This window comes from Oryzias latipes, chromosome 5 (assembly GCF_002234675.1).
Source record: "Oryzias latipes chromosome 5, ASM223467v1".
Lineage (NCBI taxonomy): Eukaryota > Metazoa > Chordata > Actinopteri > Beloniformes > Adrianichthyidae > Oryzias > Oryzias latipes.
The window spans coordinates 4327952-4388899 of NC_019863.2; the positions used below are offsets into that span (position 1 = coordinate 4327952).

Here is a 60948-nt window from a genome sequence, read left to right on the forward strand (position 1 = left end):
CTTTTTAAAAAATATAAAAAAACTTTTCTTTCTTCATTTTTTAATTGAAGCCTTCTTGTGAAAATGTTTTAATTCACTGTAGGTGCATATATTCAGTCATGTAAATATATAAAAATTAATAAGCAACAATGAAGATATAGATGTTTGAGTGAACATTTTAATTGGAATACATATAAAACTGTACAGGTGAGTTTTTATTTCATTAATGAAATTCATGCACACAAAAAAATCACCACATCTTTATGTACATTTCAGATCTATTGTGAGTTGATTTTTTTTGTTTATATTTTGTTTATTTTTGGTGATAAAAAGTCGTTCAGATTATTTTTTTCTATTATACTATTATAATTGATTATTTTTAAGGGGCAAATCAAACCACACAGCATACATAACAAATACAAACACAGGTCAGCTTGCAAAGCACAGTAAAAGCAAGCAGTCCGGATTCCTTCCAAACAAAAGAAACAACCAAAACACACAAAACAGGGTGCAGCATGATACAGAAGTTATGTGAAGCCACTCGAGGGAATTTCAGCGTACAGTATCAGGATACTTTTCCAACTACAGCACAATACATACAGAATTAATGAGAATATTCACATTTAAATATCATCAGGGTTAGATCATGCTGCTCAACAATAGAGACTCTCCTGCCACATGCTTCAGATTTCAGGTCATGGGGCCTTTTAACAGCAGGGCGATGCCACCATCTAATTACATAAAAAGGCTTAAAGTCCCTCTGCTGCTCTCATAAAGTGACTATGCATTAACATTCACAAGGACTGCCTGAGTTGGATACGGGAAAACCCTGTCAGGGTGCCATTATATCACATGGATGACTGTTTTCACAGAGCTAGTATTCAACAAGGGAGACTTAAATAAATCGATTATATAAGGCACAGAGAGACTATGAGCGTGGCACATGGCAGTGGAACATCAACAACAGTCACTTGCATTTTAAAATCATTTTACAGTGTCACAGTCAAAGGAAAGAAGTACTTTCACATTTCCGGCAACAATCTCTGACAAGCCTGTGGTAACTCCTTTCTCCACTGCAGCTGAGCTGCTTTACAGAGCTGAGGAACAAGGTTTTAAATCTGTTAGAACAGATTGTGAAGGTACACTGTACTGACATAGTGCTGAGATGGGAGCACCATCCATTGAAGAATGAGATCAGTTCCTGTTGCTCTTGTTGAAGCTGGGTAAGCTATGTCAGGGCTGCCCAGCCCTGTGAATCAGGATCTACCCGGGCCTGTGTTCAGGGTCCCTACACCTCTAGATGCTTATTACCTGGATCCGTTTTGTTCAAACGGTTTGAAGAAACACCTGACTCAGCTAATCAGCAGAAAGCAGTGCAGAGAGAGCTGTTAAATGGGCAGGGTGGTAGATGTCCAGAACCCGGGTTGGGCAGCCCTAAGGTTGGAGTTTTAAGATGTGAAACTCTGTTTTCAGCCCTTTCACAAAGGATGCTGTACAGTCCAGTGTTTTTCAACCGGTGTGTCGCAGTGCGCTCGTTTACCATGAAAGATAATCAGGTGTGCCGTAAGAAATTATTGAATTGCACCTAATTGGTCTAAAAAATATTTACCTTTATGGTTAAATGTATGGTGATACAGTGGTTAGCACCTTTGCCTTACAGAAAGTAAGCCCTGGTTCAAATCCCAGATGGGTCCTTTGTGTGTGGAGTTTGCATGTTGTCCTCATGCATGTGTGGGTTTTCTCCGGGCACTCCGGCTTCCTCCCACAGTCTAAAAACAACGCTTCATAGATTTATTTGTTACTCTAAATTGTCCCTAGGTGTGATTGTGTGGTCCTGTGACAGACTGGCAACCTATCAGGGTGCACCCCACCCTCACCCAACAGTAGCTGGGATAGGCTCTGGCACCCTTGGGACCCCAAAAGTGATAGAGCGGGTCAGGAAGATGGATGGCATTGTCAGGATATCAGCTCCGTGTTCAACCTAACCAGACCAGGTTTCACACAGAGTTACAAATATGAAACATAAAAAGACTATTTTTTTGTGTTTGGTATATTCTTATTAATCCCAGCGTGATATGAATGACTATACTGTATATTATTGATTGCAGAGTTTAAAAAAAAATTATTTTTAAAAACATTTTTACTTGGTGGTGTGCTTAAGGGTTTTTATCAAAGAAAAAGTGGAGGTCGGCTAAAAAAGGGTTGAAAAACACTTGAACAGGACATATAGAACATGTGTAGGGACTGCATTCAATGCTACTCTGATCATTCTTTTTTGTTAGTCCTAGAACATATCAAATGTGTCTTTTGATATAACTTGCGGTGGACAGATTTGACTAGTAAACAGTTACAAGAAATACTCATAAAAACAGAGTGAACATGACTCAACCATAAACACGATTCTAAAGTTAGAATACAGGTTCCTTTTATACTAAGGAGGCCAAACAGCAGACAGTCATACGATGACACATCTCAATAAGCCCCTGGATGACGTCAGCTTCCCATTTTTTGCAGATCCTTTTATTAATTCAAGAACAAATCTGCTTCAAAACAGAGAGCAGCCACAAATCGATGTGTTTAAAGAGGATATGTCCATGTTTTTCTGGGACCCTGTAAGAGCAGCTTTGCATGACTCCATTTAAAAATAATCTCCTGTCTTCTTTCTATTATTGTTTCCAAGTTCACTTTTTTGTTTGAAATTGAGATATCATTGGTGGAAGATGTTTTTTCCCTCCTCTGCCCTGTCAGTTGTCTTACATAGGACTAACAAAACTGAGACAAAGAAAGTTTTTAAGGTAAATCTACAGCAAAGGTTATTGTTTTATTGCAATAGCAAGTTAGCAAAAACCATTTAGATAACAGAGAGCTCAAATAAAGAATCATATTAGCTGCTGGGATTTTTTAGGCTCTATGTCTCTTTTGTTTGATTGGATTGGATTTGACTTGATTTGATTGGAGTTTAGTTTAGTTTAGTTTAGTTTAGTTTAGTTTAGTTTAGTTTAGTTTAGTTTAGTTTAGTTTGTTTAGTTTAGTTTAGTTTAGTTTAGTTTAGTTTAGTTTAGTTTAGTTTAGTTTAGAGGGGCTCCAACTGTACTCCTAGAAAGTGAATTGGTGTACGTCTTCTTCCTGGTTTGAAATTCTCAAGTACCTAAAACCGCTTTTGACTCAAATTCTTTTAGCAAAAACTTGTACATGTTGCCTTTAGTCTGATAAACATTCCTTGCATGAGTGCCCAAAAAACTGTTTCAGTGAGGAAACATTTTTTATTTTTTATTTTAATGTTATTCCCATAGGTTTGCAAATACATTTTTTACAAGTCTAACTATAGCAAACTATAACTGCATCAGGATTGTTGGATATTTTTTATTCTGGACTAATTTAAGTGCTACTACAACACTAATATGATCAATTTTTTGGGGAAAACACATTCTTTACACATTTATAAAGCAGTGACACAGTACTTTGAACAGCTATGGGAGGAAAATCTGAATGCAAAAGTGGATGGTGCTTACTTAGACGACCTGAGCAGTTGAAGCAGAAACGTTTTGGTGGAACACAGGCAACACAGGCAATTGGGAATGTTTTTTTTTCTCTGGAAAAATGTAAATAAATATAACTATTTAGCCCTCTGATAAGGTTTTACAATGAACTTGAAAATTAAATTTGCAAATTAACATCAATAGCAGAAATACATGGTAATAAATATTGTGTTTTTTATGTTGACTTTATAGCCAGAAAATATTAATTCCTATTTAGAGACATCTTTTTTAGGCTTCAAATTTCCATGCACAAGAGAGGCAAATGAACAAAAACAAACAATTATTTCAGGAATTTGGTAAATACACTCATCATGCTGAAGCTATAACAGATTATAGCCAATTAATTTATTTGTTAGATGAACATCAGACACACTTTGAAGGGTAAACTATAAGATTAACCACTGATTATGGTTTATTAATTTGTTTTGCAACAGAATTTAGGATCACCTTTCTTTAAAAGAAAGAAAAAATTGAAATTAAAGTACAAAACTCCTCACAACCCATCTACACAGCCTTGGAATAGAACCACTCCTCAAATTTATTTCATGTCATCTAAATATAGTTTTACACTTTTTTCTGCTTATACATCAGCATGACTTTTTTTAACAGGTAAGTTTCAGAAAATACATGAAACCAAACAAAAACACAGATTTCAATCTTCTATTGATAGTTTCAAATTCAGGATTCCAACCTGCAAGTTGCAATTAATGCGAGCAGTTGACTCAATAACAATATGAAAGCAAAACCAGTTAAAAAAGAGCAATATATCCCAAAATAATATTGCCTTTAAACACCATTCACCTTATTACTCAAAGGAAAAAAAAACAATTTAAATAAATTGGCATTATATTGACACCAGACCGTTTTTTTTTTTTTAACGCTACATTTGTTGGCTATTGAGTGGTTTTTCATGAACAAAAAACTGATCGATAGAAGCATGTTTCCTTGTTGAACTGAACTGTAGAAGATGAATTGTCTCTACAAGATACCACACGAGGAAAGCCAGGTTTTGGTGTGACTGAGCAGGAAAGACTGCAGAGGAAGCCTCAGCTCATTAGTAGGATATGATGTGAATCTGAGGCTCTGGATCAATCTCAGGCTAAACCTCAGTATTGATAATTTGTGTCTGCTCAGTGGTCGTTACCAGCAGCTTAACACCTCTATGTTGCAGGAGTTACAGCCTAAACAGAGGACACTGACAATAACATGATGTCTTTACACCTCATTGTAACTGAAGAGCAAACATTCTCAGATGTCTCCATACATGGAAACAGGGATACAAATCACCAAGTTATGATGATGAGGTTTAGCTGAGTTGTCAGGTGTGATCAATAAGTTCGTGCCTTTCCTTGTTTGGGGTCTACTAAGACATAGAAAATCTATTTCACAGTGAAGGTGAGAGGCTTCAGCCAAATGCCCCCGCTCTGACTCACAGTGAACATTCAGATCAGTCAATTGGAGAGGAGGGACTGAAACGGGCGCTTCATCAACTGATCTGAAGTTCAGCTCAGATCATCTTCAAATCCACAAAAATAAAAAAGTAAAATACTGCAAGTTTGTGCTTGAATATGTTTTGATGTGAACTCATCTATTAAAAACTTATGCCATGCTCACTTATATTGTACCACAGAATATTTTTTACATATGTGAATGTTTAAGAAGTCCATTTTATTCTAAAATATTTACAAGATTTTTTTTTACTTTTTAACAAAATCCCCTCAAGCTGCATTGATTTCACTGTGATGTGCTGGGCAGTAGGACTGTGTTTGAAAATGTAGTGATTGAAAATATAAACTTAAAAAACTGTATCTCCAATCTATCATTTAAAAGCTTAATTTTAAGGAACTTTCAATGTATTCTTTCCAGGGAAAAACAAAAGGCTTTAATTTCAGTTTTTAACCCTAACTAACCATTCCTGTCAAATTTGATCCATGCATTTCTAAGACCCTCATCTCATTAGCATGATCCAAACGTTCCTTTAAAACCCATTGTATACACCTTGGTCAATTTTTTCTGCCCTGTAGTTCATCATCATTCCACCAGGGGCAGTAGTGGCACGATGATCATTCCAAAATGGCTGCTTCCATGAAATTTCTAAGGTTATGTCCAAATCCCCTCCCTGCTCCGTAATTACTAAAACACTACATAGTGTGACATGGATTTTAAAAGCAGTTTGGACACCGTGCTCACTACTGTTTTTTGGCCTTTTTTAAACGGCAAATATGACATCACCGATTTCACGGAGTAGAAACCTAATCAATAGGAGCAATATTAAGAAAACATTAATGGTTTATTAAAAAAATAAATTTATCCCTTGTGCTATCTTAGATGATCCCACCCTTACATTGACGTGTTCTCCCTACCATGACAAAGGTGGATAAAGGTGGAAAGATTTCATGTAATCCATGGACACCAGTGAAGATCACAAATCATTGAAGAAAAAAGGTTCAGACCACTGTCTAGTGGGTCTAGATGACCCAACTCCCAATGATAAAGTGCCCAGGATAGCACAAGGGTTAAGCACATTTTGTTTGCAAAAATTACTCAAACACAATGCATTGTGGTCTATATTCCCCACGCCGGCGAGGATCGATACACACTGATTTTTCACAGAGAATTATGGGAGATTATTAGGTCACTCGATTTAGGATTTGTAGATTTAGAAAGCACAACAAAATGGTGCACACAGTATAGTGCATTACTGAAAAGTAAAAGTATTTGGACATACCCTAAAACACTTTTGGCATCATTTCTCTAAATGACTATTTGGTGTATTGAAAAAATACCAAATTTCTTGTTAAATAATTCTTTATAATACATGATAAATGTGTGGATCAAATTTGAGATAAATAAGGTTTTCTTTTTCCCCTGAACACTATAGGTAGTATTTTTTTCATCTTAAATCAACATTGTTGTGTGTCAAAACTAAAAAAAACCACCCAACATATCAAAATTGATACTATCTAAAGCTCATAAAAAATAATACAAACATTTTTTTGCAAATCAAAGGGTTTAAAATTCCAAATAATTTGACATTTCTGTCATTTCTTTGATACAGTGGGTTTTACAGGGACAGTGGAAGAATGTATAACTACAGTAATCTAAGTTTATAGCTTTTTTAAACAGTTATGTAAAGACAGTTTTTCCTATCAATCAAAAATGTTTTTGAAAAAAAATTACACATCAATATTTTATCCAAATGTGTTAAACTGAATTAAACTTAAACATGATGTTAAACTAGTTTGGCAGTGAAACACAGTCCTACTGCACAGACATGACAGGACAAATTAATAGTTATGGATAAAAATGATCACTTTTTTTCTTCTTGTTTTTGCATGTTTTCAGAGATGGAGGAGACAAACGAGAGGATACAGTCAGTCGGCATAGATGAGGAAACCCGAGAAGGTGCTATATTTATTGGTGTTCCCCCCATGAACTTTGCCACCGTCCAGCTGAACGCACACTTCATCTCCTACGTCCAGGTGTAGGATGACGCTGTTGGAGGCATAGTCATAGTTCTGATCTGCATCTTGAGCGATAGCACTGGCCCTCACCTGGTACAGAAACAAGAAATAATAGAATAGTGAGTGCAAAAACAGGAGGATACAAATGTGAAGAAGCACCACTTTTGCATCAATTGGTTTGTGTTTCGCCAAATATTTTTGCTGGTTTGACAGACAGAAAGGAAGAGACACATCAGATCCAAACCTTACATTAAAAAAACCCCACTTTTAGTTTATTATTCAGAATGATTGATCCTACCAATGCCTTTTTCAAGGTAAGAAAAAAGACATTTTCTTACTTTTACACTGTCAGGTGATAATTAATAGCCTATAAGGTCACTTATTTACGGTGGCCCTGAAGTGCGAACCACAGCAACAAATCACTTGATGCAAAAACATTTTAAAGATCACAACGACGTTTAAAAAAGTAAAACAAAGATTAAAAAAACAGCTTTAAATTTTAAAAGACAAAAAACTAATTTTCAGAAAACAAAATGAAATGTTAGAAAAACAAAACACAATAAAAAAACGGAAAAGATTGGCCGAATCCGAATTGCTTCCCCGCCCCAAGGGCTCCTCCCCGCTGCTCAATTGTAGGGGCATTTGGAGCTGTAGAGGAGCCCCAACTTGTTTTTTAAGGCGTAGCGACTTAGGGCTGACTATTGCCATGCCGGAGGGGTGATCCATGTTACTCTGTGGCGTGGAGGAGAAATGTGTTTCTTCACGTGGGTGTGCTCTGAAACGCAAAGGTTTACATTTAAAAGTCATGACTTTTTGTTTTTGCATGACTTTTTAAATTCATTAAACAGATGTTGTGCATTCTCCGGGTGCTGGCAGCTACGCACTAACTTAGATGACCGGCAAGTATTCATGATGTCATCGAGTGAGTAGTAACGACTGGACTTGGAACACAATTTTCTATATCTCTTGTCTTGGAGGGATAAATGTAGGGGTAGGGAGAATCCGAATGGGTAGGAAATGGATTCAGATTTGGCATTAGGTACAATGGGGCATCTCTGATTGGATGATAATATCCAGTATCACTTAATGCCAAATAACTTTCGGTTGCAATGATGGACAAACGTAATCATTAAATCATCAACATCCCATAGCAACCTTTTATGGTTTCTCATTTTGTTTTCTGGAAAATATCTTGTTTTCTAAAATGTTTTTGTTTTTTACTTTTTGGTTTGTGAATTTTTTGTTTAGTTTTGTCTAAAATGTAACTGTGTTTATTTTTTATATCTTTTTTTTTTGCTGTTTTGATTGTCATTGTGATCTCTAAAATGTTTTTGCGTCGAGTTATTTGTTGATGTGATTTGCAGGGCCACCGTACTTATTCTATAGTTTTATACAACACATGCAATAAAGGTATAATCATGTTTTTATTATTTTACACCAAAGTTTGAATAAATGTATTAACCTTAACTCATCAGTAAACTCATAATTAAAACAGATTTTTATTGCTTTTTAACTGAATAATTTTCTGTCACCTTCCATCATTCGTTGACTTTATTTGAAGGTGACCAGTGCTGTTTTATTTCCTGTTTTTTACTGAGAATCTGGTGTAATGTCTTCAGCGCTGATGCTTTCCTGTCCAGTGGATAGATAGATTAGATGTGCAGTGATCTTTGGCCTCAAGCCTCCATCTGAAAGCGTCACCTTTCTAAGTCGCTATCACTTTTTCCAGAGGATTCTTGCTCCCACACCTGATCCACACAAGGATTTTAAAGTCAGGGGGGGATTGCAAGGCAAGATGATATCAAGGAACTCCTTGGTTCATTTGTCAAGCAGTTACAAAAAGCTCAGTAAAGTAATACTTATTCCAGTTTCTCATACAGATTTTGTTCTTAATCACTGATCTAAAGTTGACTGCTCATTGCAAGTTTCAAGTGTGCTAATAATTTGCGTAATGTTCATGCCTAACCAATACGGTAGGTGTTTTCAAAAGCACAGTTTTAATCAGATACATGGTTCAGTTCCAGCTTTTAATCATTTGTACAGCTATCCAGTCATACAGCTTTGATCCAGATTCCATCTGAGACAAGGAAAACAAACGTATACCGGCACATGGATCTATTTGTCTGCAGGTGGATGTATCAGAATGGAGCGGAGCAGGGAGCTCGTTGTCCACCCAGCATTATTTTTAACTTAACTACTACAGGCTTTTTTAAACAGCATTTCTTCATCTGCCCCTGATTAACAACAGTTTGAGCACAGAAATTCTCAGAAATACAATTTGAATCCTATTTTTCTTTAAGTATGTCCTCAAGCATCAGAAAAATGCTACAAGAACATGTTAAAAACACGATATTCACCTGAGTGGGTCCTTAAGTAAAAATGGGAGGACAAAGGTTTTTTAAGTTTCCTTTTGCCAATTGACTTAAAAATAAAATATTAAAGGTAACACTTTTATGTATAAAAAAACAACTTTTCTGCAAGTTAGAAAAAAAATCATCTAAATACTTAGAAATGCTTCAGGTAAACAAATGCAGAAAAAGGAACTGCACACCTGCAGACCTGATACATATATATACATACATATATATATATATATATATATATATATATATATATATATATATATATATATATATATATATATATATATATATATATATATACATATATATATATATATATATATATACATAATCTGCATACATAATACATGGAACCACAAAGCACCAACTCTGTTCTCGTCCCTCCCCCCGTCTTCAGTTATCAAAGTATCATAGTTTTTCCAACTACAAAAAATAATCATAGGTTAAAAATTTATAAGTTCCCATCAGTTGCCATCCACTACCTAATAATTTCAAGAAAAACATGTCTTTGTTTAAGCATTTGCTTCATGTTGGGAAGGTGACCATTTTTATTCCCCTGCCTAAGACAGAAATTAATCAATACATTTCCGTTCCTTTAATTCTGCTCACATCTCTCCATTAATTGCTGTCGCTTCCTTCACACCTAACACCCCTTCCATCATCCTCCTACCATTCACCACCACATTCTATCTCTTCATTCTCAGCCCATCTATCCATCTTTTTGTGACCGCACGAAGCAATAAGATGCAGGTCACGCACACAATTTCTCTCCCCCTCCACGGCAGTGTTGTCAGGAGCAGCGACTAAGTGTGTCCCTGTCCAGTCTAAATCGGATTGATTAACGACGTGCTGCAGTGGCGGGTCTCCTGAGAAACCCTACCCGACCCCCGAACCACCCCCTTACTTCCTTCCCCCTCTTCGTACAGCATCCCTCACCCCTCCGGTACCTTCCAGAGGCATTAGGGAAGGCTATACATGGCTGCAGGCTACAGTAATTGGTAGTCTGACAGCCATGGCAGATCCCCACCTAATAGGTCCAACTCCTCAGTAACTCCATACAGTCACAATAACTGGGGGCACGGGATAGGCAACAGTGGTCAAATGGCCTAAAGAAATACCAGCAGGAGGTCAGGATGAGAAACCAAACACATACACACCATCCTTCTCTGTGTCGAGAGATACAAGCATCTCTCTTTTCTTTTCGTTTATGGGGCTAAAGCGAACACCTGACATGTTAGACATAATGTTACCAAAAATGTGAGTGTTTCACTCTGAAGGGACTTAACTGCCCCCCTGAGGAGACCTAATAGGTTTTAGAAAAAAAATCAGTGAGAACAATCTGACAACTTGTACATCCAACATCTGTCTACATGGTTGAATAGGATTCCCCTGATAGTACTGTCAGCCGAGTTAAGGGCTGTCAGGCTGCTGTTGCTAACTTAGAATTCAATGTTAAACTGAACTGAGAACGTTATGTCTGCAAAAGAAGGAATGCTAATTCTCTAGCAAGAAGAAGTAAATAAATTGCAATCATTAATATGCTTTAAGATGAGAAATGTTGGTATTATTTTAGCAAACTGCCATGTTTCATATCAGCAACTGGTGGCTTAATGCCTTAGTCACAATCGTCCTTACGGCTGGACATGGGCTGTCACCAGGACGATATTTAGTTAATTATTTGTCAGTGTCTGACCCTTGTTTTCCACTTAAACTCCCGACCACTAGGAAGCAGCACAGCACACTGAGCCTCTTTGAGCAACTCTACTCAACACAAAACAACAACAATATCTCAGCGAGAAGCAGCTTGATTTGTTGTTATCAGACCTGCACTACTTAGTTTTTACTTGGGATGAGCAACGGAAAGAAACTCTGTGCCATGTTGATGCCAGTAACATATAAAAACCTTTGCTTTGCTGGGCTTTGTAGCGACTCTGATAAGAACAAGTGAAGCTGCACAGCAGCTAATGCATGGAGCATCAGCCAAAATGCTATCGGCAAAGGGGGCCAAAGTTCTGCAGAACCTCCCAGCAAAAGATTCTAGTTAAGCTACCTGAGGGATCAGAGTGATGTGTACAAGGCTCTGAAAAAGGCCAACGCCGTGGCGATGAGCAGTGAAATATGTGTTTACTTCCATGTGAGACAAAAACGGAGCTGCAGCGGTGTAGTGCAGACTGTGATGTATATAAAGCACCTTAGCCACATTAAAGCAACTTTAATGTTGCCTCATCACACTTATTTGTTCCTGAAAGAGTTTGAGTTTTTTCCCCTTTTATTTTTGGAGCACTGTTCAAGCTCCTTGACCATACTGGAGAAGCTACATTTAGAAATGTTGAAAATAAAAAGCACTTTATTTCCTTAATCATACTTTTAGAACCTTGTTGGTTAAGGCACATTCATTCTACTTATACTGAAAAATATTTTGTTGCGGAAATCAGACGATGTTGACCAGTAGCAGTTTTAGGCACGAGCTGTAAGGGCAATTGCCCGGGGCGCAAATTTAAAAGGGGGCGGCAGCTCTGTGCATTGAAAAAAAATCTGCGCTACTATTGGTTTTCCATTATCTGTTATATTACAGAAATTTAAAACGGCCTGAAACATGCGAACTGGTGCCCCCTGCAGCTGCAAGCGCTCCTGTCTTTGAGAAGGTGCCGCAAATGTGTGTGAAGAAAAAGGGGACAAGTCTGGAGGGTGAGGCTGCAAGCTAAGCACGGAGCGCAGCCTCGATTGTGCAACACCTGGATCATGGCGTGCCTTTAGGTTACTCTGCTCATGCTAATAATGTCATTCTTTATTAACTAATGTAGACATTTTTATTACGTGTCTTTATTTTTCACATATGGGCAGTGGCTAGACTCTGCTTGAAGCCAGTCCAGAATGGAGATATAAGGCACCTCCTTCCCTCCACTAGCCTAGGTGTACACCTTGGGCAAGTGTTAGCACACCCTGAGCCTCCCTAGTCAGGGTACGGCATTGGCGGTTCTGGCTATCAACTCGGTACCAGTTCCGGCAGTCAGCAGTAATGTCCACGTCAACTCGGCAACATATCTGGCAACAAGCAACAGAAGAGTTATGCAGTCGTCTCAACTATGTTGTGCCACTGGGCAACATAATCTTCTGCCAAGGGACACTATTGTGCACCGTTTAGTGTCGTCATCGTAGGTGCAGCCTCACTTTAATCATGGAAGTAAATTCGAATTTGACGAATAATATTACCGAGAGGCTTAAGAAGTGAAGGAGTAATTTTACGAACAGCTTGGAGATTGTGTAGAGAATGCAAGAAATGACATCATTATTATCATAGGATTATCTAAATGCCCGTGTTGGAAAAGATTGGTCGTCCTGGCACTCAGTAATTGGAAACCATGAGGTTGTAAACATGAAATCCAATGGACTCGTGCTACTTGAATTTTGTTCCAGGTATCAGTTATGTGTCATGGGAACCGTGTTTCAAATGAAAAACAGTCTTAAAATACGGTAGTCCAGAAGGGTCACAACACATTAACTTTACACACAACACACTAACTTTACACACAACACACTAACTTTACACACAACACACTAACTTTACACACAACAGATTAACTTTACACACAACACATTAACTTTACACACAACACATTAACTTAAAACAAACACATTAACTCACAACACAACACAATAACTCACAACACAACACATTAACTCACAACACAACACAATAACTCACAACACAACACATTAACTCACAACACAACACATTAACTCATGGCCCAGAAGGGTCACAACACAACACATTAACTTACCTCACAACACATTAACTCACAACGGAAGTAATTGAAGTGCTTTTATTCTGAAATTTCTACTGGGCTGAGCAGCTAACTACCTAACAGAAAGTAATGTCACAGTGAGCTGTGGAGGGAGCTGCACGCGCGCTCCTCTCCTCTCCTTTTTTCCGCTCTGTCCTCTCACACAGGCACGTGCAGTCCCCAACACACGCACACACAGGACAGAGCGGAAAAAAGGAGAGGAGAGGAGCGCGCGTGCAGCGACAGAGGGGGGTGTCAGAGCGGAGGGAGGAGTGTGTGTTCATATTGTGTGTGTTAGAGGAAGGAGAACCGTAGTAAAGACAAAGTTTCTGGCAACACTGCTGCTAGCTTCTCTTGTAGCAATAACATGCTCCCTCCACAGCTCACTGTGACATTACTTTCTGTTAGGTAGTTAGCTGCTCAGCCCAGTAGAAATTTCAGAATAAAAGCACTTCAATTGCTGCTTTATTTCCGTTGTGAGTTAATGTGTTGTGAGGTAAGTTAATGTGTTGTGTTGGGACCCTTCTGGGCCATGAGTTAATGTGTTGTGTTGTGAGTTAATGTGTTGTGTTGTGAGTTAATGTGTTGTGTTGTGAGTTAATGTGTTGTGTTGTGAGCTATTGTGTTGTGTTGTGAGTTAATGTGTTGTGTGTTAAGTTAATGTGTTGTGTGTTAAGTTAATGTGTTGTGTGTAAAGTTAGTGTGTTGTGTGTAAAGTTAGTGTGTTGTGTATAAAGTTAATGTGTTGTGTGTAAAGTTAATGTGTTGTGTGTAAAGTTAGTGTGTTGTGTATAAAGTTAATGTGTTGTGTTGTGACCCTTCTGGGCCACCGTATTAAAATCACTTGGCAGCATCCATGCTCTAAACATCTTCACCAAATTGATCATGTACTTGCCAATACAAGTGCAAAACATTATATCACCATTGCAAAAGTTGACACCACAGCTGATTGCTTTACATACCATTAACTACTAACCTCAAAATACAAGTTCAGAATTCATCGTAAAAAGAAAGGTTTGAAACCCCTAAAAAGTTCGATATCACGTTAACTTCAGAAAAGAAACAATGTTTGAAACTGTTTCTTGATGAGAAGCTTCCAGATTGTAGAAAGTATCAAATGACTGGTTTGACAATAAAGACGAGAAGATACAACAACTCTTGAAAGATAAACAAATGAATCGAAATGAATTACGCGAACGCATCATGCTTTTGAAAAATCAATGGTTTCATGAAAGAGCTGCAGAAGCTGAACGTCACGCTCAGTCCAAAAACCAACGAGAATTCTATGCAGCTATCAATAAGATCTACGGTCCCGGGAGCAAAACCACACACCCAGTATGGTCGAAAAGCGGCGTCCGTCTTACATCAACCCCGGACATCAAAGGTAGATGGGTAGACCACTTTAGCGAGCTACTTAACCAACCAACAAATGTCGACGCAAGCCTTATTGATGATATCGAACAGCTCCCAACCGATGTTTCACTTGATCTTCCAATAGCTGAAGAAGAACTTGATAATGCACTCAAAAATACAAAACTTGGTAAAAGCCCCGGTCCTGATGGTGTTTTGCCTGAAGTACTTATACATGGTGGAAATACCCTAAAAGCATTCCTTTTCAAGATTATTTCAATGTTCTGGATCACTGAAAACATACCATCAGAAGTTACTGACCCAAACATCACCATCCTCTTCAAAAAGGGAGATCGAAGTCAATGCGGGAACTATCGAGGGATTTCTCTGTTAAGTGTGGTGTGGAAAGTGTTTGCTGATATCCTCTTACAGAGACTCAAACGCATACCTGATAAGGTCAAACAACGTCAAAATATGTACATTGTTTTTGTCGATTTTACTAAGGCGTTCGACACCGTAAACAGGGACTTTCTCTTTAAAATTTTGGGTAAGCTCAGCTGTCCACCAAAGTTCATCAGGCTGATTCAAAGTCTTTATTCTCAAGTTAATGCCCCTCTTATTGTCGATAGAGTCTTGACCGAATCGTTTGAATACAATAGTGGTGTGAACAGGGATGCAAGTTAGCAACAACACTTTATGGTATCTATGCTTCTGTTCCTCTCTTACTTGCATACAAAAATATTAGCCAACAATTCAGTATCGAAATCAGATTCCCCTACGATGGTGATCTCTTTGACTTACAGAGATTGAAAGCCAAAACTAAAACCTTTACAAACTTTATCAGAGAAGCACAGTACGCTGATGACATCACCATCTTTAGCGACTCCTCACTTGGTCTGCAGACTTTGCTAACGGCATACAGCGACATGGCAAAACGAATGGGTCTCTCTATCAATATCCAAAAGACTGAAACTATGTGCATTGGTCTGGAAGAGCAGTTTTTCATCGATGGCAAGCCAATCAAAAATGTAAACCCTTGTAACCCTTGTTCTATCCTAGGCACTTTAACATTGGGAGTGGGGTCATCTAGACCCACTAGACAGTGCTCTGAACCTTTTTTCTTCAATGATTTGTGATCTTCACTGGTGTCCATGGATTACATGAAATCTTTCCACCTTTATCCACCTTTCTCATGGTAGGAAGAACACATCAATGCAAGGGTGGGGTCATCTAAGATAGCACAAGGGTTAAATACCTCGGGAGCATTGTTACCAGCGACTGTTCAGTAAAAGAGGAACTAGTCACACATAAAGACAGCAGGTAATGCAGTAAAACAGCTTCGCTAAATGAGATAAAAAAAAAAATAGATTGTTTGTTTACTGAGGTTTTTTGGAGATTTTTACAGTCGGTGTTGCACAACATTAGGAAAAAGCCAAATATCTTTGGAGTAATTCCAGTGATGGGTTCTATGATTTAGTTTTTAATGTTTTATAAGACCTAAAAACATATTCACAATAATAGGTTTTTAAAAATCAAATCCAACTGAAAACACACACAGGTCGTCACACACCAAGCAGAAATGAACTTATTTCTAAAAATGATGCAGTTGTCCAGCTCTTACAAAATGGACAAAAGAGCAAAGAAAACAAAATCATTTGTTATTTCTTATTATTAATATTTCCAGGCTTTGTTTGTTTTGCTCTGCAGCATCTTCATATTTGTATAATTTTGACAGAATATATTTTTAGGTAGAGCAACGTTATTGAAGTTATAATACGTTATTTAAGGTTTACCTTGACTTATTCTGGATTATAGGCCTGTTTTTATTCGTATTTTTTTTCAAAAAGTTTTAAAGGTTTAAAAGTTTAGGTTTAGTTTGTTTGACACCCTTAAAATACGAGTTTAGAAAATTCATGCATTTTTTGTGTGTGTAAAATCAGCAAATAGGAATACGGAACACAAGAGGATGTCGTCAAATTGTGTGTTGACTGTTCCCTTTAAAAACAAATATATTTTTAGTTACCAAAATAAAAGCACTCTTTGTCGGTCACGTGACTCATTTAATTTGAAAAAAGTGTTTCCATTGCAGTTTTGTGAAATATATCAATTTTGCCTCAAAAGCCACCTCCTCCAAGTGCAAATCCTTTGTTCAATAAATACGAGTTTTCTTAAAATTGTCGTGTTTTATTCATTAGGCAAATTCATTATCAAAAATCTATTCTGCACAATGACATACTCAATGGAAGTGCAGCTAATGGTACGGACCATTTCTATGACATCCCTTAAGGTAGTCGTACAAGCCACAAGAAAACTGCAAAACAAACCTGCTCACGTAGGCGCTCCACTCTATGACCCTCTACGGGCCCAGACAACACAAAAAGCCGCAACACCCATATGGGTGCACGTGACTAAGTCTTTACTTGTCCAGACAAACTGATGAAGCCTCTTAAATGAGGGAGAAACTTTGCTGCACAATTTTGCATTGACTCAGCAAAATGTGGGATAAATTTAGGCTTTTGAAACACACATGACACTCACAAACATTTGTGCAATATTTTACTGAGTTGTGAGACGATTATAGAGGGCTGTTTTTTTTTTTTTTGTTTCACGAAAAGGAGAGTATATATATATATATATATATAGGTTTTGCAGTTATAGTGCAGATTCAGTTTTGCTTAGCATCTTTCTAAATTGTGGATTCCTAACAGATGGAAACTCTACGAAATGCACAAGAGCAAAATATCAGACACTTCTAGTTTCAAGTATTGCAATATAACAAAAACACAAAACATGCATGGATTGTATATTTTGGGAACCCATTATCTAAAAAAAAGCACCAGGCATCTTAAATTTGAAAAATTGCAGAAAACAAGCCACAAAATTTCTGTAAAAACGTTTTTAAAATATGACTGCACTGTATTAATCCTCTGTGTATTTGTTTTTTCTTTTTTGTTTTAATGAAGTCCCTCTTCGATCATCTTTTAATCTATTTTCAAAGCATTCCCAGTCGTATTTTGATTATGACGTTTTAAGCCAAAATCTAAGAACCTGTGTTTTTTTCTACAATATAGTTTCTGCAGAGTGGCAGGAAAATTCACCTCTGAGTTGTGGGTTGGACTTGTGGCGAAGAGTGAGCCTGTCCCTACTCACCATCCTCCATCTGATTACACCCTCTCCTGCTAGCTTACAGCCCCTCACAACCCAACCTAATATTAGCAGTGCAACAAAAACTGCGAGCAGCAGTGGAGCTATCCTGGGGGGGGTATTCAGTTATGGTCCGGTGGTACATCCCATGAAGGGGTTTGTCCTCCCATGAGGATCTGTCCTCCAGCTCTGTTTCCTCTGCTCTCCATTGCCTGAGACATTCACTGAGCACACTGTCAGTTGGGATCTTGATGTATTCATGCATCTTGAATGTTTCATCCCGGATAGTGGTTTCTACACTCACTAGTCCTCAGCCTCCTTCCTTGCGACTAGCATACAGTCTCAGGGTGCTGGATTTGGGATGGAACCCTCCATGCATGGTGAGGAGCTTTCATGTTTTAACATCCGTGGTCTGTATCTCTTCTTTTGGCCATCTTATTATTCCTGCAGGGTATCTGATAACTGGCAGTGCGTAGCTGTTTATTTCCCATGTCTTATTCTTGCCATTGAGCTGGCTTCTCAGGACTTGCCTTACTCTTTGGAGGTATTTAGCTGTTGCAGCTTTCCTTGTTGCCTGCTCCAGGTTGCGGCTGCGGAATTCCAAGGTACTTGTAACTGTCCTCGATGTCTGCTATTGTTCCTTCTGGGAGTGAGACCCCTCCTGTGTGGACTACCTTGCCTCTCTTTGTCACCATCCGGCTGCATTTCTGGAGCCCGAATGACATCCCAATGTCAGTACTGTAGATCCTGGTGGTGTGGATCAGGGAGTCAATGTCATGCTCGCTCTTAGCATATAGCTTGATGTCATCCATGTATAGGAGGTGACTGATGTTGGCCCCATTTCTGAGTCGGTATCCATAGCCAGTTTTGGTGATTATTTGGCTGAGGGGGTTCAGACCTATGCAGAACAGTGTTGGGGGGACAGAGCATCACCTTGGTATATTCCACATTTGATGCAAGTGGCTTGCCATTGGCTTCAAGGGTGGTTTTCCACAGCTTCATCGAGTTTCCTATGAAGGCTCTTAGAGTCCTGTTGATGTTGTACAGCTCCAAGCATTCAGTGATCCATGTGTGTGGCATTGAGTCATAGGCCTTCTTGTAATCAATCCAGGCTGTGCACAGGTTGGTGTATCGTGACTTGCAGTCTTGAGCGACTATTCTGTCAACCAGGAGTTGGTGTTTGGCTCCTCTGGAGTCTCTACCAATGCCCTTCTGTGTGTTGCTCATGTATTGATCCATGTGCCTATTTATCTTGGAGAGACAGGTTATTGGCCAGTAGTAGTAGTAGTGGATGGGACTGCACCCTTTGAGGGATTCTTCTGGTTTAAGGTCGTTCGCCCTTCCGTTAGCCATTCGGGGTGAGTCCCATCTCTTAGCAGCTGGTTCATTTGTGCTGCCAGGCGCTCGTGGAGTGCGCTGAGTTTCTTTAAGCCAGTAGGCATGTGTCATGTCAGGGCCTGATGCTGTCCAGTTTTTCATACCTGAGACTGTTTCTTGGATGTCTGTCACAGTGATGGTTACTGGATTCAGTTCAGGGTGGTTGCTATGTTCTTTTCTCAGAGAGACCAGCCCTTGGGCATTGCTGTTATGTGCTGTCTCTTTCTCCCACATACTTTTCTTTTTTCTTTTTTTTCTAACTTCCTGCCCAACAGCTGGGCAAACAGATGAGAGCTGAAGGCCTCTTGTGTTGGACATATTTTACTTTAACAACAGGGGTTGTGAAGTTTCTGACAAACCAGAGGTATGTCTGAACAAACCCCTTTTGTAATCAAGGCCAAACTTTATTCATTTTAATCGTATTTGAAAATCTTTTGTGTTGGACCGGACGGAAAAGGAAAGGAAGAAGAAGAGAGAGGGATCTTGGAGAAGGGGGGGTGGGGGGGTAAAACAATGAAGCAGCATAAAGCAACAAGTTGCTGGGTGTTTATCATTACGGTAAGGTTCAGATGTAATACAAATCTAGAAGGGGCAGGGCCTGTCCACAGACACACTCAAATGTTATAAACACCCCTGTTGGCTGCAAAGATGTCCACATGTCAACATGTACACAATGTAAACAAACCAACTAGTGTGAAAGCCAACATACGTTTCCAGTACTGTTCAGTTTCTAGCCTTGGTGGGTCTGATTAACTGTTTTAACCCTGCCACTGAGTGTACACTTTTGCAGGCTGAGTTGCGAACAGCCTGTTTATCCCTCTGGCTTCAACCCCACCCAGAGGGGTTACATGCAGAGAATGTGAAGTAATTTATATATATATATATATATATATATATATATATATATATATATATATATATATATATATATATATATATATATATATATATAATATATATTATATATATATATATATATATATATATATATATATATATATATATATATATATATATATATATATATACCTAAATATATATTCTTGTTCTATATTTTTTGATGGACGTATAATCTTTATAATCTTTATACGCCGTCATAAAAATCTCAGACTCTGTCTCACTGGAGTATAGGGCTCTCTTTTGTTCTCCATGCGTTTCCATGGTGACTCGGGAAATCAGCGATCCATTGAGAATGTCTTTATGTACTTGCCGTACACGAGCATTAACCCAGGGTCCCCAAGTCGAGCGTAATTACGCCAACTCATATCCGGTCTTTTGGAACCGACATACCCAGAGTATCAAGTTCAGGCGGATTTCAGCCAGAGTTCAGGGTTAAAGTCAGGGTAGTTTAAACATGCCTTCTGGAATACCCCCCAGTATAGTTTAGATCCAAATTCCAGCTAAGACAAGGAAAACAAAGACATTCATGGATCTATTTGTCTGCAAGTGTCTAGAACAGTCAAGGAGGGAGCTTGTGGCCTAATTTAGCTTCTAAATCTCAAGATTTTTCTAACAGAATTTTTGTCTGCTTCTGGAACCGGTTTAGCTCGTGCTGGTTTGCGGCGCCTTTAATCCGTTCGACTCCGGGCTGCTCCCTGTTCCCTTCTCTACTTCTGTGCCGGTCCCAAGCCCAGTTGCTTTGAGAGGGTTGCGTCAGGAAGGGCATCCGGCGTAAAACATTGCCAAGTTTACCATGCGGCTCGTTCGCTGTGGCGACCCCTGATGGGAAAAGCCGAAAGGGAAAGAAGAAGATTTTTGTCTGCTTCTGATTCACAATAATTTGAATACAGAAATACTCAGAATTGTAATTCTATGCTTAATCTTCTTCATATGTGTCCTCCATCATCAGAAAAATGCTACAAGAACATGTGAAAAACATTCAAAACACCATTTTATTTTTGTCTTTAAGTCCAGATGCCGTGAATCATGAATGAATGTGAACCTTCATAGACATACTGTATATAAGCATCAAGTAGTGACAGACAGGCTTCTGTGAATGTTTTCAGTTGACTCATACTTAGTCTTGTTTATATCTTGGTCACAGATAAAGTTAGAATACATTTAATGGAAAATTGAAATGTCCTAGTTTGAGCCAAAATGTTGTTCCATTTTTTGTGCAAAACTGCAATTACCAGCTTTCTTTAACACAACACAAATAAATCACTGCTAATATTGTTTAAGTAATCTATATCCCTAAAGTTTACAAGTAGGAGACTCTGCAAAAGTTGCAGCAGTTTTAATCACTCCACTGCACTAAAATGCTCTAGAACATCAGCTAATTGTGTTTGCCAGCCAAAAGGACATGCTATAATATACGACTTATGGTTGACTACACTGTAAAGCACAAAGTGTTCCTTAGCCTCCACGTAGACAATGGGGATGCTGACATTTAATATGCTGTAAATGATTAGTCATGGATCCAGCCTCTTTCGGCATTAAGAGATGCAGTAAACAAAGTCTGTTGTTTGGATATCAAAACTACTTTTCCCGCTTGGACAAGACACTTTAGCCCACCTAAGATGATGCCACAGCTTCTGTACACTCCAGCCATCAATTCCTCAATGAAGATAGACAGTCTGCTGTTAAATCAATATTAACAAATAAAGCAAATAACTTTCTCCTTTGCAGTTCTTTCATTAACAAACAAAAAACTCAAAATAAGAAAAAAACATGTATGCTTATGTGTTCAGCGTGCTGGTTGGTCAATGATCCACACTTTGTCGAATCACTTAATTCAAAGAGTTTTGTGCATAACCCAAGGCTTCTTGTTCGTTTCACCTGCGTTGTGAAAGATCTGTGGCTTCAAATTAGATGTGCCTCTTTGTTTTTCTTCTTTCCCAACAAATATGACCGATGGTTAATCCGCTGAAGAGGTTTTGCAGCTTTCTTCCACAGGTTGTGTCATGGTGTTTAAATACAAAACCTAAAAGTGTCTGCTTCATAGCTAAATGCGAAATATGTAAAAGTGCCCCTCCGATGAAAATCATATTTTTGATTTTTGACATGTACTGCATTTTTCTTATGAAAGAGAACAAATGTAATAAAAAATAATTTCATTTTTGCATTTCTGAGTATTCCTTCTTTTAACCTGCTGTCAATCAAACTGTTGCAAAGACGCTCGGTTTGAATGAATGAGCCTTTGTGATGTTACAAAAGCCCAGGAGCGCATGTGCATTGCCCAAGCTCCCGGATCTGCCCTGCCCAGCGTGCACAAGCTCAGGTGCTGGAGAAGAGCAGATTTTTCATTGCTGCATTACTTGCACACATTTTAAGTGGGTCCAAGGCTGGATTCTGTTGTTTTCTGCATGCATTTAAAATTAAATTTAAAGTTAAAGTCCCATTAGCCGTCATGCTCTTAGGTGCGTGAAATCTGTTCTCCACGTTTTATTTATCCCCCAGAGGAGCGGTGAGCTGCAGAAACAGCCGCACTCAAGAACCATTTGGCAGTTTAACCCTAACCGTAATCCTAATCTTGACCCTTTCTCTGGCTCTGTGCGGCCAAGAAAAATGTTCATCTTATCTCGAAAATTACGTGTGAATAATAACTTTCTTTCTGGCATTTCATTTTATTTGCTGTTCAAGTGAATTCAACAATCTGCATGTTCTAGCATCAAATCAGTTCAGAGCCACAGCCAGTGCTGCCTGCTGCTGCAATGCAGCCTAAATTCCAACGTCATTCAAAGCATTTTTCATGTTCTTTTTCATGTGTAATTTTATTAAACAGCAGGGTCTGGTACAAACATCTGTTTTGTCATTTGTTCGAAAAGTGTCGATTTGGAACCAAAAATATGTCACTTTTCACCATTTCTTTATCGCTAATTGGGCGGCTGTGGTGCAGTGGCAGGGCGGTCGACCTCTGATTGGAATATTGCAGGTTTGATTACTGCCTTGCCCATCCATGTGTTGAAGTGTCCTTAGGCAAAACCCCACCTTGCCTCTCGTGGAAGGTTATCGCCACCCATTCACCCATTCAGTATGTGAATGGGGTCTGTGACTGTAAAGCACTCTGGGCCTTCCAAGTAGGTAGAAAAGAGCTATATGAGTATACGCCATTTAAAATTAAAGAGAAGCTTTAGAGAATAGAGACTGTCAGTCGGTGTTGTTTGTCTGAAGCTCTTCACTCATGCCAGACACAGCTATCATCGTCTGAAAGGGGGATATCAAGTGTGGGGCTACTCCGCTCAGTATCAATGGCCACGCCCATTTAGGGGAGATTTTGGAAATAGAGGCTTCAGATTAACAGGACGTATGGCTTTTTAAGACATTAAGGTTGTGGGATTTTGGTTTAAAATTTCATAATCAAAAGTAAAACACCACTGGGAAAAAATTGTCATACGGGGACTTTAACCCTATATAAATTTGTATCATATTTGATACAAAAAGTTATTTTTTTAACTGTTTTTTGTGTGAATTTCATCACAGGTTAAAAAAAAAGTCATAATTCCCCCAAATTAGAATTTTCTGTCAATTATTTGATGTAGTGGGCTTTACAGGATTGATCCACAAAACAGATACAAATATTTTTTTTAAATGACACAGCAACCAAAATCTGCATTGGCATTATCTCAGAACAGAATGCAACAACAGGCCTGATGTACCAGATGTTATCTGAATATTCCTGTTCATTCTGTCACTGAGGAACGTTTTAAGAGTAGGCCCACGATGATCACATGTGGTTCCCTGCCTCTAAAACCAGCACAGATGAGCCTGCAGGTTCAGCTGTCAGGAACAATCAGAGTGAAACCTTGTTTTGGTAAAGTAGGCAGGAGGCACCAGGGCATTGGGAGTGAAAACAAGAGAGAAAGGCAAATCAGGATTATTGTCAACAGCAGCGGAGATTGATAATGACAAGGGAGAGAATTTCTGTCTTTTGGGCCAATGCTGTTCTGACTTGATCTGCTGCTGTTGGGAGGAGGGAAGACCCCAGGGACACAAGAGAAGATTACACTGCCTACACTTTTCATTTGGGGAGCACATTAAATGTGGATAGAAGGTGGTAAAAAGAGGGGAGACATCAACAACGTAGAAAGACTTTACAGTCACAATGGTAAACGTCCAGCTAAATCAGCATTTCAGTTGTGTCATTGATTTGTGTGACACATTTATTAGCTGACCTGCTGTATTTCAAATATTTATTCTACATTTTTATGCCCTGGGTGTTCATAAATTCCAGAGCTTTGTCTTTGAATAAACCTGCTGGAAAAAGTTTGAGTGACAAAAACAAATAACAACCATTACAGAAAATGGACTTTTGGTTCAATACATAGATGGTAAGCAACCTCTTTAAATGGACTAAAACAGGATCAGAGTAAAGAAAGACAAAGTTAAAAGAGGCCTTGAGTGAAGGAGAGGGAGCCCGTTGGATAACAAACTGATCAAGCATGCTCGCTTTGGAAGAGAGGAGGGGGAATAAATGAGGTTGGGGAGCCGGGCTGTCCACGAAGTGTGTTATTTTTTCAGTTTTGTTTTGTTTCGCAGTGGTGCCTTGATCCTTTGGTAATAAAACTGACAGGATTCATTCACTGTGATGTACAGATCTCTCAGAGCGGAGCGAGCGATTGAGACAGGGTCTCTTAAACTTACCTGAGGGACCACTAAGGGTGAACTGGGAGTGAAAAGAAGGGCAAATGAAATGACTTTTTTTTTTCCGTAAAGGCCTCGGTATCTTTGGCTCCATCCATGGGTACCAGTTTGAGGCACTCTGCCTCTGTTATCCAGGTCGACATGTAAACCTTCTCCTGCACTGCAGACTCAGACACTAATTGGCATACTGAATGCTAATATTTTGCCATGACACTCAAGACCCAAAGTGTCAGGATGCTGATTAGAAAGTCTCTAATTGGCTCTACACTGAAACCTTTGAGGAAAGAGAAGATGGCTTAATTGGATATAAATGGGTTCTTTGACTGGCCTACCTGCAGAGCTTCTGCTGAGCTTCAGCTCTCCGGCCAAATTCACAATTCCTAACATTTTTTAACAGCCTTGTACGTGCTTTGGAAAATAACACGCACAAAACTGTACGCACAATTTCTAGACAGATGGACAGGATGTTGTAAGTATATTCAGCTCAGCTCACCTCAGAATGCAGAGTTCTAGTTCAAGGTGGTACTTCATTTCTACTGTCCACACTTGATTTTGTTCAATCTCTGTTTTGAACCGTAGATGTAACAGCCAGACATTCCCATAAACAAAGTAATAAGATTAGGCCTTTTAAGGGGTAGGAATGCAGGCGCATTCCTGATGCCGCGGTCACAAATACAACCGCAGCCGCACGAGGGGGAGGCATCAGCAGAATCTTCAAGAATTAATGCAGCTGCCGGATTTTTTGAAAATCATTGGCGTGGACATGAATGTAGACGGCGGCCGTCAGGCGGCCGTCAGGCGGCCATCAGGCGGCCATCAGGCGTCACTAAGTCCGGTGGGGATGACACCATTATGAAATCAGGCGAGATATGTGACCAGGGTCTGAGGATGGCTGGGTTAACCCGATGGCTCAGGCTCCAGTGTTGATGTTTTTTGAATTTTTCGGAACTCTTCAACCATTTGTGCAATTAACTAAATTACAGCGGATTCTGATCCGGAAAAAATCCATGTAAATCAGCTGATACTGACACAGAGGAAAGCAGCTTTGAACCAGAATGCAACACTTTACTTCTGTAAAGTGTTAGTCCTCGCCAGAATCCATTGAAATTACTTTAATTGGTAGTTTTAGCGGTTCAAAGAACGTGCGCTATTTTGCTGTCGCCAGACACAATATCCATTCAGCACAGCGAATGTTATCAACGCCACACACATATGAGCACGCAGCTACACCAGTTTGAGAACCCTTTACAATGCTAAACTTTTATGTGTCTGTTTTGTAAATCAGACATTTAGCCTGTGAAAACATTGCAAAAATTTGCAAAAACGCCCCAAGTTTGTAAAATAAACCAGCCCATTGTGTTCAAATGTATTGGACCATTGAAATATTTTTGACTAAATACAAGATGAAGCGTTTCTGCTTAAATAAAACCACAAGACATTGAGATTTCAGAGGGGAAAAACCCCAAATGCATAGATTTAAAACCCCATTTCCTGTTATAAAAAAACAGGAATAACCACGAAAATATGTCTCACAGGTTAGAAACTAAAACCCCTTTAAATGATGCATACATACTCTAAAAAAGCTCTATCTTCTTTTTTACACGTTCGTATTTGATCTGAAAATGCCAGTGTGACACACAACTGTTTATGGAAAAGACAAAACACTGGCGCCTTGATCAGGAGCAAAACCGATATAATGGGAGGCAAAAGGAAAGCACAACAAAGGCACTGCAAACAGCAACAACCAGCTGAGACCTTTCCTCAGGATATAATGGCCTCCCCCATTATCACAGAAATATATAGTTAAATAATGGTCAAGTTGCAAATACATGTGTTGTCTGGGAGAAAAGAAGAGAAGAACAAGGAAAGCTGCAAGGCGTATGACAGGGCTGTCTGCTTGCTCCACAAAATCGCCGTCTAAAAAGGATTGACTTTTTTCCCCTTATATCATATAATGCCTCCCATTATTACATGACACCACTGACACACCAAAGTAAAGCAAAAGCAGACAATAAACCCATGAAATATTCAATTAAAATATTCCAATTAGGCTACAAGTATTGGAGTATGAAGCAGCTGAAAAAATGCCAACATGAACTGAAATTAAAAACTATTGAATGAAGTGCTGCATGAGCCTCTTATTGACACCTTGTCTGGCTGCTTCTCTAATTAGCAGCCTCCAGATCACACGGCAGCAGCAGCAGCATCACACCTGCCTGCTGGAGGTGAGCCGTTCTTTCCTTTAATTGAGTCCAAGCTTGACATAGGAAATACATTTAAAGTGGTTATTTTAATTATCTCGTTAGCTTAAAGTTGTCACGCATGTGGATACTTTCCCTTTAAAGGGGTAATATAAAACTGAAGTGTTAAGTTTCACCTCAATGTTAACACTCAAAATTATTTTTGATGCTCTCTGCCTGAAGCTGATTGTCTAAAGGAATATTCAAAACAGTTATAACAGTTTTAAATTCAGCTTTTTCTAATTTTTACTTCTATCCTTTAGATTTTTTTTGGGTTGGGGTTTTTATCAGAACTGTCGTAGCTTTCCTCATGCTTTTAAAACCTATTTCTCTTGGCTGGTGCACCTTTAATTTTCTCACAGTTTAAAGATCAAATGTCAACTGTTATTCTATTTTTGCCGTGACCTTTACACCTTACCTTGTCACTGCTGAGAGCATTTTTCTGAGCTTTCTAAGGAACTGGTCCTTTCCACGGTTCGCAGCTACAGACTGACCAACTGACCAGCTCAGATTCACCCACACTCAACAAACTATAAATATTCATACTTTTGCCTCATGCTCATCACTGTAAAGGGCAAAGTACATATTGGTGGTGAATTATATATCAATTGAAAAGGTCATCTACCTCAACACCAATCTTTCCATGAGTTATGGGACACAAGAAAGGAAAAAGATTACATGAACTCAGTTTCCTGTCGGTGCATCTCTGCTGTAAACTTGCAAGTTAGTTGGATGTTTCATCAGCAAGTTTTTGAGATAGAAGATAACTTGACATATACTTTTGCAGCACACTTTTCCTATTCCCTTCTTCTCCGAAGAGCCTTTATCCATGAAGTGAGTCCCCATCCATCCCTCTCCATGTCAGCGCTCTTGTCTGTGTCCTGCCTGTCTCTGCAGTAATCTCTCCCCAGGATACGTCTTGTTCTCGGCTCCCTTTGACAAGACATTGATTAGCAACATGGATATGTCTGAAAATTGTTGTGGAACTACACACCCATGTACACACACCTACTCACACTCTGAAACCAGAAACAGAAAGTGAAATGCCAAAGAGTCCTGAGCTTCATAGTAACGTAACTTCACAGTAGTACTATGTAAAATTTGCAATCAGGCAAACAAAAACAAAGCTGTGTGAATGTTGGTATTTTCAGATGCTAAAATGAAATCTTGATTAACTGAATAAAAAGTAAAATTCTCCTGTTTATTGTAATTTGAAGCAAAAAAGTTGTTTATTGATATGCAGAATAAATTGGGATGCATGATGATAGATTCTTGCCAACATGTGATACACTGATTATTTCAAATCCTTGTTCAGCGACGCTGAAAAACCTGATTCCTTTGTTAAAGTTACAGCAATTTTTGGTTAAAAATAATTTTTCGTTACAGTTAATTGTTGTTTTATCCCTCCACATCACTGCTCCTTTGTAAAAATCACAAATAGCACATTTTATCTGGTTCTGGGAATTCAAATTAACTAAAAATCACAGATGTAAGAAATTTGATTGCAAATGTTCTGATATAATCAAAGTTGTAATATTTTGGCCAGACTTTTTGGCAGACATTTTTATACTATCAGCCTTTGTTTAAACACTTTTCTGTTTTTATTTATGATCTCAGGAATAAGTACATTTGTACGATAGAGTTTTAGGGCCACCAAAACAACAAAAAAAGTAAATTACGAGAACAAAAGTCGTAAATTTGCGAGAAAAAAGACTCAAAGTCTTATTTTTCCCGTTTTTTTCTCGTAAATTAAAGTGGATGTGAGCATAAAGCGCAGCAGCAAGTGAACACCACGCAGCAGCAGAGCAGACCAACTTAACTTAGTTGGACGGGTGAGCTGAATGTTTTTTGATAATGTTTCAAATGTTTGGAAGCTCATTTGTTTAATTTACATTTTATGAATGTTTTATTTATTGATGGGTGGCTTGCAGGATCTCTGCAGCCGTTGATGAAGACGTTGGTATCCCTGCACCTGTCCACCTTAATCCTTTCTTGCTCCATGAAAGACAAGATCTCTAAGTCTGTGTGACGCTTCCGTCTGAGGAGGAGCACTTTTTTGGCATTTTCAACATTCTAATGCTAATATAACAGACTATTTTCATTCATCTTTGTTGTTTTATGTTGAAACGAGACGTTTCATCTGGAGGAGGGACCGTATGTAACAATGATTTCGTACCCCATTGGTGTTTCTTCTGCGCATGAGAGGCTCATGACATAATGAGACGAATGGACTTCTGGGTATGTGAATGAAAAAGAAAGCCGTCCTATTCACCCAAACGTGTCTCTGAGCTCCTCATCCCCGGCAAATTTGGCTAAACTATCAATTATTTGATTTTGACTACGGCACAGTGGTTAGCGCTCTTGCCTCACAGCAGGAAGGCCCCAGATTTAAGTCCAGGCTGGGGGACCTAAAACAGAACATCAATGGGGGACCTTTCTGTGTCGAGTTTGCATGTTCTCCCCGTGCATGCATGGATTTTCTCCAGGGACTTTGGCTTCCTCCCACTGTCCAAAAACATGCTTCATAGATTCATTGGTTACTCTAAATTGTCCCTATTGTTAATGTGAGAGTGCATAAGTGTGTGATTTGTGACCCTGCAACAGACTGGCGACCTGTCCAGGTTGTATAGGCTCCAGCAGCCCCGTGAACCCGAAAGGGACAAAACGGGTTAGAAGATGAATTAATGAATGGTTTTGAGTCGCCAAAAGGTTCAGAAATTCTTTGTTTTTGAAACCTATCTGGAAATAAAACTTCACAACATCTTTCATCTTCAATCAAGGCTCCGATAAACAAATTTGGTGTTTTTCTTGTTAATTCACAACTTTTTTCTCGTAAATTTACGACTTTAAATCGCGTACATTTTTTTTGTTTTAAAGACTTTATTCTCGTAATTTAACAGTTATTACTTTTTTCTCGTAAATCTACCACTTAAAAGTCATAATTGAAAAAAAAAATAGTTTGTAAACTGGCCCTAAAACTCTGTTGTACATTTGTCAGTGCAGTTTCATAAGTTGATATTTGACAACCTGTAAATTGATCGTTCCATGTGAAGGAGCTTTACTCTTCTTCCACAGAAGCGGCAAGTAAAATGAACCTGTGAAGGCCAAGATCAGCTCTGAATTGGGTTAAATAATTCATTTGATGGAAGAGATAATTAATGGGGAAGGAGTCAGTAGACAGTGTGGATAGGAAAAGTGTAAATTGTGTTTGTGTGTGTGTGTGTGTGTGTGAGTGTGTGTGTGCGTGCACGTGTGTAAAGAAGGGCACAGGTGAAGGGGAGAGGATCTCATCTAAAGCCTATGAAAGATTTAGCAGCATGGAAGACAGGAATGACAATGTCAGTGAAGGCATGCTAAAAAACCAAGACCCCCAATTATATCTGGCATTTAACAGTCTGTTCTCTTTGCACTGCACTTCATGCACATCCTGTCAAATCAATAAAACGGGGAATAACTATATTTATAGACTTGATCGCTCACTAGATTCAGATATATTATTTTTGGAAGCCTTTAGCAAAGATAAAAAATTGTAATAATTAACATTAAACTTGACATGCTAATCATTTTCAGCCAAAGTCACTTCAAAGATAAAGAAAGTGGACAAAATAACAAATATATTTTCATTTTTTACCTATATATTTTTCATCTTTAAAACTGTCTTATTCATGGGCCTCTACTTGCAGATTAATATTTTTCGTAGGTAATTTGGCAGATTTTGCATCTCTTTTTTTTTTTTCAATAGCAACCAGAACTGTTGTTTAAGTCAAAATGTCAGGCCTGCTTTTTAATGGATGCAACATCTTTGGTCAAGCACAGGCTGTTGGATGTTATTGCACAAATGAAGACTATTTTTCACAGATTCAACATCCGCTGAACTTGCCTCTGCTTACTTCCTCACTTCTGAAGTTTTCATGTTAGTACTGCATCATCTCCTGAGTTTGTGGTCATGCGTTGATTAGTATGGATCCAGAATCCTCACGGGATCATAATTTTCTTTCTCTCCACCAACATTTGGAGGATTTCCCTGCATGATTTGGGAATTTTAAACCCAAAGATGCTCTAGCTCATGATTGTTGTCTTCATCTGACACCTTGCTGCAAGTGTTTAACAGTCTTAGGGTGATCTTGTAACTTAGTATTAATTTAGCAATGCTGAAGGGACCTTTTCTAAAGACCTTAATGTGTACAGTCTTCGGGTGCTCGGACATCATCATCTTTAATATCTTCTCTTATCCTCTTTTCATCTATTGTAAAAGCATTCCCGATAGTATTTTAATTATGATTACGCCATTTTTATCCAAAATCTAAAATCAGCGCCGCTTTCTTGGACAAAGTTTCTGCAGAGCAGTAGGAGTTCATCAGAAATTTACCTCTGAGTTGTGACTGTTGACAATAAGCCGGCCTAATTTCCCATCATCCCTCTGTTTACACTCTCTCCCGCTAGCTTACAGCCCCTCACACCCCCTCCTAACATAAATGGTGCAACAAAAATGATGAGCAATATCAGATCTATCCAGCCGTACAGTTTTGATCCAGATTCCAGCTCAGACGAGGAAAACAAAGGCGTACATGGATCTATTTCTGACAGTGGAGGCATCAGAATGGAGTAAATCAGGAAGCTTGAAGCTAACTACACGTTTTTTTAATTGGCAATTACCCATTTTTGGGGGCTCCAACAGCAGAAAAACAGTTTTGACATGGCAGACAATCAGTCTGGCAAATTCACATAAAAGGACAATTGAAACTTTACTACGATTTCATCTTTTGCTGACATTAGCTGCCAAATTCACCTGCACAGATCATCTTTTTTTTTTAAATTTAGGCCTATTTATTTCTGTAAAGGGATATTAAATATTACAGTTACATAAGTACTTTTCTATATTCTGTATCCTAAACTCCTACAAATGTATCTTCATACACCTCAAGAGAAAATAAATCTCATGTGAAATACAAATGTCTTGTTCAGAAGTGCTTTGTTTTTAAACTTGCTCTGTTGTTGTCTATGAGTAAATGATGCTCTTTGAGGTTTTCCACTTCATGTTTTGTGTTCCTTAATGTGTGGGAAATAAAAGAAACATTTTTATTGATCGTTTATTTCTTTTCAGTAACTATTTATTTTATGGGCTTGAAGTTTGCTTTAATTTTGGTTATTTTTGGTTCTTAGCTTTAGGATGGGATTCTGTAATTATGGAGCCTTCCCAGTCATTTTCCATGCTTCACTGCCCACACTTTTGGCATTAATTTTGTTTTCTGAATGTTAAATTATTTTTAAATTATAAGCAAAAAAGGATGAACAAGAAAAGAGAATTAGTTTGTAGTAAAGATGCTTGAGTTCCATCTCTGAAGCCACGTTCACCTTCTTGGAGCATTGGCAAACTGATGTCAGTGTTTAGACAAAGTGTGTAATGTCTCCTCCACACAACCAACCTGGATCTTTAAAGTATTCTACAGAAGTTCACAATAAACAGGCTGACAATGACACAACCTGATGGTGTAACCAAACCGGTACAGCTTTGGAGATACGTGAAACGCAGAATCTGCAGCATTTGGGATTTCTACTGTGCAAACTCTGAAATAAAATCCCTTTTTGCCTTTTAAGCTCTTAGCAGCACGTCTATTAAAAATATCTCAAGATGTGGAATTAGTGAAGTATATAATTGGAGGAGCAAGCACAGTGGTGGTCTGCGCAAGTCACTTTGCTATCTGCTCACGCACTTTGAAAATTATGTGTAAAGAAACTGTGCCTTCAACCAAACCTCAGTAACAAAGCAAAGCATGTGTTTTTCTACTTGGTAGTCTCTGGCAATCCCCAGGACATCACTCGTCTGTCAGAATCAGAGCTCCTCAGCTGACTGAAGCCTTAGTTCTTCAAGCTTGTCACTGTTCTCCAGATGGAAGAGGCTTTTTTTGTCAGTTTAGCGTGTTTGTTTATTACTGGTAAAGTCAGAGTCCCTCAGAAGACGATAGCCAGCTGTTGCATTTTGGCTTTGTTCCACAGAGACAAGGACGGTTGTTATCCTCTGAATCGCTTGACTGTTTCTGTCTTTCTCCAGCTTAGTTTGCATAGAAAAGAAATAAAGACTATGGAATTCCTTTTTTCATTTAAAGTTTGTCTCCCCTCATTATTCTGCCTTTATTTTTTAATGTTGCAAAACCAATCAGTATTGTTTTCTTTGCACCAAAAATGTTGATCTGGTTAATTCTTCTGTTATTCAATGTCAGGAAGGAGGCATTCATTGCCGATCGGTCTACAACACAGAACACAATGTTCACACTCACCTGACCGTTCTTCTTCAGGTCTGCCCACATGCTCGTCCCATCACCCCCTCTCATCAGAACATGGTAGGTGAAATAGTAGATACCCGGCAGAGGACAAGTGAACTTGCCTGTACTTGGCTCGTAATAGTTCCCTACGTTGGTCACCACATCGTCAAACTTCAGAATCTCGTTTCCTTCATGCTGCTTCCGGAGGCCAGCGTAAAAAGCTATTTTAGGAGTGTAATGAGAGGATCCATAGCCACCTGGTCCAGGCCCTGGTGGACCAGGAGGCCCAGGCTTACCTGGTTCTCCTGGAGGCCCTTTAGGACCTGGAGGACCAGGAAGTCCAGGACTCCCCCTGAACCCCTGTTTGACTCTGCGATTTGAGAGCTCAGGGGGTTGGGGCGAGACCGCTGTCAGCTCTCCCTGAGAAGGGGTGAAGGTGTCACACACCATCTTGCAGCTCCCAAGCATTTCATAATGGGTGCCACCACCTCCGGACCCTCCCCCTTTCGTTGTGTGGACTAAAAGGGGGATGGCCACGAGTAGAACCAGGACCATGGCCACACCAACTCCAGCCCCGATGACTCGCTTCTTGCGGCTGAGTCTTGAGGTAGCCAGCGTGAGGAAGTCCTCCTCCCCCTTAGCTGGAATAGTTGTGCCAGCCAGGCTGACCTCTGGACAGAAAATAATTTCAGTGAAAAAAAGAGGAAAATGTGGGATTTTTTGAGCAAACGTAAGGGCTTTAGTCTGTTTTTAAGGCCTCAGACTTTTTCAAATAGCAGAATTCTGTTAAAAGCCAACAAATATTTTTTTTCCCATTTCTTGGCGCTCAACAGATGTGTGCATCCGTTTTGCTCCTCACTCTCTTCCAGCTGAGAGTCTGACAACTTGAACCTAAGCTAAAGAAAAAATATCTAACTAGACAAATTTGACAGGTATTTGGGTGGAAAAATATCTTTGAAAATGTTGGTTTTCTCTTTCTGATCCAGCTCGGCGGTTGTAGAAGCTCCAGTGAATATCCGTTAGCTGCTCAGGCAGAGACTTGTCAGGTGGGGTCTACAGTATTCCCGCTGGGGTTCATCTCACCCACCACATACAAGGAAGGGCACTTTACTCCTCTGTCCAGGATGGAGAAAAAAAAAGAGCAAGGAAAAGACTAAATCTTTGGGGTTTTTTCTCAAGTTAGTGAAAGGTTTACAATTTATTTTAATAATATAAAAATGATTCTGCATTTAAACCAAACATTTCTTCATGATAAAAGGAGATTTATAAAATAAATGTAACCGTAAAGTACGTAGATTTAAAGGAAGCCCATCAGTTCCATCAAATACATTGAATATGTCTCAGTTCGCAAGTAAATGTTTGCTATACACAGCATATAATCACTATAAAAATAAAAAACAATAATATAAAAAACTTTTATTCTAAGAAACGTTACATATTTTAATGCACAATTTAATGTGATATTATCAAACTAGACATCCACATGGTAATAGCAATTGCATACAACATTTGTAGTGATAGATTATTGCCTAAATGTAACAGAGAACATTATAGAAGATAAAAATTTAATTAACTGTAATTTTTGGACATTTAGATTTTTAATTAAAATAATAGAAATGTTGATTTAAGGAGGAAGAAAAATCAATTATACCATAAAAAATAATAGAATAAAATAAGGAATTTTTTTAATCCTTTTTTCTTTTTCTTACCAGGACTTTTTTAGGATTATTTCTTTTTTATCTGCCACTCTTTCCGTGTCGTTCGGGCTCGGAGGAAACCGCCGCAGCTGGTCCACGCGCTGACGCGCCTTCACGTGCGCACCGGGAGAAGTTGCGTTTCGGTCCAAATTCAGACCGACTGAATCAGAATCAGTTTGACCGGCCGCATGAAACTTCCCACAGCAGGTCCAGGACTCCTTCGTGCTGGTCAGACCTCTCCGAGCAGAAAAAACAAAAGCCGAGAAATCGCCGATATGTAAATAAACATCAATTAGGTCTGTTTATTAATCATCGCGAGAGTAAAACATGCACATAAATCCGTGGAGTTCTGATCGTTCGGTAAGCTGAAACGCGGCGCACAGACACTTTATTTGCGGAGCAACAGTTCAGTCACTTGTTGTATTTTCTGTTCTCCTTCCCTCTCCGCAGCATCAGCCTCCTCCCGCCTCCTCCTCCATCCAGCCATCCCTCACACGCGCGGACGCGCGCGCACACCGTTCCATCCACTCTGACCTTTTCACAAATCAAATGGCTACATCTCCATGGCGCTTTATTCCAATTTAGTCGTTTCCTTTTAAAAAAATTAACAATTTATTTGTGCTACAGTTAAACTAAACGGCTGGAAAAAGTGAGCAAACAAATAAAAGCACAGCAGCAGAATCAGGGGTTTGAAGCTACGGGACAAAGTTAGGAATTTTCGTCCTATCTACTTTTTTAAAAGTCTGTCATGTTTTAAATGAATATCTGCTCGTAAATGTAGTTTATTGTCTGTGAAAAGAATTCAAATTGTGGGGTATGAGGATACAGGCCAGGAACATGTCTTACTTGCAGGTTGAGACAATTCAATTTATTTATCCCTTAGGGGGATAAATAGTTTTTACAGTACTATAATTCCTAGACACAAGGAAAGGTATAGTACACAGTAAAAAACAAAGATACACAATAAAAAAAATGAAAACAGAATTGTGTTTTGTTGAGTCGTTTCTTTTTTTTTTTTTAATTTGTTGAGTTTTTGTAGCTTTCAGATCTCATTAGTGGGAATGATGTATTCTGACATCTTCCCTCCTCCTTCACTTCCTCCTGGTCTTTTTTTTCTCTCTCAGTCACAGATTAATATGTTGATTCTTTAACTAAGATACTTTTCGTGCTGTCACTTTAGGGAACCCATTCTATTATGCCACATTCATTTTTTCTTCATGTCACTGAAGCCGTAGCTCCATCTGACATGAAACTTTCATCCATCTTGACGTGTGGCGATAGATAACCCTGCTTACATTGTACCAACAAATGTTGGCTTGTGAGCATTTACACAAAAAAAAAGACTCAAGTAAAACCATTTAGGCACTCAGTCCTACTATACTAGTATGCACTGTCAGTTCTGCTCCTTATTTATTCATCTCTCAACTTTACTGAGCTGGAGAGTGTAGCAGATATTGAATATGGATCAATAGATCACTCCCCAGGATGCATACTGTCAGCCGACTGAGCCCTCAGGCAGATGCCAAGCCTCTGGTCACATTTGCATTTGGAGATGGAAAATAACTACAGCTTGTCAGAAAGTGGGAAACTGTGTATTTTTAGGGTCTTTGTAAAAAAAAAACCTACCAATTCAAAAACTATACATGCCATAAAACAGCTCTATGCATTCATGAAAACATACTTTTTAAGTAAATCCATCCCCTGTGTGTGTGTGTAAACACATGCCTGGGTAAGCCTGCATTGGTATGCTTCTATATGTTCTTGTTGCAAATACAACCCTCACATGCATACAAACTGTATGTCCACAGATGCACACATTTATAATCAGAGTTTTGGCCACCTGACGAAGTACTCTGAGCTTACTCATTTTTATCACTACTTAAAAATACATTCACACAAAGAGAGAGGTTATAGACAATTGTATAAAAAAAGATGAACATGTGTTAGAATGAGGTATATTCCTTAAAGACCTGCTCCAATATAAAATGGGTTTTTTTAACATGTTTTTGTAGCACTTTTCTGATGATAAAGGACATATGTAAAGAAATTAAGCTGAAAATTACATTTCTGAGCATTTCTTTACTCAAACTGTTGTGAATCTTGAGCAGACGGAAAAATAGGATTTAAAAAAAATCTTTGTTGTGATGTAGAAACTGTGCTGGGCAGTCTCCCCCCCCCCCATTCTTTTCTTTTTTTTAACTGGTCCTTTCCAAGATCTGAGCAACCAGATGTGTTGGACATATTTTACTGTTACAACATGTGGTAATACATCTTCTGACACACGAGGTGTATGTTTGAATAAACCCCTTTTTGTAATTTAGGCAAAACTTCATTTGCATTTATTATATTTGAAACCGTTTTTTGTTGGACCACATGGAAAAGAAGTGGAGGGAAGAAGAGAGAGGGGGGGATGAAGGATGATTATAGAGGCGGGGGGGATCACAAAGCACCATGAAGCAAAAAGTTGCTGGAAGTTTGTATTCATTACTATGAGGTGTAGATGTATAATAAATTTAAGAGGGGCGGGGCCTGTCCACACACATTCAAATGTGGGCTCCAAAAATCTTCACATATAAACAGGTCAACATGTACACAATACAACTATAGTACGCATACTTATGCATACAGACTAACACATGTAAAACATTTCATTGAGATACACAAACTATTTGTGCAAAGGTGAGCTAGCACCTGTATTCGACTGAGTGTTTATGTTCTGCTGGAGTGGATGATGGAATGTAAAAAAAATGAGGGAGAGTGCCCAGTCATCCCCACACCAAGACCAGTGGTCGCCAGAACCCCCCAATACCCACACGGCATAGCAGATAGAGGAAAACCGCCCGGCAGGCAATCACATCAACCGCCCAGCCCAGGACCACCACAGGGGCCCTTCATGCCAGATAGCAGGGAGGAACAGGGCAACAGAGAGTGCAAGCTCAAGCCCAACCAGAAGAAGATCCCCCGCCGCACCCAGGCCCCACCTCCGGAGAGCAGCCAGAGTCCCAGACGAGCAGCCTACCACCCAGGAGTTCTGAGCATCCCCCCACCCAATATGGGGGGATGCTCAGAACCCCATGCTCCAGGCAGCCACCAGTCCAGCCAGGAGAGAGCAAGGCAGGGGCCGCCTACTCCCCCACAGGAGGAGGATGCCCAAGAAAAGTGGTGGTCCCCCAAAGTGTTATAAACATGGCCTGAACAGGCTCCCCCACTGTTGGTATTTTGGAGAGGCCCAGTGCTCAAGGGCAGGGAACAGAACCCGCACCACGGGACACGGACACCCCCAGGCTCAGACATGATGTGATCCCCGACTCATTGTCTTGCTAGCGAACTCAGGGATCCCTTTCCTCAACTGGGGAGAGGGCTGCCGGGACCAGAAAGCCAGCACCCAAGGGACATGGCCATTGTTGCCGAGGGCACAGTTCCCCCTGCCAGGGAGGGGGCAAGGGACAGAAGTTCAGAGGTCCCACCTTCCTTGTCTTCCTTGTCTTGTTCCTTTGCACTGAGAGGACATCTCCTGATCACTCACAGTGATGACCAAGCACCCTCCCCACCAAGGGGTCCTAAATTCCTAAAATGGATCCAGGACATCTTTGGCCAGAACCACTGTGACTCAGAGACCTGAATTCAGAACAGTGCAGGTGAAGTTTTCCAGATTCTTGGATTTCTTCAAGATAATCAAGTACAAATGAAATATGTGTCCAAACAAACAAATAAACTAGAATGAATGTCAAATCCATTCACATTTTAGTTTCCTAAAGTTCAGTCCACTGTTGTTTTTCCACATCCAAAGAATCCAAAGGGAACATTCTTAGAACATTCTAGAACACTGGATGGTCACATGACTTTGCTAAATTCAAAGTGTTTCCACACATTGGACTGAAATGATGGACTGATCCGTTTTTGCTGACTCACATGTGTGTTGTCTGCTGTGATGGACTTTGTCGTTTTTACCTTATGGTCAAATAAGCCTACTGTGTATCTTTCTTAATCTTATTTTCCTAAATTGATATAATCTATTTATTTCCTTAAGAAATTATTTTTTTAATGGTATAAGTCAATTCGATTCTACCTCAGACAGATCTTTCTTATTGGATTGTAGGAATAGAAATCCATTCATCAGTGAATCGTTACTCCCCTAATCATAAACCACTTTTCTAATTATTTAAACCAGCATCGAGTAGGTTGATGTTATTGGTTTCATTCAGAAATGTTGTATATGTGGATGTTTTGCTAAATTACTCATGGCTACATTCTAATTGTAGTTCTGGTGAAGCTTTTCAACTCATCAGTGTAAACATAGGTCTTCTCCTCTGCAGGTAAAACAACTTGAGTAACATGATGGAATGAGTCATTCTGGCTAATACACTGGTCTTTTAGAAAGTCGCACAGTGAGATAGATAAGACTGGACAGAGGCAATTTACCAGCTAGACTGTACGTCTGTCTGTTTAGCACAATCAGTAGAACCAATCAGGCCATGAGTAGAGAGTCAGCATGTGATCAGAGAGGTTACTATGGCATTAACCGACTGCTTCAATGTCGAGATGCTATCAGTGCAGCAAGACACAAATGCAAGCCAAGAAACTGGCTTTAGAAAGGGCTCAACCTGACCTGCAATCTCACTGGTCAGCACAGGAGAAGGAGCAAGAAACCCCTGAGAGAAATACAGGCAGAGCGCCTGTGAGGGTAATTAAAATGTTGGGGTCAGTGCATCACATTGGCAGTAACAAGCAATTATTGAGCATTTTAGTTTTAATTCTGCTCATTGAAAACTGTCATTCTAACGTTTTGTTTACAGAATGGTGAAACAGCTACTAGCATAAAAATATTCATATTGTTTTTCTACTTACATAAAACCTTTATAAAGGTAATATTTAGACGTGACTGTCCTCTAACTGCCGATGAGTGGCGGAACAAGTAAATGGGCAAAGAGGGCACGTCAATGCATTGTTTATCTATATCATATGGTAGTACTACTGCAGCTATCAAAATCTGTCTGAAATTATTAACTTTCTTCTCCAGGGTGTTAAAGTTAAGTCTTGTCCAAACTTCTGTAATTATTATTATGTATTGGTATGTTTTTAAAAAGTACAAAGCACATCTTCTGTGTAAAATATGTCGTTTCGTGTATGAGTTTGTGAAAAGAAAAATCACAGCTACAATTTTTTTCACCCATCTCCTTATTGATTTGGTCACCACTCTTCTATTTCTCCGTCAAAGTCCCACTCCGATCTATTTTCAAGCGTTCCCAGTGGTCTTTAATTAGGATGATGCCGGTTTTTTTTTGCCAAAATCAGAAAACTTGTGTCCTTTTTTATAGGACATAGTTTCTGCAGAGCGGCAGGGGTTCATGAAAAATTCAACCCCTGACTTGTTGAGCAACCCCACCCCCACTTTCTGTTACCCATCTTTTTACACTCACTCCCCCTCAGCTTACAGCCCGTCACACCCCAAACCTAACATTAGCGGTACAACAAAAATGGTGAGCAATATCAGATCCATCCAGCCGCAGAGTTTAGATCCAGATTCCAGCTCAGGATTTATTTGTCTGACAGTGGATGCATCAGTATGCAGCAGGAAGCTTGGGACCTGGTGATTGTGGTAACAACTATAAGCTTTTTTGAACTACATTTTTTGTCTGCTCCTGATTCACAACTATTGGAATAAAGAAATGTTCAGAAATGCAATTTTAGGGTTAATTTTCTGTATATATGTCCTCCATCATAAGAAAAATTACACAAGAACATGTTGAAAGCACAAAAAAGATATTTTTTATTCAAGCAGGTCTTGAAGTCGGACGCCTAAAAATAGTTTCATCTTTTTGTGCTTAGCTGTACATATTCTTCAGTCAGCGTAAAACTGGAAACACATGACATGAAAATGGTCTCCTTGTAGTGCGTAGAGGTGAGCAGAGCTGTAAGGGTGTAATTAAAATGGAAAGATTTTCAAATGAGTGTTAACAATTAAAAAAGTCGAGACATTTTTGCCTTGGTCTCACCGTTTTAGTTAAGGGCAGCAATTCAGCACCAGGTGGAGAGGAAGACTCCTGGGGTTTGGGTGTTGACCGTGCTGACTGAATGTTCAGTATGGTTCCTTCAGCAGTAAGCATTCTTCTTAAGTGTCAGGAAAATGTGTGTGTGCATGAACCTCTGTCCTGTGAGACATGCTCCTCTGTCTGTGTGCAGATCTGATTATGGTCCCTGATTGCGAGTGACAGTGTGCAGATTGAGTTGCACAGCCTTTCTAATTCTCTCTATTAATGAGCTGAGCTCCATACTGCTGCCCCGGACCCCATCTATTAATCACAATTTGTCATCTGTCTTGCTCTCTCCACACTTGCTGTCCTTCCCTCCCTCCTTCCTCTTTTCTCTTCTTCCTACCAGTCCCTCCTCCACCTGTCCCATTCCTTCCTTCTTCTGATCACATGTACACCATTCTTTTGCACCTGACTCTTCCACAATCTTTTTTTTACACTATTTAATGTTTTTTTTGTGTTTTCTTTTTCTTTCTATGTGCATAAATGTGTACACTGAATATTATTGGCATATGTTCCTTCTCATTGGACTTTCATTCCCACCTTCACATTTAACTCCTGTCCCCTGTCTTTCTATATACTGCACGGCCTAAGCTACAGAGGATATTTGCCCCCTGAATTATACGTCTTAATTCTGATTTTTAAAAGCATTATTTACCCACTCGTAAAATGTTTTTAATCCCTTTTTTTATGTCGTACTCAATTGTTCGTATTTATGACTCAGTTTTTTTGTAGATGAATGTCAAAACAGCTACTTTAAGTGGATTTTTTATCATATTTTTTTGGTCTGCAATACATTAGTGACATCACAAAGTTAACAATGTTTATAATTCCTAGCAGATGTATTGTTTCTGCCCCTGAATAAAGCAAAAAGCTAAAAGCAACCAAACAATCTAAAGTTGTCAAGCAGTTACAACAGCCGTTAATCCTTTAAAGTTCCATTCCGATCATGTTTTGATCCACTTTCAAAGTGTTCGAGTGGTCTTCAATGGGGATTATGCCGTTTTTAGCCAAAAACCAAAAACCTGTGTTGTTTTCTAAGACATAGTTTCTGAAGAGCGGCAGGAGTTCATTAGAAATTTACCTCTGAGTTGTGGGTGACACTTTTGCAGTGGAACAAACCTTCCCATCATCCATTTGTTTACACTTTCTCCCACTAGCTTACAGCCCCTCACAACCCCAACCTAGCATTAGCAGTGCAACAAAAATGGTGAGCAATATCAGAGCTATCCAGCCGTAAAGTTTAGATCCAGATTTCAGCTCAGAAGAGGAAAACAAAGACGTTCATGGATCTATTTGTCTGCAGGTGGATGATCAGAATGGAGCGGAGCAGGGAACAAAGAAATACTCAGAAGTGCAATTTTACTCTTAACTCTCTTTATAAATGTTCTCCATCAGGAGAAGAAACGCTACAAGAACATGTTAAAAACTAGAAAAACACAATTTTCATTGGAGTGGGTTTTTAACAAAGCTCCAGTGTTTACATTCTTTTAACTACGATAACCCTTCAACCATTTACGTTATTAACATATTTCCAGTGAATTCTGAAGCCAAGAAAAGCAGCTTTGTGTTGATGTGTGGCACTTTGCTGTAGTGAAGTTTCTACGCAATCAGAATCAGCGGATTAACATTAATTGCATATTTGGTCAAAGAGTCACATTGGCCAAAGAGCGTGTTATTTAGGTGTCACTGGCAGGTTGTTTGGTGTCACTCAAAGGGTAATCTGGATGTGGTGTTAACTGAAACCAAACTCTTACCTAGAAGAAAAGCATGACAAAGAAAACTGGTAGTCCTGCTAGTCTCAAAGTATAAACAGACTATCGATTAATAAAATGCCTAGAACCATAAACCCCCCAAAGTGAAGTGGCTTATGAAGAAAATGGTTGTTTTTTTCTAAAGAGCAACACAACGACCGCCTCGCAAACAACTTTTTTTTGCTTAAGACAAAAAATAATTGAATTTCTGGATGAAACGGCAAATGAAGTTAATAAATCATCCGAGTTTAGCGCTCCAGCATGTCCACCCTAAATGTTTATAAAGAGATCCACTCCGAGCAGGTGCTTCATCAACAGAGAACCGAGCTTCTGCCGAGTTTTCAGTCTAACGGATGATTGTAATCTTCAGTTTATGTTACCAAATTATTAGACTGTGGCACTAACCAAGCTTTTTATTAGAGCTTTAGAAAGCAGCTCAAACAGATTTGACACATTGCATCTGTACATGAACAATCCCTGACCTCCAAATATCGCATCATGACGTTGATCATCTCATCAATAATTGGTTATGAATGATAGGGACGTAAAAAGCACTATTCAATGCAACTGCACTTACTTTATTCTGTGACGTTTTCTTTTTTCAGGCGACGTTCTAGCAGCTCATGTTTTGGGTTTGTGTATGACTAACAAATAGGGACTTCTTCATTACCCAGAAACAGTGGCTACCGCTCTTTCTCATGTTCTACGTTGTTCTTTGAGTGGTTTATTTGGACTTCCTTCGTGGTTTTAACCCTTGTGCTATCCTAGGCACTTTAACATTGGGAGTTGGGTCATCTAGACCCAGTAGACAGTGCGCTGAACCTTTTTTCTTCGATGATTTGTGATCTTCACTGGTGTCCATGGATTACATGAAATCTTTCCACCTTTATCCACTTTTGTCATGGTAGGGAGAACACATCAATGTAAGGGTGGGGTCATCTAAGATAGCACAAGGGTCAACGTGGTTCATTTGAGAGACATCTGTGAACATTTCACAAAAAGACCACAACTTTTCCCACGTATATTCACGTATGACCAGTTTTTATCCTTGCAATATGTGGAAAATGTATGTAGTGACTGTGTGATATGGGCTTTCCTATGATCCATAGTAAAGTTGATGCCAACTCATAAATGTTCTCCTGCCTTCAGTTTTTTTTTTTTTTTGGTTACAGATATTGAACAATAACAGATCCAGAAAAGCAAAGCTCCTTCCTATTGTAATATTTATATAGTTATTGAAAATTTGATATTTAGATACAATTTTTCCTGCTGATTTGGTCATGACAGCATATTTCTAAAGTCTTGTGCAGCCTCAGTACCTGACATGCCTGCAGCCATTTATTCCATGCAACAATGCCATGTTTTTTTTTTGAGAAATCTGCAGCACAACCTTACCCTGTATGACGCAATTACATGCAGATCCAAATGTCCCTATTTAAAGATGATGGGCAAAAAACATTTGAATTACTATATGAGTCATAGTAATTTGATAAAAATCTGGAAAAAAAAAAAGTAGCTTTAAGTTTGGCTAAGCATTTGTGTTTATCCATCTGGTTTCTAAAACAGTGGCGGTGAGCAATGCCGTGATTAAGCGGGAACCAGAGAAGAGTTTATGGCAGAGGGGGCATAGGGAATAGTTGTCATGCAGTGCTTGGGTAGTTGTCTATGTCTGTACTTCACTTTGTAGTTAAAACTTTTCAAGTTTACAAATGTTTTTGGTTGAATGCAGCAAAAATGAAATCCACTTTCAGGAGAGTAGCTTGAAATGGAGTGAGATGCAGGCGGGGAAAAAAGAGGAAAAGAAATGGAACACAGCAACCCGTGACGAAGGACAGAAAGACAGCCGGGCTGAAAGAGAGCGCAAGGGATCATCCAGTATGGATGACAGGGGCAACCGAGAGAGGAGAGGAAAGGAGGGAGAGATATTGAAGCGAGACATCGATGACCTTCTTTTCGCTCTTAAACCATGCTGTTCATGCCATCGCATCACTCAGAGACAAGAACACCTCCTATACCCTGCTGCTGCGACACGAACATGACAGGGCTGTCGGATTCGCTGGACAATGCCTCCGACACACAAACACTTGCACACACAGTTTCCTTTTTTAAGCTCTGTAAAATTACACTGATAGAAAAAAACAGACCTTTTCGTGGATTTGATTTTTACACTGATAGAACAGATGCCACAACATGGGGCTGGAAGAACTTATAAAATCTATGAAGCATTTGTTTTGCTTGATTGGACCAGATTTTTTTGCAAGGATTTAAAAAGATTTATCCCAGGTTCTCTATGGGCTGGATGTTATTTTTTCTTGATTCCAACCAAAGAGTGAGCTATCAAGTCTTCTGGAGCTGAAATTCAGTATCCTTAAGCTACAGCTCCCTCTTCAAGCAGTCTTTGATGTGCCACATACTTCTTTGTTTGTTAAAAGGAACAGAAAGACCCAAACTCACAAAATAACTTTGAATAAAAATCAGTTAGACCAAAAACATTGGTGACAAGGAGGATACACCGAGGTGAACAGAAAAGAAAGAAGATTATCCACCTGAGTACAGGTGGATAATTTATTGTTCAGGTTGTACTTCTTCCCAGAGAATCAAAAAGTAAGAAAAAGATAGCAAATACAGGAGACATGGTAAAAAAAATTGTTTTTTTTTTGCTGATATAACAGAGAGTAGGATAAATGTAACACAAGACTAGAACAAGGACACACTGACAGAAGTACAACCAACTTGTGTGATAAGTCATTCAAAAACACTGTGACGGATGTTATCAATACTTTGATTTACAGCAGATCCATTCAAATTTCTGACACGGCACTAGCGCTCATCATCTATCAAAGGAGTCGTCTGCGTCTTATTCAGGCCACGGAATGACGAGCTCCTTAAGAATCTTTAATCTAATAAAGATTTCACTTTAATAGTGTTTTAACTGATGTAAAAATAAAAAATGTTTTTCTAAGTGTAGCAGAATGTCCATCCTCATCTATTTGCTGTAATCATCTAACTGTTTGAGACTGTCTGTCTGAAACTGATCCGTCTGCACCTCTAATCTTTTACCTGCCTTCTCTGCAAGGTGAATACAATTGCAATGAGAAGCCCCCCCACCGCCTCCCTCCCCCTGTGGTTTCTATCTTCCTCCCACACAGTGTCCTCCGCTCTCCCTTTACCTCCGGGTCTTTCACTTTTACTCTTGATCCGTCCACAAACCGCAGCGTACAGGCCTCGTTTGTTTTTGTGTTCGAGTTAATGTTTCATTTGTCTGCGCCTGGGTTTGCTTGTATTTGTGAACAAAAACTGCATTTCTCTGTCAGATCTGCCACAGCTCTGCATCTCATTTTGAAGAAGCTTTGTTTGTTTTCCCCAAGAATAGCAGCAATTAAAAAAATACTCTGATAGCTTTTTTTAACATGTTCTAGGTGAGTGGTCCCCGACCCCCGGGTGGTGGACCGGTACCAGTCTGTGGGCCATTTGGTAAAAAAACATACATTAACTTTGAACATGAACATTCCCCTCGTCAAGATAAGAGCAACAGAGCATTTATGGACGACCTCACAGTGACGGCAACCTCTGTTCAGATGGCTGCTCCAGGGGTTAGAACGACTCATCTATTGGGTGAGGATGAACTTCAAGCCTGTCAAGTCAGGTCTCTTGTCCTGAAGAAAGGCAGGGTTCCGCTTTGCCGTCAGAGGGACATCAATTCCAACGGTGACGGAGAAACCTGTCAAGAGCCTCGGCAAGATCTTCAACATTTTTCTACCAGACGCAAATCCACTACAGCAAACCAGGGCAGAATTGACTACGTGGCTAGTAACTATAGACAGGTCAGGGCTTCCAGGAAAATTTAAAACCTGGATTTACCAACATGGAGTCCTGCCATGGCTCCTTTGGCCCCTGCTTGTCTGTGAGGGGCCCATGTCAACTGTGGAGACGCTGCAATCAGGGACGTGCACAGGATTTCAGAGGAGCAGGGGCTCAAAGTGATAAAAGGGCAGTTAAAATACTTTTTTTGTTCTTTAAACAATAAGGAAACTAAGGCTACGTTCACACTGCAGGCTGAAACGACCCAATTCCGATTTTTTTGCCCCTATGCGACCCAATCCTGATCTTTTCATGACAGTCTGAATGACACAGATCCGATCTTTTCAAATGGGACCCAGGCCACTTGGGTTTGCCGTCCTGAATCCGAAACGTATCCGATCTTTTCAATTGCGACCGCCGTCTGACCGGCCAGGCCACCTAAATCCGAATCGTACGTCATCGAAACGCAACAAACGTCATCATTCTGCGTTGAAATAGGCGGGAACGAGAACGTAAACAGCAACCACGGCGGACGATGCTGCTGAGACCCGTCAGTGGAAGGGAAGCGATGTCCCCGATTGTATTATTATTTGGGGTGACAGCACTATTCAGGCCAAACTCCAGGGCTCTTATCGCAACCGGGCGGTTTTTGAAAAAAAATTAACAGCTAAATGGCCGAGCGTGGAGTTGAACATTTCTCGCGAGTACTTTTTTTTCTTTCTCCCCCTTCCCGACCGTGGCCAGAAGCGCGGGGGACCCAAGGCGGATCCTCCTCCTCCCTGTTCTGACCCTCAGATTCTCCAGGATTCTCCGGAATGGGTTAATAAAGACTCCATAGCATTTATTCTGGGGGAAACCTTCTTTTATTACCGTTGTCCTTCCTCCGTAACACACAATATGAATGCGCGCCCACACTGCCGCCCCCCCATTCTCTCCCGCTGCACGCGCTCTTTTCCTGTCCCTTACACAAACGCGCGCGCGCGTGGGCCCGATACATTCCACAACAGTGGTTACAGACGATCCCCGCTCCAATGCCTTCTTAAAAATGGGAAGATTGTAATTGTGCTGGCTCCTTTGTGAAAATAAATGTATTAATGAAAAAAGATCTCCGCTGTTGACAACACTGTTGTTGACATCCATGTTAACGTTAGCTACTTCCGCAAACAACGAGTGACGTCATTCGACGTTGAGTACTCTTCTGCGCATGCGGGTCAACTCTGGGTCGTTTCACGGTCACACTGTAGATCACAAAAGTTCGGATTTACTTGGAAATGTGAACGGTCTAGCAAACAATTCGGATTTTTTCAAAAAATCGGAATTGAGCATTAAGCCCTGCAGTGTGAACGTAGCCTAAGTAAACTACAAATAGATAACTACTCCATTATGATACCTGTGTAGGAAAAAGTGATGCAATTGTCATTTTTTTATGTGAGCAAAATATTGAGGCAATTTATGTTTATGGCACAATGTGCTGCAGGCACAACCAACATGAATCAAGTTTAATCCAGATGGCAATACTTTAAACACAGACACCCTACAACTATTATCCCCAGAATTCTGTAATGTTTAATAATATTTAATGATATACTGTTACTGTGAGGATTCTGCAGTTTAATTAAGTTTTTCAGTGGTGTTTTTGGTCATGTTCTGCCCTCTGTCAGTCACTCCAGGTTCATGTTAATCATCTTTTTCTTTCTGTTCATTCTCCTCAGTGATTAGAAGTGTCTGGTTTTCAGTTCTAGACTGTCAGGTCATCTGCTTTATCTGCTTTTTGTTTCTCCTCAGATAGCACAAGGGTTTCCTGTGTAACCCTTGTGCTATCCAAGGCACTTTAACATTGGGAATTGGGTCATCTAGACCCCACTAGACAGTGCGCTGAACGTTTTGTCTTCAATGATTCTTGATCTTCACTGGTGTCCATGGATTACATGAAATCCTCTCCACCTTCATCCACCTTTGTCATGGTAGGGAGAACACGTCAATGTACGGGTGGGGTTATCTGGAACCCATAAGATACTATAAGGGTTAAGTTTATTTATTAAATGTTTATGTTTCTGCCTCCAAACTCAGTTTCCTGCATTTTGGCTCTAACACCTCCAGTTCCTGACAGTCGTATTCAATGTGATTCTTTTTCTATGTCGGAATTTACAGTTAAATTCTCTTTTGCATCTTATCCTCCAAACACAGACTTTTGTTGTGATTGGAAAGATTTAAAAACCGAAAGACAGTGAAACTGAATGATACAGAGTTTAAACAAGGCAAATCTACTCAGAAAATATTACGTTTGACAGATACATGTAGTATCAGACCCAGAGTGAGGGAGCTATGAACTTGCCATAAATACTGTTCATTTATTTCAGTGCTATATTTTATTTTCTTACTACCAAACTTCCTGTCCCTGCACAATCTGCTTTGAGTTGAATTGATGCGCTGCTCAAACGTCTGGCTAAAGTAAAAAGTGACTCTTTGACTAAAATATAACTGAGAGCCGCAAAGACAGTAGCGGCAGCTCAGAACCCCCAGGTTACAAGAAAATGGGTTTGATAGAATTCCGGGGGTTAGGTATGTTTAATGTCGCTTTCCCTGCACAAACTCCACGGTAGACAATGTCTATTTTACCCTTATCCAGGGGATGTTTTAATAAACTCTTTGCTTCGACATTACAAGTATACACCCTTCTCTTCCGGTGTTACACTCTCAACCCTCCGGTTGGAACCCAAAACTAAACAAGCAATTCCTATTGCTACATCCCTTTTCTCTTAAAAAATTAAATAACTCCGATTATAACAGTATCCAACTTTAATATGCACTTTTTTCAGGTTCTTCAAAATAAAGTTATTTTCTCCCAAATAAAATTACATCCTTTTGTAATAACCTTACATTCTGTTCTAATGGCTTTCTTTATTCCAAATAATATAACATTCTTTCCCCTTCTCATTTTTTTTTTTCTTCAAAGAAAGTCTCTATAAGCAAATATTAACATCTTAACTGCAAACATAGTCTTTCAGGTATCTTGGCTGGTGACAACACGTCCGGACTTGGTGGTGGTACTTTGTAGGTCTCCTTGGCTTGGACCTGAGTTTAGCCTAACAGGTTCTGGTGTTGATGGTATTCTTAAGTCGACCTCCACAGCTCTTCTCAGATGTCGACGGTTCCTCCGCAGAACTCTGCCATTGTCCATCTCCACCTCATAGGATCGGTCTCCAAGTGTTTTGCACACTCTCGCCTTGTCCCATAAGCCGTGTGGTTCGAAAGGTTGAACTCTGACTGAGTGTCCTGGGTTCAAATCGTCCATGTCTCTTGCTGTGCGGTTGTAATATTTAGATTGTCTCTCCCTGTTCTTCGTCAGTCCTTGGTCGTTCTTTGTTACTTTGGGCTGTAAAAGACTGTCACTCATTGGAATAAGTGCTCTTGTTCTTCTGCTTAAAAGTCTCTGTGCTAGACTTGTGTCCAAGCCTTGTGTTGGAGTGTTTCTGTGATCCAATAAGGCCAAATATGGATCCTGTCCAGCCAGTTTGGCTTTTCTCATTAGTCTTTTTGCTGTTTTGACTGCAGACTCTGCCTTGCCATTGCTCTGAGGTGATGATGTCTTATGTTTAAAGTCCCATTTCTGGCTAAAGCTGGCAAACTCTGTTGAGCTGTACTGTGGCCCATTGTCAGAAAAAACAACTTCTGGTATTCCTTGACGTGCGAAATGAGCTTTCAGTTTCCTAATCACAGTACTTGACTTAGTATCTGGTAGGTGATCAATCTCCCAGAAATTGGAATAGTAATCCACTGTAATTAGGTACTCTCTACCGTCAAAGTTGAATAAGTCTGTCCCAACTTTGGTCCTTGGTCTGTCGGTCAGCTCGTGTGGTCTTAGTGTCTCTTTTTGTTGTTTAGCGTCCACTTTTCGGCATATATCACATTTTCCGATATATTTTTTGATGTGGTCATTCATACCGTGCCAATAAATGCAGTCTCTGGCTCTTCTGAGGCATCCCTCTGTGCCGATATGTGTTGAGTGGATCCGCTGGGTTGTTTCCGCCTGCAGCGCGTCTGGAATCACCACTCTTTCTCCTTTGAAGACCAGTCCATCCTGTGTACTCAGCTCGTCTTGCATAGATTGGAATTGGGTTATTTCTGTTGGCACCTCCTTTTTACAAGCTGGCCATCCCTTTTGTATTGTTTCTATCAGAATTTGTAGTTTATGGTCAGTTTTTGTTCCTGTGCGTTTTTTTTCCATGCTCTCCGTTGAGACGGGTACATACTCTACCATGTTGACATATTCTGTCTCCAACTCTGTCTGACTTTTGTTGTTGCTGTATTGTAGGTAGGCTCTACTCAAGGTATCGGCTAGCAGCATGTCCCGGCCTGGAACATAGGTTATGTTTATCTCATATTTCTGTAGTCTCAATAACATCCTTTGCAGTCTCTTAGGCGCTTGCATCAGTGGTTTTTTGAAAATGTTTTCGAGCGGCTTATGATCTGACTGCACTCTAACAAGACGACCGTATGTGTATTGGTGGAATTTTTCCATGCCAAATACAATGGCTAAGCACTCCTTTTCAATTTGTGCATAACCTCTTTCTGTGAGCGTTAATGCACGACTTGCAAATGCCACTGGCTTACCTTTTTGAGTCAGAGCAGCACCCAGCCCCGTCTCACTGGCATCACACTGCAGTGTCAACTCCTCTTCTGGGCTGTAATATTTTAAGACTGGGACTTGTGTTATTTTTTCTTTCAGTCTTTTAAATGCATCTTCTTGCACATCTGACCATTCCCACAGGCTGTCTTTGTGAGTAAGTTGTCTAAGAGGCTCACAGTCATCTGATAAATGTTTGTAAAACTTTGCCAAATAGTTGATCATTCCTACCAGTCTCTGCACACCTTTAACATCCGTCGGTGCTGGCATCTCTGTGATTGCTCTTACCTTTTCCGGGTCAGCTCTCAGACCATCGGCTGTGAGCAGATGTCCAATGTATGGAACTTCTCTTCTCCTGAGTTTGAGTTTCTCCGCATTCAGTTTTATGTTTTTCTCTCTGCATCTTTCTAGAAAAAGTCTCAGGTTTCTGTCGTGATCTTTCTCCGCTTCCTCAGTTGTATCACCTTTTCCTGTGATCAGAATATCATCAGCGATGACGTATGTGCCAGGTAGGTTCTCCAATGCCTGCATCAGTCTGCGCTGAAAAACCTCTGGAGCTGGGCCGATCCCCATCGGCATCCTTAGCCAACGAAAACGACCAAATGGTGTTGCGAATGTTGTGAGCTGACTTGACTCCTCCGTGAGCTTTACATGCCAAAATCCATGTTTCACGTCACATACTGTGAAGACCTTAGCTTTTGACACATCTGGTAGTATGTCATCTATTGTCGGTAGCGGAAAATGACTTTGCTTTAACGCTTTGTTAAGCGGTCTAGGGTCAATACTGATTCTGGGTCTGCCATTCGGTTTCCGCACAGTCACCATACCACTGATCCATTCTGTACTGTGGTCGACAGGTGTTATGATCCGTCTGTCTTCAGGACTTTTCAGTTCTTCCTTCAGTGGTTTCATCATTGACACCGGGACTCTGCATTTCGGCAGTTTAACAGGCTGCACAGTTGGGTCTATTTCCAGCTCATATTCACCTTTTAAGCATCCATCTCCTGTAAATACATCTTGAAATTCTGTTTTTATCTCCTCCACCAGGTATTTTCTTCTGCAGGTGCTTTTGTCACTGAGCTGTCCAAAGCGTAGATGTTGTCATATTTGACTTGTATTAGCTTCATTGCTTCACTCGCTGATCTTCCGAGTAGAGGTGTTTTGCAGTCCTCTCCTACCACTTGGAACTCTACTTTGTATTTTTTATTGTTTTTTGGATTAACCATTTTGACTTTACATTTTCCTAATGGACACAACATTGACTTGTTGTACATCACTAGCACCTTATCCGTGTGCTCCATTTTTACGTTCGGGTTCAACAGGTTAATGGGAATGACGTTGCATGTTGCACCACAGTCGATCTGAAACTGTACCAGGCTGTTGTCAATCATGCCTGCAAAAAGCTGTTCCTTCTTTTTCCCGACTCCTTCTTCGAACTGGTTCACTTCTTCAGCAGTTTGTGTTATGGCTGTGACTGTCAGTATGTCCTCACCTGAGTCTGAATCTTGCTCTGTCACTGTGTGGACCGTTTTTCTTTTTTCTCTCGGAGTGTTTTCCTTCCTGACGGTTTTACTCCTGCATGTTATGGCAAAATGATTTTCTCTGCCACACTTTTTACAGTTTTTTCCATATGCTGGGCATTTTGATTTGATTCTTTCATGCGTTCTTCCACAATATCTGCAGGAAATCCCTCTCTCTTGACACTTCCTCTCTTTTTGTCTTACTACATGTATCTCTTCTAATGTCTGTCCAGTTATGGTTTTGTTGTATTCTCTTGAAATCTCCATTGCTCTGCATATATCCAGACATTTGTCTAATGTGAGATTCTCTTCTCTGAGCAGCCGTTCTCTCCAACTGGAGCTGCTTGTCCCACAGACAATCCTGTCTCTGATCAATGAGTCTCTTAATTGTCCAAAGTTGCAGGTACTTGCTAGCATTCTCAGGTCTGTAACATATTTATCAATATTTTCTCCCAGAGCCTGATTGCGTGCAAAACATCTGTATCTTTCAACTGTTTCATTAACTTTGGGATTACAGTGTTCATCTGTTTTAGCCATCAGACCATTCACTGTCACTCTTGACTGAGCTCCGATGAGCGTTCCGCAGAGCTCTCTTCCTCGTTCCCCGATGAGATAGTAAAACAGCTTCACTCTTGCCTTTTCCTCTGTGTCTGGCAGAGCTAGTTCCGTGTAGAGTGTAAACTCTTCTTTCCATGTTTTCCATGCTTTCGGAAGGTTTGCTGCATCCATACTCCATTGTGCAGGTGGTTTTAATCCTTCCATCTTTAATACTTTCTGTCCTACTCCTTTTTTCGGCGTCTGTCCTGCCGCTTCAAGCCGTTAGCACCCACGCGGCTAACTAGCTTAGCCTAGCTTAACGGGACGGTCCGCTCCGCTTCTTCTTCACTCACGCACCGGGTGTGTCGTTCGAAGAACCGCTGCCACCATGTTTAATGTCGCTTTCCCTGCACAAACTCCACGGTAGACAATGTCTATTTTACCCTTATCCAGGGGATGTTTTAATAAACTCTTTGCTTCGACATTACAAGTATACACCCTTCTCTTCCGGTGTTACACTCTCAACCCTCCGGTTGGAACCCAAAACTAAACAAGCAATTCCTATTGCTACAAGGTAGCCACATTTTTTCTTGTATCTTTAACAGAAATGTAATAATGTTAATTAAAAACAAAAAAGAGGGCACTTTTTGATTAGAGGCAAAAAGGGCAGGTGCTCAAGCACCCCTAGGGCCCAATGTGTGCATGTGGCAGTTTCCCCTGACTGAAACTCCACACAGGAACTCAAACATACAGACACATCGTATACTCAGGGACTAAGCTAATGCTGGTTGGGTGGGTGCACACATTCAACCATTTAAAACATCTTAGAAAGTTCCTGACAGCAACACACACTGATATACACACTGTTAACTCCTTTTATTCCTTTATTATTTTGGGTGTATTATGTTTATGTATTTTTGTATGTCTTGCTGACTTGTGTCTTACCTTTTTCAGTTTCACTTCCTGGGTCAAAGGACCCGATCTCTGGGTTTGGTAGGCTTTTGTAGGGCCTGACCAAAAATCAGCAATTAACCTCAACTGAAACCACCTGGCCCAGGGGAGGGGCCATGTCTTATAAAAGTGTGAATTTTGGTTCATGAGAGAGAGGAGTTTGGGTTTCAGAGCATGTATGGACATTGCTGCTGGTTACCTACTGTAAAATAAAAATAACAGCCATTTTCAGCATTCACAAAAACCTTGTGGAGTGGCTTTTATTGGTCTTGCCTTGGACCTGTCGGTCTCACTCCGGACAGGAGCGTGACATTTGGTGTCAGAAGTGGGATCATGACCCAGAAGACAAGGAGCAAGGCTGCCAAACATTTGATGGAGCTGGAGCCAGCTGAACCTGATGTGGAAGGTAAAGACTGGGCAACTGATGATGGGGATGGGGGTCCTACCTTCCAGCCACCAGGAGCTGCGTCCTCAGAGCAGGAGATGGTTACACTGCTGCGGGAGTTCATTTATGCCCAGAGGAGCAGAGAAGAAATGCTGCTTGGGGAGCTCCAAGGTTTGCGGACAGCAATGGAGGCTGGCAGGGGGCTGCCATCTCTTTCCAATGTGGAGGTTGCTGCCTCTCCTACAGGACTTTCCTTGGGTGGGCCTTCACCACTGCAGCAACCAGCTCTGCAGTCTCAGCCAACGGTTCCAGCCCTACGGAAGGACCCCAAGTTGCTACCGTTCCAGTCTGGTGAGGACATTGAGAATTATTTACTCCGGTTTGAACGTGTAGCGAAGACCTGGGCTTGGCCGGAGACTGAGTGGGCCTACAGATTGGTTCCTCTACTGACTGGGAAGGCATTGGAGGCCTATTCTGCCATGGATGAGGACCTTTCTGATTCTTATTTAGATCTGAAGCAAGCTCTCTTGGCTAAATTTGACATTTCTGCTGAGACTTATCGCCAGCGTTTCAGGAGTACAGCTGTTCCTCAGGGAGAGACGCCCACAGAGACCTACCAGCGCCTGAAAGGTTTATATCGACGTTGGATTAAGCCAGACCAGTGCAGTGTGGAGGACATCGGGGAGGTCATCATACTCGAGCAGCTATTGAGGATGTTTCCACCAGACGTTCGAACATGGGTTAAGGAGCGGGAACCCACTTCTGGCTTGGAGGCTGCAAAACTGGCAACGCAATACATCAACGCCCGAAGACCCCACGTGACCAGCACTTCACAGCGGCCGTTGCGTAAGGGACATGAGGACAGTCGGCTAGAAGGTCAGAGGTCCAGAAACCATGGGACATTTGGGAATGTGGGGGCTACAAGGGTGGAGCAGCAGGCTACTGTTAGTCGGGGTGCTGTTGGGACTAATAGGTTTGGACATCAGGCTGGTTCCAGTCATGGGGAAATCATCTGCTACTACTGTCAACAACCTGGTCACAAGGCCTCAGACTGTCCCCTTAAAAAGTCTAAACTTTCAGGTTACTGCTATGTTCCAGGTAATGACTTATGCAGACAAAGTACCCCACATTCATCCTCATTGTATCCTGTTCAAGTTAATGGTAAATATGTGTCCGCTTTATTAGACAGCGGAAGTTCTTTGTCACTGGTTAAGAAGTGTTGTCTGTCAAATGGTGTCATTGATTATAAAAACAAGACTAACATTAAGTGTGTTCATGGGGATCAGAGATCGTATCCTACAGCAGAGGTTGCTATAGCCGTTGACGGCCATGCATTTTTGTTACAGGTGGGGGTTATTGACCAACTGTCTGTAGAGTGTGTTTTGGGAAGAGATTTGCCGGTTCTCCATGATTTGATCACACAAATGAAACCTAAAATATGTGCAGTGGTTACAAGGTCTCAAACAAAAGCTGGCTTGGAGCCCCTGCCAGATCTTCACAGTGATCTGTGTGAGGGTGGTTCCAAAGGCCCCAGGAAATCCCGACGCCAGCGTCGCATTGACAAAATTACAGGTACAGATTCTGATGTAAAAGTTTATCCTGAACCTGTAAGTGTTAACTGGGATATTCCGAATGACATAAGTTTTTTGCAAATGTCTGATCCTTCTCTGTCTTGGTTGTATAAGCAGGTGGAGAATGGGGAGGGAAAACAAGGATCTGGATTGAGGTTTTTGGTTGAAAATGACATTTTGTATGCTACAGGGGAGGCAGGTAAACGGTTGGTCGTTCCAGTTAGTTGTAGGCCTCTCGTTCTACATCTAGCACACACAATACCATGGGCAGGACATCTGGGACAGCAGAAAACATACATGAGGTTGGGATCCCGGTTTTTCTGGCCTACAATGTTCAAAGATGTCAAACAGTATTGCTCTACATGCCCAGACTGTCAGGTCACCTCACACATCAAAGTCAGACAGGCACCGTTACACCCATTACCGGTAATTGGTACCCCCTTTCGGCGCATAGCCATGGATGTGGTTGGGCCATTAGAGAAGAGTAGCTCTGGTTATAAATACATTTTAGTAATCTGTGACTACGCCACACGTTTTCCAGAAGCTTTTCCCCTTCGAAGCATAAAGACACCGAAAATAATCAGTGCCCTTGTCCAGCTTTTCTCTCGAGTTGGGGTGCCAGATGAGATCATCACGGACCAGGCTACCAACTTCACCTCTGGCACCATGAAGCAACTACAGAAGGAACTTGGCATCAAAGGCATAAGGACAACCCCCTACCATCCACAGACTGATGGCTTGGTTGAGAGATTCAACCAAACGCTCAAACAAATGCTGCGCAAGTTTGTGGCTGATACAGGCCGTGATTGGGACAAGTGGTTGCCTTTTGTCTTGTTTGCTTACAGGGAGGTGCCTCAAGCATCAACTGGCTTCTCCCCGTTCGAGCTGCTTTACGGGTGGCCTGTCCAAGGGCCACTAGATCTTCTGAGGAAAGAGTGGGAGGCTACCAAGAAACCAGTACCAGAAGGTATCTTGTCTTATGTCCTCCAGATGCGTGAACGCCTTGAGAAGTACCAGGATGAGGCCCAAGTCAATCTGGAGCGGGCTCAGCAAGACCAGAAGTACTGGTATGACAAACGGGCTCGACAAAGAGAGTTTAAACCAGGTGAGATGGTCCTGATTCTGCTTCCCACAAGCAGCAACAAACTGTTAGCCAAATGGCAAGGACCTTACGAGGTATTGAGGAGGACTGGACCAGTGACTTATGAAGTGGCTCACCCAGACAAGGGAAAAGCATCCCAAGTCTACCACATCAACTTGCTAAAGGCGTGGAAGGAGCGTGATTCAGCTCAGGTGTTGTTGGTGCGTCAGGCTAACGAAGACGATGGTGAGTCAGAGACTAATCTGCACCAACTCTTACAGCCAAAAACACCTCGTCTGGAGCACCTAACCTTAGCACACCAACAAGCTTTGCAAAGGCTGCTGCAGGAGATGCCTGGGCTATTTCGGGATGGTCCAGGTCAAACAACACTCATCAAGCACACCATCCGTCTCCAAAGACCTGAGACTCCTCCAATACGTCAGAGGCCGTACCGCATCCCAGAACGATTGGTGGGGGTCCTGAAAGATGAAATCCAGCGGATGCTGGATCTTGGGGTTATCGAGCCATCAAGGAGTGAGTGGTCCAGCCCCATGGTGATGGTGCCCAAGAAGGATGGCTCTCAGAGGCCCTGCATCGACTTCCGAAAGGTGAATGCTGTCTCCTGTTTTGATGCCTATCCTATGCCCCGCATAGATGACCTGGTGGAGCGTGTTGGGACTGCCAAATATATAACGACATTGGACCTCTGCAAGGGGTATTGGCAGATTCCACTAGATGAGACGTCAAAGCAGTACACCGCCTTTTGTGCCCCAACAGGACTCTACCATTTCACAGTGATGCCATTTGGGCTCCATGGTGCCCCAGCAACATTCCAGCGTTTGATGGATGCTGTCCTGAGGGGGTTTGAAGCCTTCAGTGCGGCTTATCTGGATGACGTCGTCATCTTCAGCCAGTCCTGGGAGGACCATCTCATGCATTTAAGAGCTGTTCTGAGTGCGATTGAAGGGGCTGGTTTGACTCTAAATGCTCAAAAGTGCGAGTGGGCCAAGGGAGAAGTCCAGTACCTGGGGTTCCAGCTTGGAGGGGGTCGCATCCGCCCTCTTGTGGACAAGGTCGATGCCATTCGTAATGCCCAACGCCCACGCACCAAGAAGCAAGTAAGGTCTTTCATCGGCCTTGTGGGGTGGTATTCCAACTTCATCCCTCACTACTCCACTCTCGCCACCCCCTTAACCAATCTCACAAAGAAGGGGGCTCCTAACACTGTCAAATGGACTGCTGACTGTGAACAATCTTTTATTGCATTAAAGACTGCAATGTGCTCTTCACCTGTTCTCTGTAGTCCTGACTTCCAGAAGCGTTTCACGGTCCAAGCAGACGCTTCCGATGTTGGCATTGGAGCTGTGTTGACTCAGAGTGATCAGGGGGGAGAGAGGCCTGTGTTGTACCTCAGCCGAAAACTGGAGCCCAGAGAAGTGAGGTTTTCCACCATAGAAAAGGAGGCCCTAGCCATCAAGTGGGCCCTGGAAAGTCTTCGTTACTATCTCCTGGGGCGTGAGTTTGACCTGGAAACGGACCACAAAGCCTTGTCCTGGATTGGAACCATGAAGGACCGAAATGCCAGGGTGACCCGTTGGTACCTTGACCTGCAACCTTTCTGTTTCAAAATACGGCACAAATCTGGCAAAACAAATCTGATGGCAGACTACCTGTCTCGGTGGGCCACCACGGCGGCGCCAGGAGAGGGGGGAGGTAATGTGGCAGTTTCCCCTGACTGAAACTCCACACAGGAACTCAAACATACAGACACATCGTATACTCAGGGACTAAGCTAATGCTGGTTGGGTGGGTGCACACATTCAACCATTTAAAACATCTTAGAAAGTTCCTGACAGCAACACACACTGATATACACACTGTTAACTCCTTTTATTCCTTTATTATTTTGGGTGTATTATGTTTATGTATTTTTGTATGTCTTGCTGACTTGTGTCTTACCTTTTTCAGTTTCACTTCCTGGGTCAAAGGACCCGATCTCTGGGTTTGGTAGGCTTTTGTAGGGCCTGACCAAAAATCAGCAATTAACCTCAACTGAAACCACCTGGCCCAGGGGAGGGGCCATGTCTTATAAAAGTGTGAATTTTGGTTCATGAGAGAGAGGAGTTTGGGTTTCAGAGCATGTATGGACATTGCTGCTGGTTACCTACTGTAAAATAAAAATAACAGCCATTTTCAGCATTCACAAAAACCTTGTGGAGTGGCTTTTATTGGTCTTGCCTTGGACCTGTCGGTCTCACTCCGGACAGGAGCGTGACAGTGCACATACCTGGCTGGAACATACCATCAGCCAGTTCCTCCGGAGGTGGCTAGGGCTCTTTGGATCCCTCAGCAACATGGACCTGTATGGCCATTCCACCATGCTGCAGCTTCCACTCAGTGGCCAGTCAGAGGAGTTAAAGGTCACATGTGCCAGGGAGTTGATGATATACCAAGACTCCTCCAACATAAAAGTTGCTACAGCAGGAATCCCGGTGAAAATTGGAAGGAAGTGGAAGGCACAGGAAGCCGTCAACAGAGCCAAGGCCAGGCTGCAGCACAACATCTTGGTTAGCAACATCACAGTGGGCTGGGCACAACTAGGCAGCTTTTGCAAACTCAGCTACGACAAAGCTAGAGGAAAGGAGAGAAGACAAATGGTGCAGAATGAGATCAGAGCAGAGGTGGAGGAAGGACGCTGGATCAAGATGGTGGCGGTGTACCAACAAGGCGCCTGGACAAGGTGGGAGCACGCAAAACAGCATAGAATCCTCTTGGTCAGAGCTCTGGAGATGGAGATGATATCAAGTTCTTCATCCAATTCTTGTATGGCGTTCTCCCAAGTTCAACCAATCTGCAGCGCTGGGGTTTATCAAACACAGCAGCATGCCAGCTGTGCCAGAAGAGAGCCCCCCTTGGGGAAAGGACGGAACCGCTGGCATCACTATTAGGTCCTGAAGGCCTGGGCAGACAAAGTCAGCACAGCAATCACCAACTGCAAGTACCAGCACACCCCCAAGCAGTTTATCACCTTTGTCAGAGCTGGGGAAAAGGTACAACAACAGCCAAATCCTGCAGGAGGGCTTCTCACCACTGCACCAGACCTGGAAAGACAACTCAAGTTGCCAGAACACATCTCTGCCATTTCACTCCGCCCAGACATGGTGTTAACATCACAGTCATCAAGGCAAGTGGTCCTGGTTGAGCTCACTGTGCCCTGGGAAGACAGAATCGCGGACGCCAACAAACGCAAATACAACTAGCCGGCGACAGAATGCCGGTGCAAAGGCTGGAAAGCCCACTGCGAACCAATAGAGGTGGGGAGCCTAGGTTTTGCTGACCAGTCACTACCACGCACCTTCCAACTCCTTGGGGTAAAAGGTCAGCTGTGCAGAAAAGGCATCAAAAATATAATTAAGGCTGCAGAGAAAGCCTCAAGATGGCTATGAATTCAGAGGGGGGATCCATGGAGTGGTGGGGCACAAGTCGGGGGCTGATCACCTCCGGCTGGGTCACCAGAGCGAGGTTATTTGATGTTTAAAGACCTGAAACACCCTATGACCTGGGTTTATCACTGATATGTCCAAGTAGCACCTAGTGGTGTATAAACAAGTTATGGTAAAGCTTTAAATTATAAACGCTTTTTTTCAGCTAAAACATGTAGACAGAAATATATTAGTTTATTGTGGGGGGTAAAATTACCGGGTGAACTATTTCTCTTGAAAAGCTGATGCAGGAGGTTGTGCATTCAGCCTGACACACTGCCTAGATTATATGAGGCACCTACTGGAAATTCTTCTTGGCCCACATACATGGATCGGACACAGCTGAGGCTACGATTTCCAGAATATATGTTGTTTGGTGACATAAAATAAAGAGAGGACCTTGAAGTATTGTTTTGATAGTCA

General features: G+C 40.9%; 2 protein-coding genes across 2 annotated transcripts; one reads left to right on the forward strand and one right to left on the reverse strand.

The window, feature by feature from the left end:
• Window positions 1-5992: 5992 nt before the first annotated feature.
• LOC101158517 (complement C1q-like protein 4) lies at window positions 5993-35228 on the reverse strand. The gene is made up of 3 exons (XM_004068504.4): window positions 34797-35228; window positions 33103-34202; window positions 5993-7072 (listed from the first exon to the last, which is right to left on the reverse strand). Exons 2-3 carry the CDS (start codon window positions 33640-33642, stop codon window positions 6893-6895), a joined length of 720 nt encoding a protein of 239 aa, XP_004068552.1. The 5' UTR covers window positions 33643-34202; window positions 34797-35228; the 3' UTR covers window positions 5993-6892.
• A 2449-nt stretch (window positions 35229-37677) lies between these two features.
• LOC105354054 lies at window positions 37678-60574 on the forward strand. The gene is given in 8 exon segments (XM_023954664.1): window positions 37678-37783; window positions 46093-46144; window positions 46146-46517; window positions 59352-59811; window positions 59813-59838; window positions 59840-59950; window positions 59952-60512; window positions 60514-60574. Coding segments are annotated over 8 exon segments (1749 nt in total).
• Window positions 60575-60948: the final 374 nt, after the last annotated feature.

Bases quoted from the DNA above. Each gene is read 5' to 3' on its own strand.
- LOC101158517 (XM_004068504.4), bottom strand. From the start codon at position 33,642: ATGGTCCTGGTTCTACTCGTGGCCATCCCCCTTTTAGTCCACACAACG. The intron at 7,073-33,102 runs GTGAGTGTGAAC...TTTCTGTACCAG, and splicing joins ACCTGAAGAAGAACGGTCAG to GTGAGGGCCAGTGCTATCGC.